General features: G+C 38.5%; 1 protein-coding gene and 1 long non-coding RNA gene across 3 annotated transcripts; both read right to left on the reverse strand.

The window, feature by feature from the left end:
* Positions 1 to 24,167: 24,167 nt before the first annotated feature.
* Positions 24,168 to 44,387, reverse strand: LOC132606627 (protein NUCLEAR FUSION DEFECTIVE 4-like). 2 transcript variants are annotated; one of them, XM_060320208.1, is made up of 2 exons: positions 43,235 to 44,387; positions 24,168 to 24,549 (listed from the first exon to the last, which is right to left on the reverse strand). In XM_060320208.1, the coding sequence occupies exons 1-2, from the start codon at positions 44,377 to 44,379 to the stop codon at positions 24,399 to 24,401; spliced, it is 1,296 nt and encodes a 431-aa protein (XP_060176191.1). In that variant the 5' UTR covers positions 44,380 to 44,387; the 3' UTR covers positions 24,168 to 24,398. The 2 variants fall into 2 exon arrangements, with proteins under 2 accessions (XP_060176191.1, XP_060176190.1); XM_060320207.1 differs by lacking the exon at positions 24,168 to 24,549 and adding an exon at positions 24,596 to 25,414.
* LOC132606628 (uncharacterized) lies at positions 34,189 to 43,227 on the reverse strand. Its single transcript, XR_009570000.1, has 3 exons — positions 36,506 to 43,227; positions 35,684 to 35,734; positions 34,189 to 34,475 (listed from the first exon to the last, which is right to left on the reverse strand). It is a non-coding gene; the product is annotated as an uncharacterized LOC132606628 (long non-coding RNA).
* Positions 44,388 to 72,089: the final 27,702 nt, after the last annotated feature.

The following is a 72,089-nucleotide window of genomic DNA, read 5'->3' on the forward strand; positions in this document are numbered from 1 at the left end:
CTATCCCAAATGTGGATGCAAAGGATACAAATACAAAAATTGATCTGGCGTCACATGATGTGACTAAAGAACAACAGGAGACTCTATCAACAAATGCTAGAGCAATAGCTTTGTTGTACTGTGCAGTCAGCGGAGAAGAGTATGCCAAAATATCCAACTGTGAGACTGCAAAAGAAATGTGGGATAAACTCTAAGTCACTTATGAAGGAACATCAAAAGTGAGGGAAACTAAAATTGATGCACTAAGGCATGATTATGAAGCTTTTAGCATGAAGGATGATGAGAACATTGAATCAATGTTCACCAGATTCAACAAAATCATTGGCGAACTTAAATCTCTTGGAGTGACTTACGCCAATTCTCAACGGGTGAGAAAACTTGTCAGAAGTCTACCAAAGACTTGGGAAACCAAGGCGATTATTTTGGAAGATGGAAATCTGGACAATTTTACCTATGACGAACTAAGAGGAAATCTGATGGCCTTTGAAAAGAACCATATTAAAAGATATCAGAAGGATGAAAAGAAGAAAATGGTTGCTTTCAAATCTCAGGCTGAAGAATCTGATGATGAGTTTAAAGAAGAAGAAGTGGCCATGATTTCTAGGCATGTGATTGAGGCCATGAGAAGATCTAGAAACAATAGAAAAGGAAGTTCAAATTTTAGAAGAGGAAAAACTTCCACTATTCAAAGAAATGATGGAAAATGCTACGAATATGGAAAATATGGTCACATTGCATCTGAATGCCTGAGGTAAAAAAGGAAACCATTGAAAAACTATTAAAAGCAGAAAGCATTCAGCAGTTGGAATGAAGATGAAGCCTCTGAAGATGATGAAGAAGGAATGGAGAACATTTGTTTCATGGCGATTGGTGAAACTAGCGAGTAAGACCTTATCACTGTTCTAACTGTAGTGAAACTCAAGAATTTCTTGATCAAACGCTTGAAGATTTAAATAGAGTGTTTAATGAGTATAGGAAACTTAAGAGAGAAAGAAGGGACTGGGAACTTAAACTAGAAGTAGTTGAAATAGAAAGGGATCTTTTTCAAGAAGAAGTTGAGGACTTGAAATTGCATCTTAATGGGTTGCGTAAGTCCACCAGTCATAGCTCAATTAGATCTAACCAGTCGACTCGTAACAACTAGTCAACTGGGAAAAGACCTATCAGTGATAGTAATTCCTCTGAAAATCTAAGGGTGTGTCGACCAATTATTAGGAGACAGATGAGTCTAATAAAAACTTTCAACCAACTGAAAGGAAGTCTCCAAGAAACATTCATAAGTCGACTACTCAGTTATTCTTCGAAAAACACTCTTTTCAAAAATATTTTTGTTGTGGAAAAACGGGTCACAAATTTTTTCAATGTAGATTTCGCTACACATCTTCTCCAGGTTGGATATGGAAGCCCAAGACCAATCATCAAAGCACTAACTCTCAAGGACCCAAGGAATCTTGGGTACCTAAAAGAAAGTAAGTACTTTGTTTTGCAGGAACACCACAAGAAGAAATCAAAAGGGAAATGGTAACTAGATAGTGCGTGTTCCAGTCACATGACAGGCGACAAAAGTTTGTTCAAATCAGTCACAGACTTTGATGGAGGATTAGTTACTTTTGGTGACAACTCAATAGGAACAGTAATTGGTACTGGAACTATTTCTTTTAATAACTCTTGTGATCTACTAATGTTTATCTTGTTGAAGGACTCAAATATAACCTCTTAAGTATCAGTCAGCTATGTGATTCTGATTTAGAGGTAAGGTTCAAAAACACAGGCTGTGTCATAGAAGACAAAACTAGAAAAGAAATTCTTCCTGGCAGCAGAAAAAAGAATGTGTATGTGCTTGACTCTGTTAAAAGTACAGTTGGACACATTTGTTTGGCTTTAATGGGAGAAGATCCTTGGGTTTGGCACAAGAGACTTGGGCATGCTAGCATGCGGATAATTGAGAAATTAACCAAACACGATTTGGTCTTAGGCCTACCTAAAATAAACTATTCAAAAGATCATATATGTGATGCTTGTCAGAAAGGTAAGCAAACAAGAAGTTCTTTTAATTCCAAAGATATTGTATCCACTTCTAAACCCTTGCAGCTTTTACATATGGACCTTGTTGGTCCTACTAGAACTGCTAGCATTGGGGGAAAAAAGTATGCTTTCGTTATCGTTGATGATTTCTCTCGTTTTACTCGGGTTATATTTCTTGCTCATAAGGATGATACTCTAAAACAATTTAAGTTTTTCTATGAGAAAGCTCAGCGTGACAAAGGATATTGCATTACTTCCATAAAAGTGATCATAGAGGAGAATTTGAAAACCAGGCCTTTGAGGATTCTGCAATGAACAAGGTTATGCACTAACTTTTCTTCACCAAGATCTCCTCAGCAAAATGGTATTGTTGAAAGAAAGAACAGAACCTTACAAGACATGACCAGAACAATGATATTAGAATACAATCTGCCACATCACTTTTGAGCAGAAGTTGTAAGCACATCATGTCATGTATTGAACAGGTGTCTGATTCGACCTATTATAAAGAAAACCCCTTATGAGCTATGAAATGGTGAGAAACCTAATATTAGTTATTTTCACTCATTTGGGTGCAAATGTTTTGTGCACAACAATGGAAAGGACAACATTGGTAAGTTTGATCCTAGAAGTTATGAAGGTATTTTTGTTGGCTACTCAAATAATAGACAGACCCTATAGAATTTTCAATAAATGCACTAAATCTATTGAAGAATCTGTTCATGTTATTTTTTATGATACTAATCGTTTGGTCGAGAAAGAAAAATTTACAGATGAAGATGTTTGCCAACCTTCAGTCACTATGATTACTCCTTCAACTGATCAGAATCTCTCATCAAAAGAAACTAACTCTGCTGATGAGTCGACTAATCTTACAATTGGACCTGTTCTAAAACGAATGGAGAAGTGAGCCTGATTACCCTAAAAAGTTTGTCACTGGGGAAATAAATGAAGGAATGAAGACTCGAGCATCTTGTAAAAGTAATGCAAATTTGGCACTCATATCTCAACTTGAGCCGAAGAAAGTAGATGATGCTTTAAAGGATGATCATCGGATTAAGGCGATGAAAGAAGAACTTGATCAGTTTGACAAAAATAAAGTATGGAATCTAGTTCCCAAGCCTGAAAAAGGATTAGTAATAGGAACAAAATGGGTTTTCAGAAACAAGTTTCAGGCGAAGTTGTGAGAAACAAAGCACGACTGGTTGCCTAAGGCTACTCACAATAGGAAGGAGTCGACTATGATAGAACATTCGCTCCTGTTGCACGGTTAGAATTGTCACGACCCAAATAACACTAAGTCGCGTGGGCACCTACCATATCCCACCTCGGTAGGAGAACCCTTCCCTTATTCAATTATACAATAATAATTAATAAATAAAGCGAAATTAATTAACAGCCTAACATTGTTATAAATACCAAGTACGGAATTTCCAATTCTAAAAACAACCCAAGGAAAATGGTCAGAAATAGTACAAGAGCCACTAATCAACGTGTCTGAATAATACATGAGTCTCAAAACTAGAAATACTGTCGAAGGATCAAAGTAAGACAAGTAGTAAAGAAGGAGTCCCAGGGGCGGCGGACTCGTCCAATAAGCTCACCCCAGCAAACTCCGTAGATAGCCTCGAGATCAGTGTCGAGGTGCAGAAGTGGTACCAATCTCGTACTCTGCACTAAAAAAGAATGCAACAAGGTAGGGTCAGTACAAACACAAGTACTGGTAGGTATCACAGGCTGACAACAATTACCTAACATATACACAGGAAGAAACTGAAGAATAGACATGCTCGCAATCAAGTACAAGTAAAAATCACAATCCAATATATCAGTCCAAATATAGAAAGACATATACAGAATCCAAGGCATAAAAGGATGATATGAAGAATGAATACGCAACGCAAGGCAATACAATGCAATGCAATGCAATGCCCGTACACATATGCTATGGCGGTGTAGATCGTCGCCCAACAGCCATGACTTATGGGGGACCCGCGAAGTCCTTGTACCACTCTCACGATCCCGGTAAGGACCTCGGGCCTCGTATACTCTCTTCCTTATCATCACTTCCAATCAAGTCACAACACAACCATATAAGGCTACAAGCCCACAAATCAGTCAACAATACCAACCTAGTTCATCCCAACTTCATACACGAAAGCGTACATGCTTTCTCCGATAGTATCTAACTATACATATGTTTCGCTAATCGAAGTCTAACCAAAAAGGCAAGCCGTAACCTACCTCAATGCCGAGCGAGTGCGACGAACAATCAAACCAATGCATTTCTTTTGCGTAGAGTCTCTAAACGATCAAAATCTATCAAATATGGGATCTACGTTAGAATACGAATCTAAGGACACCTATATTGCTATATTTATATCCAAAACCCAAAAATATACCCCGAAAAGTGACCACTGACCCACAAGGGTAAAACTGGAATTTTCTTTAAAATAATAATAATAATAATAATAATAATAATAATAATAATAATAATAATAGTTTCATTCATAACTTAAGGGTCATAAATTCTCAATTCTTAAGATTAGGACTCAAAATCCTTAATTACCCCAAAATCTTAACTTCGGATTAAAATCTAACTTCCACAACTCAAATACCATGAATTCAAAGGTGTACTTACAATTCAATACATCTAGTATTTAATTTCATAAACCCAATATGCTACAGTAACCAAAATAATAAATAAGAACTTTGCAGATTCAAGAATTTTAAAGAAGATAATTGTGTAGTATAATTAAAGTTAGTCATGATATCAAAATTGTTTCCACAACACAGAGAGTTGGTATATACTCCTATACACTCTCATTAGCAGCGTGTAATCACACAAACACGAAAAATAAAACAACAACATAAGGAATACATGTGCGATGGAACAAATAATAAAGAGATAAAGTAAATAATCAATGTTCACATTATGGTTTCCTCTAAACCAGTGAATAACAAAACTAGAATAATCAATTCAAAAACAGTGCTAAACCCTTACAAATGCTAAGTAACTTATTTAGTCATTACCTATGAATCATTACGTAATGATTACAGTGAAATATCAAGAACAAAATGTAAAGGCCATTTACCTGATGCCACTTAACTGTTGTTCAGGAAGAAGTTCGTGGTGGTTTTCTTTTGCTATTGTGCCAAAGCGTTTCTATTTTGTTTTCTTTGCCCAAAGTAAATGAATTATTTTTAAACCCTAGGCTTCTAAGATATATGGGTCATAAGAAGTGGGTTAAGCCCCATAATTTATTTCAATAATTTCTACAATTTACTTATTCACTTAACCATATGTATAAAATATAATCATTCCGTTAAATATCTTATTTACCAACTTATACCCTATATGTGTGAAACACATATTCCTATGAAGAAACTACTCAAACACATTAAATAAATAAATGTTCAAAAATTTACCCATCAATTAAATGACCATGCCACCAATTCCCGCACGTCAAGAATACCTTTTAAAACTACGAAAAGAGTATTTTAGCGAGAACGAGTTCGAACGTGTTAAATGAGTAAACGGGTCGTTGCATCAGATACCAATCAAACAATCGCTCGTCCTCGAGCGAAAAAAATGGGTAGGAGATAATACCTGAATGGCCAAACAACTGAGGATACATACTCCGTGTATCTGCCTCGGTCTCCCAAGTAGATTCCTCCACCAGACGATTCTTCCGTTGAACTTTCACGAAGGTTATCTCTTTGGTCCGCAACTTTCTAACCTGCCTATCCAATATTGCTATAGGTTCTTCCTCATATGATAGATTCTCATCTAGCAACACCGAATCCCAGCGAATGATATAAGACCCGTCTGAATGGTACTTCTTTAACATAGAAACATGAAAACCTGGATGAATACCCGATAGGCCTGGTGGCAAGGCTAACTCATAAGCAATCTCATCAATACGACGAAGGATCTCAAATGGGCCAATATACCTGGGACTCAACTTGCCCCTCTTCCCAAATCTCATAACACCCTTCATGGGTGAAACCTTCAACAAGACCTGCTCCCCCACCATAAACACCATATCTCGGACCTTCCGGTCTGCATATATCTTTTGTCTACTCTGGCTGTCAGAAGCTTTTCTTGAATAAGCTTCACTTTATCCAACGATTCTCTCAACAAATATGTACCCTATAGTTGAACCTTAAAAGCATCAAACCACCTGATAGGAGAACGACACCTCCTCCCATACAAAGCCTCAAACGGAGCCATGTCGATATTGGAATGGTAACTGTTGTTGTATGTGAACTCCGCCAAAGGCAGAAATTAGTCCCAATGACCACCGAAATCGATAACACAAGCTCTCAACATGTACTCGAGCACCTAGATAGTCCTTTCTGAATGTCCGTCAATCTGCGGGTGAAATGCAGTACTAAGATCCAACTGAGTACCCAATTCTGCCTGTAATGTTTGCCAGAAATGGGAAGTAAACTGAGTGCCTCGACAGAGATAATAGAAATAGGAACCCCGTGCAACCGCACTATCTCACGAATATAGATCTTGGCCAACCTCTCCGCATTATAAGTAACCTGAACGGGGATGAAATGCGCGGACTTAGTCAGCCTATCCACAATAACCCATACGGAGTCAAACTTGCCCAAGGTCTTGGGAAGACCCACAAAAAAGTCCATGGCTATCCTCTCCCATTTCCATTTGAGAATGGGCATCCTCTGAAGCATACCACCGGGTCTTTGGTGCTCATACTTAACTTGTTGACAATTTCCAAATCGCACAACAAACTCTGCAACATCACGATTCATCCGACCCCGCCAATAGTGTTGCCTCAAATCACAATACATCTTGGTAGCACCGGGATGAATAGAATAACGGGAGATTTGAGTCTCCTCCAGTATCACATGAACGAAATCACCGACCCGAGGAACACATAGCCGTCCCTTCATCCTCAAAACCCTCTCACTATCAAGCACAACCTCCTTGTCCTCACCTCGCAACACATTGTCACGAATCTTACATAAATGAGGGTCCTCAAACGGTCTAGTCCTAATCTCCTCCAAGAGAGACGACCTCGCCTTATGACAAACAAATACCCGGCCCGGATGTGAAAGATCCAATCGGACAGGACGGTTAGCTAGAGTCTGAACCTCTATGGCTAAGGGATGCTTAGACACAACCAATATAGCCATGCTACCCATACTCACCGCTTTGCAACTCAAGGCATCTGCCACCACATTCGCCTTACCGGATGGTAAAGTATGCTAATATCATAATTTTTCAGGAGCTCCATCCGTCTACACTTCCTGGAATTTAGATCTCTCTGAGTAAACACATGTTGCAAACTACGATGATCAGTGAACACCTCACAACGGACCCCATATAAATAATGCCTCCAGATCTTCAAGGCGAAGACCACTACCAACAACTCTAAATCATGCGTAGAGTAGTTTCTCTCATAAATCTTCAACTGTCTCGAAGCATAAGCAATGAACTTGCCCTCCTGCATCAACACAACACCCAAACCAATACGGGATGCATCACAATAAACAGAGTAGTCCTTGCCCTCTACGGGCAGTGCCAAAATCGGTGCCGCAGTCAACAAAGCCTTGAGCTTTTGAAAGCTCTCCTCGCAACCATTTGACCACTGGAGAGGAACCTCCTTCTGAGTCAATCTTGTCATAGGTGACGCAATAGCAGCAAATCTCTTCACGAATCGGCGATAATAACTTGCCAACCCCACAAAACTATGAATCTCGATCACGGCCATGGGCCTCGGCCAATCTCTAACTGCCTCGATCTTTTTGGGATCAACCATAATCTCCTCTTTCGTTACAACTTGGCCCAAGAATGACACCGACTCTATCCAAAATTCACACTTAGAAAATTTTGCATAAAGCTCCTTCCTTTTCAACAAACCAAGGACAATCCTCAAGTGCTACTCATGCTCCTCCCGACTCTTTGAGTACACCAGAATGTCAGCAGTGAAGACAATAACGAAGGAGTCTAAGTATGGCTTGAAAATGCCATTCATCAAAGTCATAAAAGTTGTTGGGGCATTCGTAGGCCCGAAAGACATCACAAGGAACTCGTAGTGACCATAATGAGTCCTAAAAGCCGTCTTAGGAATATCTTCGGCCCGAATCTTCAACTGATGGTAGCCCGATCTCAAGTCAATCTTTGAAAACACAGAAGCACCCTGAAGCTGATCAAATAGATCATCGATGCGAGGAATAAGGTACTTGTTGCTAATGGTCACCTTGTTCAGCTGTCGGTAGTAAATATACATCCTCATGGTACCATCTTTCTTCTTCACAAATATCACAAGAGCACCCCAAGGGGAGACACTCGGTCTAATGAATCCCTTGTTCAGTAGATCATGAAGTTGCTCCTTCAATTCTCTCAACTCAGCCGACGCCATCCTATAAGGTGCAATAGAGATAGGACGAGTGCCCGACTCCAAATCTATACCAAAATCGATATCACGATCGGGCGGTATACCCGACAAATCGGCAGGAAACACCTCCGCAAACTCACTAACCACTGGCACTGACTCAAGAGACGGGGAATCTGCACTAGTATCACGAACATGCACCAAGTAAGCTAAGCAACCCATATCCACCAGCTTCTTCGCACGAAGGTGGGAAATATTCTTTCTCGGGGTAGGGCTAGAAGTACCCCTCCACTCTAATCTAGGAATCCCGAGCATGGCCAAAGTAATAGTCTTGGCATAACAATCCAAGATGGCGTGATATGGAGATAACCAAGTCATGCCCGATATAATGTCAAAGTCTAACATGTCCAGGATCATTAAATCTACCCACATGTCATACCCCATGAAAGTAACTAGACAATTTCAATAGACTCTATACTCTAACACGGAATCCCCAACCGGAGTAGACACATATATAGGCAGGTCAAGATGGTCACAAGTCAAATCCCAACCCACAGAGTGATAAGTAGACACATATGAATAAGTAGACCCTGGATCAAATAAAACCGAAGCTGGTCGATGACGAACAGAAATAGTACCTGAGATCACAGCATCTGAAGCCTCTACTTCTGGTCTACCCGGAAAAGCATAACACTGAGCGCCACCCCGGCCGCTCTGAACAGACTGTGCCCCATCTCTGGAGCCATGAGTACCACCTCTCCCGGACTGGTGTCCTCCCCTCAATGATTGAAAACCACCGAGACCTGACTGAGCGCCGCCCCTCCCTGAAGAACCACCCTGGGTACCAGTAGACACCGGAGTCCTCTGAGCCTGAAACCTGGAACCTTGATGAGCCCCACTCTGTCTAGCACGAGGGAAAAATCTAGAAATGTACCCCGAATCGCCACAACCCCAGCAAACCTTAGGCTCGAAAGACTGATGAATGGAGGCTGAAGATCCGGAAGGGTTCTCACGGGCAGCTGACCTTGAAAATGAACCTCCCTGAGACTTGCCAGCCCCGTATCCACCCTGCCTGGGATGACCACTAGAAGAAGACTGCAATGCTGATTGCACCGGACGATTGGGGGCCGAATGATAGGACCTCAAAGACTGACCCCCACTGTGGTAACTAGAAGAGCTACCATACTGCCCTTGATAACGGGCCCTCTTCTCACTCGATCCTCCTTGAGCTCGGACCTGGGCAGCCTCATTACTAATGGCATAATCAACAACCTTCTGTCGAGAAGCCTCAGGAGTCACATGCTGAAGACAGTGAACATGAATATCAAGAGAGAGTCCATTCACAAATCTACGGACCCTCTCCTCATCCGTCAGAATCATATGTGTAGTATACCTCGCCAAAAATAGAAACCTAGCCTCATACTCGGCTACAGACATCCCCCTCTACTGAAGGTGAGTAAACTCCTCCTTACGTTGCTCTCTCAAGGGGCGAGGTACATACTTGTCAAGAAAAACCTGATGGAACTGAGCCCAAGTGAGAGGAGGCGAACCAACTGGCCTAGTCTCCACATAATACCTCCACCAAGTCTTCGCATCATCGCGAAGCTGGAAAGTGGTGTAGTCAACTCCATGGGTCTCCACAATATCTATCTGGTATATACGTTCATATATATCTACAATAAACTCGTATGCGTCCTCACCCCGGGCGCCGTGAAACCTGGGCGACTCCATCTTTAGGAACCTCCAAATGAGCTCCTGATCACGATGAGTCAATGTCTGTAAAGCAACTGGCTTCAAAATTCCCTCAGGGGCATGAAATCCATCCATGCGCGAGGCCATAGTAGCGGAAGGCTGCATCCCAGGAGTCTGTCCCTGATCCGGAGTGTTCAGACCCGCCTGAGTGTGAGAACCTCCAGTAGCAGCACCCTCAGCAGTCCGCCGGCCCCCCAAATGAAGAAGAATACGGGCCAACGTCTCCTGAACCGCTGGGTCTGACATATACTCGGGATGAGTCTGGGCTGGCCCCAAACCTCCTCCATCCTGCTCCTCAACCTCGGGCTCACGCTCAGGAGATAGCGAGGGCGCTCGTCTCTATCCAGCTGCAGGAGCCCTATCCCTAGCTAGTGCAGCACCGCAACCTCTGGGACGGCCACGACTCCTAGCTCGTCCTCAACCTCTACCTCGAGTGCCGGCCACAACAACGGGCTCGGGCTCAACATCCCTCGCATGACCAGCACATGTATTCATCACCATGTGAGAGAGAATAGAGAGAAATCAAATACCAATTCAAGTGTTCTAGATACCAATCAGAATAAAGTAGCACGAAAGAATCAAGAAAATTGAGGTTTCCTAAATGCCTTATAGCCTCTCGCAAATAAGTACGGAGCTCATCATACCCATCCTTAAGACTCTACTAGGCATGCTCTTGTACTTATAGACCGGGTAACCTAGGCTCTGATACCAACTTATCATGACCCCAATACCAACAAGTAATGCGGGCACCTACCATATCCCACCTCGGTAGGAGAACCCTTCCCTTATTCAATTATACAATAATAATTAATAAATAAAGCGAAATTAATTAACAGCCTAACATTGTTATAAATACCAAGTACGGAATTTCCAATTCTAAAAACAACCCAAGGAAAATGGTCAGAAATAGTACAAGAGCCACTAATCAACGTGTCTGAATAATACATGAGTCTCAAAACTAGAAATACTGTCGAAGGATCAAAGTAAGACAAGTAGTAAAGAAGGAGTCCCAGGGGCGGCGGACTCGTCCAATAAGCTCACCCTAGCAAACTCCGTAGATAGCCTCGGGATCAATGTCGAGGTGCAGAAGTGGTACCAATCTCGTACTCTGCACTAAAAAAGAATGCAACAAGGTAGGGTCACTTCCAATCAAGTCACAACACAACCATATAAGGCTACAAGCCCACAAATCAGTCAACAATACCAACCTAGTCCATCCCAACTTCATATACGAAAGCGTACATGCTTTCTCTAACAGTATCTAACTATACATATGTTTCGTTAATCGAAGTCTAACAAAAAAGGTAAGCCGTAACCTACCTCAATGTCGAGCGAGTGCCACGAACAATCAAACCAATGCCTTTCCTTTGCGTAGAGTCTCTGAACGATCAAAATCTATCAAATATGCAATCTACGTTAGAATACGAATCTAAGGACACCTATATTGCTATATTTATATCCAAAACCCAAAAATATACCTCGAAAAATGACCACGGACCCACAAGGATAAAATTGGAATTTTCCTAAAAAATAAAAATAATAATAATAGTTTCATTCATAACTTAATGGTCATAAATTCTCAATTCTTAAGACTAGGACTCGAAACCCTTAATTACCCCTAAAATCTTAACTTCGGATTAAAATCTAACTTCCACAACTCAAATACCATGAATTTAAAGGTGTACTTACAATTCAATACATCTAGTATTTAATTTCATTAACCCAATATGCTACAGTAACCAAAATAATAAATAAGAACTTTGCTGATTCAAATTTTTTAAAGAAGATAGTTGGGTAGTATAATTAAAGTTAGTCATGATATCAAAATTGTTTCCACAACACAGAGAGTTGGTATATACTCCTATACACTCTCATTAGCAGCGTGTAATCACACAAACACGAAAAATAAAACAACATAAGGAATACATGTGAGACGGAACAAATAATAAAGAGATAAAGTAAATAATCAATGTTCACATTATGGTTTCCTCTAAACCAGTGAATAAGAAAACTAGAATAACCAATTCAAAAACAGTGCTAAACCCTTACAAATGCTAAGTAACTTATTTAGTCATTACCCATGAATCATTACGTAATGATTACAGTGAAATATCAAGAACAAGATGTAAAGGCCATTTACCTGATGCCTCTTAACTGTTGTTCAGGAAGAAGTTCGTGGTGGTTTTCTTCCGCTATTGTGCCAAAGCGTTTCTATTTTTTTTTTCTTTGCCCAAAGTAAACAAATTATTTTTAAACCCTAGGCTTTTATACATATGGTTAAGTTAAGCCCCATAACTTATCTCAATAATTTCTACAATTTACTTATTCACTTAACCATATGTATAAAATATAGTCATTCCGTCAAATACCTTACTTACCAACTTATACCCTATATGTGTGAAACTCATCTTCTTATAAATAAACTACTCACACACATTAAATAAATAAATGTTCAAAAATTTACCCATCAATTAAATCACCATGCCGCCAATTCCGGTACGACAAGAATACCTTTTAAAACTACGGAAAGAGTATTTTTGTTATATCCTGCATTTTGTACGTTCGGATAATTCGAGATAATTGCGAGAAGTTAAGGGCAAGACCATTTTCCAAAGTTATTCTAAAATACAAGTTATTATGAGTATTATTGGGATGGAAATATTGAGAAAGGTTAAGGGTAAAAATGGAAATTCACAAAAGAGTTTATGGTAATATTGTGGAAAGGCTAGGGGTAAAATGGGAATTTCACAAAGTGTTCAAGAAAATTCTTGAAATGTCACTTTGGCCATGTGACATAAAAGGTGGGCCCCACCCATAGCCATGTGTCCATATTCTTACTTAAGGGACCAAAGTTTATACGACAAGACAAGTGGATGTATTTGTTATTTTAAGAAAATTCTAGAAAAGGAGAGAAGACCCATGTGTCCATAACTTTTATTTGAGGGACTTAAAAATAAATAAGGATAAATGATGGAAAAAGAAGGATAAATAAGACATGTTTCTCATCTTCTTTCCTTAAATGGTTTTGGATTAATACTTGAATATGTGAGCAACCATATTGGCTTGATCGTATGCAGTTGGATTGAATATAATTGTTGGTATTATTGTTGATAATGTGGCCGAGTTCCATTCTCGGATTTGTTGTTGTGAAATTGACCGAGTTAGATTCTTGGGGATGGTGTATTTACAGGGGAAATGCTGCCAAAATTTCGGCAGAATATAAATGAATTCATTTGAAAGAATAAGACTAGTATATGCCGATGAATCTAATGATTATGTCAACTTTCTTGAATGTAGACTAACAAGTTTGGATAAATAAGCGTAGCTAATAAGGCGTGGCACAGGTATGTAAGGCTTACCCTTTCTTTCTTTTGACATGTCTTAGAGCCAAATAAGGTATGATATGCACCTCAGGGTTACTCTATTCTTGGATTCCGAGTCTGTTTATGATTCTTATGCACTTTTGATATGTTTTCAAAAGAATTCTATAAGCTATTTCATATGGTTTTGATGCGTATCTATGATGTCCGAAGTTCTGTCTGATATGTTTCCGAATGGCATTCGAAAGATAATTGATATGACTAAAGTTTTGATTTTCAAATGGTAGCACGTTCGACTATTCCATTGAGTCTTTGATATATTCTGATATGTACATATGATTCCAAAAGTTATATTTGATTTGATCTATACGATATCCGAAAGATACTTGATATGATTATTGCTTCGATTTTCCAAAAATGGCTTCTGAAATGCTCGTAGAAGGTTCTGTACCTCAAACGTCCATAACTTTCTCATACTAAGTCGGATTGACCCGAAACTTGTTCTGAGCCTTCAGGAGTCGGTAAGTACATTTGTCTATCGATTCTTGATTTATGTGCATATGGTTTCGCATTATTCTGTTCGTGCAAGCCTCAGTTTGGATTTCACTGAGCCCGGGCCAGGACATGGTCTCGTGCGTATTCCACTGCATTGTTCACCGAGACCCACCAGTAGAGGGCCGCGACACGTTATATGATGATGGCTCCAGATCTGGACCGGATCTCCTCTACCGAGTCCCTTATGGAAGGGCCGAGACACGTTATCCATCGAGTCCCTCACTGGCGGGCCGGGACACGTTACATGTATACATGATATTTGATGTGACATGCATGATTTTATCTACCGAGTCCCTCGTTCGAGGGCCGGGACATGTTATGCATATGTGATATACGATGTTGACATACATGATTCTACTCACCGAGTCCCTCACTCGAGGGCCGGGACACGTTACTTGCACATGTGATATGTTATATGGATCGGGCTGCACGTTCCGCAGCGATATATATATGTATGTATATATATGGATCGGGCCGTACGTTCCGCGACATTATTATATTACGTATGACATTGGCATCCATGTTTTGTGTCTGGAAAAAAAAAACAAGCATCCTGATATTCTGGTGTTTCGGTATTTCGGATCTGTACTTCTTCTGATACATGATTCGTGTTTGGAAATTAAGTATTTGGTGTTCTGGGTAATGTACGTACCTTTTGTACTGTTTGTTTCGATTATGGTTCCGTTTTCTGTATCTTATGCCTTACATACTCAGTACATATTCCGTACTGACCCCTTATTTTTCGGGGGCTGCGTTTCATGCCATGCAGGTACCCACAGATGAATAGAAGATTTGTCAGAAGATGTTTCAGCAGGATTGGCGAGCTCCATTTGCTTCTGGAGCGTTGCCGAGTCAGAGTATATGTATGTTCTGATTTCTGGATTGATGTTAGAGACTTTGCAGACAGCGTCGTGGGTATTGGTTGTCAGTCTGTAAGCGTTTCCATCAGCCGATATGTCGTTTTGTGTTATGTAATAAATTTTGTATGATTACAGATTTTGTTAAATTTTGAGAGCGATAAAGGAAATATTTTGAAAGCTTAACACGTATTTTACTTTTATTTGATTTTCAGAGTCCGAAGAAATTATGTGTGTAATAAGAATCTGTGAGTTCGCTCGGCTCCGGATATGGGGTCGGGTGCCCATCACACCTTAGGGATATTAGGGTGTGACAATTTTAGCGGGAAGGAGTTCGAACGTGTAAAACGACTAAACAGGTCGTTACAAGAGTCTATTCAAATTTTGCTTACTTATGCTGCCTTTAAAGGTTTTAAACTATTTCAAATGGATGTTAAAAGCACTTTCTTAAATGGATTTATTGAAGAAGAGGTTTTTGTAAAACAACCACTTGGTTTTGAAAATCTTAAATTCCCATATCATATGTTCAAGCTAAGGCTTTATATGGTCTTAAACATGCTCCTAGAGCTTGGTATGTTCGATTAAACACTTTCTTTGTAGAACATGGATTCTCTAGAGGAAAGATTGATACAAAACTTTTCATTAAAAGAGCTTCCTCTGGGAATCTAATTATACAGATTTATGTGGATGATATTATTTTTGGAAGTTCTAACCCCTCTTTGTGTAAGGAATTTTCTGATCTCATTTAAAGTGAATTCGAAATGAGTATGATGGGCAAACTAACATTTTTCTTGGAACTTCAAATTCATCAATCTGACAAAGGAATATTCATTTGTCAAAGTAAGTCTACAAGGGAGCTTTTCACAAATTTGTCTTAAGTGATGCTAAAGCTATGAAAACTCCTATGAGTCACACAAGTTCCATTGACAAAGATGATACAGGTAAAGCAGTTGATGAGACTAAATATAGAGGAATGATAGGCTCTTTACTGTATCTTACAACTAGTCGACCGGACATCATGTTTAGCGTTTGCAAATGTGCTCGTTTTCAGTTAGCTCCTAAGGAATCTCATCTTAGTGTTGTAAAACGAATAATTAGATATTTACTTGGAACAATGTCTTATGAATTATGGTATCCCAAAACTAATCCCTTCAAACTAGAAGGATTCCCTGATGCTGATTTTGCAGGTGATAAAGATGATAGAAAGAGCACAAGTGGTTCCTGTCAACTACTTGGAAAATCATTAATTTCTTGGCATACCAAAAAAAAGGATGTGTTTCTCTTTCTACTATTGAAGCTGAATATATATTGTTGTTGGGCGATGTGCTCGACTCCTATGGATGGTGCATCAGCTAAGTGACTATGATATGTTATTTAAGCCTGTTAATTTTTTTTGTGATAATTCAAGTGGTATATGTCTGTCTAAAATCCTATGCATCATTCTAGAGCAAAGCATATAGATATTAAACATCATTTTATTAGAGATCATGTTGTCAAAGGGTCTATTGAATTACAATTTGTTTCCACTGAAAATCAACTCGCTGAGATTTTTACAAAACCCTTACTTGAGGAAAGATTTTACATGCTTAGAGAATCTTTGGGAATTATTGATAAACCTATATAGCTGCGTTATTTTTGGTAACTTGTTTGATTTCCTTTTCGCCGAATTGCTTCAGTTCCTTCATTAATTACCGCCTCCTAAACTTTCCCTAATTCACGCCTTCTCATAAATATCATCATTACCCGTTTCCCTCTTTTCTACCGTCTTCTCATTCTTCCACCACGTCTCCCACTTCCCTATAAACCTTTCCTCTTCCATGACTTTTCATTATCCCCAAGAACTCCATTAAAACCATCCATTCTTCTATTCCTCTACACTCAATAGCTGTCTTCTCTTCTTACTCATCTCAAATCATGGCCAAAACACAGAAACATTCTTCTCTTTCCACTTGCAAAAGCTCGAGAAACAAGAACAAAGGTAAAGCCTCATCCCCTGTTAAGATAGACTCCGATGGCGCTGATTTCTCTCCCTACAACTCTGCAAATTCATTGTCTCTTCGTCCCTCCAGTAAACGTGACCATGCAGATGAAAAGTATGGTGAGTCTTCTAAGAAATTTAAGTTTGACTATGAAAATGCCTTTCTTCACCGGCAAAACTTCTGGTCTACCCCAAATTCCGACCTATTTCACTCCCTTAAAGGTAAATCTTTTGCTCATGGTTGATTATGGACTGATGTTATCTCTTCGTTGCATTGTCATATTTAACAATTTTTTGACTTTTAAGGCTGGGTAAATCTTTTCCCCTATGTACCTCCTCGAGTTTTTGAACACCACATTCGCATGTTTTATGCTAATCTTAGAGCTAATATGGATGATGAACTTGAAACCCTTGTTTTTGGCACTCATATTTTGTTTGACAATTCTAGCTTTGATGACATGTTTAATATCAAAAGCTCTGGTTTTTCTGCTTTACCTCGTAACTCATGGCCGTCAGATTTTGAAGTTTCTCATGAATAGGCCAAGCGGTCTATTTCTCTTGACTCAACTGGTTCTCTGCCCCCTCACTTAGGCCCCAAAAATTTATCCTTTGAAACCCGTGTACTTGCTCATATTGTTGCCACCACCATCATGCATCGTGTAGGCTCTTTTTCAACCCTTACTTAGTGTGGTACTCTCCTTACCTACTGTCTGGTTAAAAAACGTAAGCTTCACCTCTCATCTCTAGTCATGAACCACATGCTAGAGTCTACTTCTGATCCCACTAATTTGCCCTATGGTATGCTCATTACTCATATTATTGAAGCCCATCATGTTAATCTTGATGACCAGCCTCCTATCTTTGTTAAACAATGTTATGACTCTAGAGCATTTGTCAATATCGGATATGTTTGTATGGATGATTCTTGGGTTCTCAAGAAGGATACGGCTAACGAACTTGAGAACCCTTGTCCTCCTGTTTTCCAACAATCCAAACCTTCTTCTTTGAACCCCCCTTCTGATCACTCTTATGATATTCTTGCTAAATTATCAATCCTTGATGATAAACTTGATTCCCTCAAAGATCTCCTTGTGTCCACTCACTTTCAGATGGAAAAAGTCAGGGATATCTCTAAGGAGGCAGGTGCTGATGTTGCTCAAATGTGTATAAAGATTGATGGTGGCTTAAGGGAAGCAGGTAAGTTGGCTACCAAACTGCAAGGTAGTTTTGATGGCCTTCCTGCTAAGTTGACTGCAACTCTGGATGCCATGAAGGATGCTATGGTTAACACCTTAGCTTACTTCCTTCGACCTTTTGCTCAGTAGCAGCAGGAGGAACAGTAGGAGTAGCACTCTGAAGGGGAGCAGGATTAGTTGTGTTATGACCTGCTCGTTTTAGACAATTTTTTGGTTTGGACATAAGTCCATCTTGACTATGTTATGTTTTGTGGCTGTTTGTTCAGCCCTTTTTGGACTCCTTTGGTGCTGGTCAATCCAGCCATCTGATCTAACCCTATTATCCCTCTATTATGTGTATTATTATTTTGGTTTTGCTGTGTGTTTCTCTTTTTGATTGATGCCAAAGGGGGAGAAAAATAGCACTACAAAGTCTGGATGAGTCAACTATTCAGGGGGAGCATTATTCATGGACTAGAATCTACAAGTTAAACAGGGAAGTTGACTATACTTACACTTACTTTGAGTGTTTTTTTGTCATCATAAAAAAGGGGGAGATTGTTAGTGTTGTGATTTTAATGATGACAAATTATTGTGTAGGTACTATACTCAAAGGATCAACCAAACCCATTAGATAGAAAAGCCCAATGGACAAAAAGAGCTGCAAAGGAGTACAAGCCCAAGTCGGCTGTATAAGGAAAGTATCTCAAGGCACGAAGGAAATAAGCTCTTGCTTATTTTTGGAACAAGGATTGGATTTTACTCAAGCAATCAAATCAGCATAATCGTGAAGATTCAAGCATTAAATCAAATCTGTATATACAAGGAAACAAGTACCATTCAAACAAGGCAAATAGCGCATAAGGAAGGCAGATGTACAACAATGATTATCCATCAAGGACGCACAAGGAAACAAGTATCTACTAAATAAGGGTGATGCCACAAAAGGAAAGAAGCGTTACAGACGCAATGAACTCTTTCTTTATTCTTGAAAATTAGGATCCTCAATATTCCTAATTTACAAGGATCAATTCTCCTGGGTTGACATCTCTGGTGAAAAAAAGTCTAATAGCTACTTGATTTGAAGACTATATATTCAAGACTGTAGAGACGAAGAAAGATATATTGTCGTCTCATACTATCAAGCTCTCTGCTTTACTTTTCACAAACATTATATTCTTGAGTGATATAGTGTAAATAAAAAAGAAATGAGAGATATAGTATAGGTTGTGAGGCATTGTATCAAAAAGATTACGAGTGTTTGAGTGTAGATATAGGATCTCCATTAAAACAAACCATTGTACCAATCCATTTACAAAGAGCTGCAGAGAACACCCTTGCAACCCAAGGGGACTGGACTAGAATTCACGTCGAATCTGAACCAGTATAAAATACCTGGTGTCATTTACTTTCTGCACTTTTATTACTGCATTGTTTTAGAATCGACTATTGTTCTAAGTTAGTCGACTGTCTGAGCGAAAAAGTTACAATTCACCCCCCACCCCCCCCTTCCCGCACTTTCAAAGGATCCAACATATAAGCAGAGGGAGCCCGTGCATCATATCTCGAATTTGGACTATATATATTTACTCCACAGCCTTTACATCCTTGGATTTTAAAGTGACATGAAGTGTGGAGAAGAAGGATCCTTTTCATAGTTTCTCTCATCAGAAATGTTTATAATCATCTAAGGAAGAAGAAAGGTTTGAAGAAGATAAGAAACAGTCGACGGCTTCGAATTCTACGAGGTTGAACAAGAAAGGAAAAGTGGACTGAGTTTTATTTCAAGATTGGGCCTCATCAAGAATTAGGCCTGGGCTATTTCCATGAGCTCAATAGAGCAGACATAAGATTCCTTTGTATATAAAATAGAAATATTTATACATGACATAGTAGACTATCTTTCATAGATTATTCTAGAACTTGTATAGGTGTACAGAAATCTCAAATACAGTTAGCCGGCTATTGGGTTTGTTAGTAGGTATTTTTAATTACGCTCTAGTCCATTGCAATAGTATATTTTACATGAATAAATACACAAAAAATTTTGCTAACTTTCTTCCTAATTTCTACATGGCATCAGAGTAGTAAATGAAACTCTGAATCAGTCATCTTCAATCTTCATTTTTCTCTTCTCCCTCAACTTGAATCATGACAGGAACAGTGGAAAACACACCAAAAATTCGAGCTACTCCTACAACTGGTAATGGTAGCGGAAGCACAATTGATATGAGTATTCCCAAAAATTGGAGCTACTCCTACAACTGGTACTGGTAATGGAAACACAAATGATATCAGTAATCCCCTTTTCCATGCACCAGCTATGAACCTAGTCAATGTCCCATTAGGTGGAAGGGGTACTGTTGACACCTAATATTTGCCCTCCAATAATTTTGTTCAATTATTCAGACTTTTTGAATCACAAGCGAAGTAAGATATACCTTTTTACTGATCAAAATGAGTTTACAAATTCCTTCTGTGACATTTTGCCATTTCATTTGACAAAATATCATCAAGTATATTATTGTATATCATCTTGCACATTTTGTATATTTCTTAAGATTTCCAAGCGTATTTATCATATTTAAATTTAAAATAGTGAAAATAATTATTTAATTAATTGGTTAAACTAACAGTGACCAATTGATAATGAAATACATCTCAATTACATGATCAGTTTAGCTTTAATTGCAATTGTTTTCAAATTTGGTTACAATTGAAATGTCTAATGATTTATATACTATATATAAGCACGGGTCTAACTTCGCCTGTGTGAGCTCGCTCACATTGCCGGTCCCAAGCCCGGATAAAGGAGGAGGGTTGCCGAGGGTCAATCGGAAACAGCCTCCCTATCCAGGTAGGGGTAAGGCTGCGTACATCTTACCCTCCCCAGACCCCACTATTGTGGGATTACACTGGGTAGTGACCAAGACCAAGACCAAGATATAAGCACGGGTTTAGAGGCAGAGGATCGTCAACATGCTTGGAAAAAAGAGTGGGCCAGCCCACCTAATTATTGCATAGCAGATCCTAGAATCTATATGGGAAATCTACATGGTGTGGCAAACACTAGTAGGTAATTATATTTAGTAGCTACATTTTACTTTAATTACATCTCATAGCTAAATTTTGTATATCAATTACACAATGTAACTATTCTCCTCTTATTTCATTGTATCCGGGGTTTTCCCTCAACCCCCCCCCCCCCCCCCCCCCTCCACTCTCTCTCCTCCCTCAACTCTCTCTCCTCTTTCACTTTCTCTTCTCCGTCGGAACCATCGCCGTTCATCTTCTCCGGCGAAACTCAATGCTTTCTCTTCACCTTGCTACCAGCGACACCGGAGCTCTGCTGTCATCACCGCCGGTGCATCCCCTCAGATCTGGTTGCTAGCAACGACGTCACTCAGATCTGGTTGCTAGTAACGACGTCATGCCTCCCGTCGCCGCCATAGCTCCATCGTGACCACGGCCTGTGCATCCTCCAGATCTAGTTGGTGGTGTTGTTGTTGTGGTTCGCCCGAGAAGTAAGCTCCGGTGATGGCTGCTGTTGTTGCTGTTGGTTGTGGTTTTCTCTCTCTGTTGTTGGCTGTTGTTGTTGTTATTGTGAAATTTCTGGCTGATCTAGCCGGAAATCGTCGGCAGATCTGGCCGGAGCTAGTGGTTGGTGTTGTTGTATACACGAATACGACGGTTGTATTCACTTTTTTGAGCTTTTTTTTGTTAAATGTTTAGATTGTATTCATTTTTTTATAGTGTATTTCTTAATTTTTTGTGTATCTATGTTTTTATGTATTCAGTTTTTACTCGTTGTATTCATCAATATAGCGAGCTCGTTTATGAATATAGATAGTTATTTCATCAATACAGTGAAAAAAGTAGCTACAAATGAATACAGTTGAGTTGAATATATTTGATTTGTATACAACTTTATTACCAAAAAAAAAAAGATTTGAATACAACTTAGTTGAATACATCTGACTTGAATACATCGAAATTTGACTTGAATACAGCGAAATTTGAACTTGAATACAGCGAAATTTGACTCAACCAAATTTTGAATACAATTTACTGTAGCGCGTATCTACTGTAGCTACGAAATGTAATTAGCTAAAGTGTAGCTATGCCAAATTTTTAACCCTCAAAATGTAGTCATTTTTGTAAGTTTCCCAATCTATATATATATATATATATATATATATATATATATATATATATATATATATATATAATTTAAACCTTTAAGATTTGATCTAAATATATGAATTAATATAAGTTTCATTTATTTATAAAATTTACTTAATCAAAGATTGATAAAAAGAATAAATATGTTTTGAGTCCAATTGACATAAACTAACAATATAATATAAGTTATGCAAACTGATTTAGAAAAAGAATTAATATAGTTTTGATTTATTTCTATAATTTACTGAATCAAAGATTGATAAAAAGAATAAATATGTTTTGAGTCCAATTTACATAAACTAACAATATAATATTTCTATCTTTTAACTATATAGAAGAGTGAAGATTGGAACGATCAAGGGTAAAAATGTAATTTCACTCAATCAATCAGGTAATTCTTTTTAGTGCTTTGATACACGTGGCGCTCAATCTAGGTGATTTTTTTCCAACACAAGCTTCCAAAAGTAATACTTCTTTCATAAAAAATGAGATGTACTTTACTTTTATCTGAAATCTTAAAAAGCACTATACCTGTGCACCAACTATGAAAGGCGAGATATATTTCACATATTTAAAATGAAAAATTGACATGCTTTTAAAGGAGCTACTCCTAATTGTTATTTTCATTGCTTGATATAATATATTTCTTTAATAAATTTAATGCAAAGCTTATTTTCATTGCTTGATATAATATAATTCTTTAATAAATTTAATGCATTGTTGTGATTAAGGGCAATATTTCAATGACGAACAACCTATGAAAGCCATAAGATCAAATATCAAATTCAAGGATTGTTCCTATGTCTACAAATTAGAAGTGCAATAATTCTTAATTTGTTTTTTTTTTCGGTTTCTTGAAAATTTATATACTTCCATACAACATAGAGTTTGATAATAAAATTTAATATTACAAGAGACATCATTTAATACTTTTATTTGTATTTTTGTGATACTTTCATTTAAATAAAAAAATATAAATCATTTTGTGAAAATGTATTTAATAGATTATTTAAACCAAACAAATCCAAAACCGCTTATCTGCATGTGATTGAAAACACATTTAACTTTCATTTTCATTTCTACTTGAGCAAGACTTTAGAGCTCATTCAATATATTTAATAGATTATTTAAAACAAGCAAATTCAAAACCGCTTATCTGCATGTGATTGAAAACACATTTAACTTTCATTTTCATTTCTATTTGAGCAAGACTTTAGAGCTCATTCATAAATTTAAGTCGTTTAGATCACATTTGACATTATGACCAAAAAATATAGATTTAAATTTAGATAAAAGTAAATTTAGTTGAAATTACAGTTAGACAAAAAATATGAAAATAAGTTTTTTATCTGAGAAAGCAATTCTTTAAGCAAATGTAGAGAGCATTTAACTTTTCAGAATTTGATGTGAAGAATTGAGGAGGGGCTTGCAACTACAGGTATTCTAAGAAAAAAATAAATGACAAACTAATTAAGAGTTAGACTTTACATAAGAATGATTTATATAGATCTTAAATTACATGCATCATGTTAAAAGAAAAATGAACAAATTAATTAAGAGTTAGACTTTAAATAAGAAAGATTTTAAATTACATGCATCATGTGTTGGGCCGATGCTTTGCACGGGCTACACCTTATCTAGTCTACATATATTTTTGGCCGCAATTTAAATATATTAGCCAAGTTTTAGGTTTTCGATTATGACCACAAGTTGCAAAGATAACCAATTCTGTAAGAATTAGTTTCATTTCATAAAAAATGGACGAATTTCTCCAAAGAGTTCAGCCAAGCACACACGCGCGAGCGCACACAGTTTGTAGCTGCTGCTACAAAATAGCAATAATACTAGATTAAAAAATTGTATCAACACATCGTAAAAACATATCATGCTGTTGTGAATATACTTCAAGTATTACAGATATTATCGAAGTTGTATTAATATTACTACCTGTTACAGGCTTACAGCTGAATGGAAAAATATTTAGGCTCATCACCCTGAAAAGTGAAAACATTGTCTCTAGAATTTCAACCACATTGGATTCATAAAAGATGAAGGTTGTTCCTTCTGTGCAGGGGCGGATCCATATAATTCTCTGACTCAAACTCTGTATTCTTATAAAGACCGTTAGACGTTCAAACTGGAGTGTTAACCGGTGCAGTAGTTGGAAGGGCGACCAAACTGTGCATTTAGACTGTGGTTGATAACAAATCTAGCCAACATGCTGAAACATCCATGCCTTTGAAGTCCTGAGTCCACCGTCCAGTCATTGCTGTAGTGCAACTTCTGAAAGAATCCCAATGTGGCATTTGGTCCAAACCTTTGCGCAGTGAAGTCAAACTGAAACAGTTTGTTGCTAATGGTGACTGAACAAGTTGAAATTTACTTAACAATTCATAATTTGATCATCCAATATGGTATCATCAATTCCCTCCATTTAATCGTGGCAAAAAAGAAGTGTTTAATACAGTTTTACATCTCTACGATCACACAATGTATGCAGACAACAAATTCAAGCTAATCAAACATCGTGACCTCGCCAATCTGCACAAGCGACAGGATATCATATCACCAGGACAAAATTTCCCCATCAATCCTCACTTGACCTAACACTACAAACAATTCATACCAATTAAAATAAAACAGAAGTCTTCTTTGATCTCCTGCTCGCGTAAATCTTGAATATAAGCTCCTGGTTCTGGTCGATAAAAAGACACTGCAAAGAATCCATATGATTTAAGATAAAACAGCAGTCTTCTTTGATCTCCTGCTCGCATAAATTTTTGAATATAAGCTCCTGGTTCTGATCAACAACAAGACATCTAATCCGAATCCAACGATGCATGCCATAGCCATAACTATGAAGACAAGCCTGTAACAATGAGCACCTATACATGTGTTACCGCCACCCGGTGTCTTTGTTGCCTGAGCATCGTAGAGTAAACCAGCAAGCAAACCAGAGAAGAGAAACGAGCCGAGGGGAAGGTTGAGGATAAGGATATTGTAGATGAGACCATAGTACTTGAGACCAAAGAGTTCAGAGGCAGTCGGAACAGTGACAGCAAGACGAACTCCGTAGCATATGCCAACTACGATAGAGCCAATGTATAGTGATCCTGGTATAGCCATGGCCATTAGGATGTATCCAACAGCCATTAGAATTTGCGAAGCTGCGTTCCAGATAGGCCTTGGTGTTGCAGCTCTCCTTCAAACACAGAAACTAAGATCAGTAAAGGAATGGACACAGATACGATTTAAGAGGCAAAATGAAACAGGTAAAAGAGTAAGTTCTTTGCCAACTGCCACCTATCGACCCCGATCACTTTTCATTTGTTTTGGATATTACCAAACCTAGCTGTTTACCCCGAATTTGGTAAATCAATTGAATTTGTACGCGAGTATAGGATATGTGTTTGAATCTCGATATATTTGATGGATACAAGATTCGTATGGTTAAGATGTGAAGAAAACGATGATGCTTAGAGGACCACTGTGGATTTATACATCTACTAACATATAAGTATTATTTGTTTGAACAAGTAATAGAGATGAACACAATGATTCCGGACCAAAATCTAATATTGAGAGAGAGATTTGTATATATCTTCTAGTACAAAAATGTTGTTGATCCCGGGGAGCCAGCCCCTACAAAGGAGAGGGATGTGCTCTATTTATAGTGTGACCTCCATGGGTCTCATATGATGTGAGCTAATAAAATAATATCAACAAGGACAGCTCTGCACGGATTTGGTGGGATTAGACTGACGGCGCCGTCTGACACACGCATGGTGGGTAGTTGACCAGGACAGGACGTTACTGGCGCGTGACCCGCGTGCAACGGCCACCCGGACCAACGGCTACTCGGACCAACGGCCACACGGACCAACGGCCACGAATGCTCGGACCAACGGCCACGAATGCTCGGGTCACCGGGCTTGGTCGTTCCAATGACGAAGAAGGCAGATCAGTCGGCCCCCTCGCTCCACCGGTTTGCCTCGCGTCCGGTTTTTACTGTATACAGATAGCCCCACACTTCCCGAATCTCCGATCTATCGGAGTAACGGGGAGTGGATAACTTCCGAAACCGGTGGCCCTGTCAGCTCGTCGTTACCTTCTTATTTCTTTGTTTTGAATGTTTGCCATTATTTTGGTCATGATCGTTGGTCCGTTTTAGGACGGGTCGACTTATAGTCGTTAATTCACCGTGCCCGTGGGACTTATCCGATGCTTCATAAGTTTAGATGCCTCCGAATTACGATAGGCATTTTCTTCAGGGTCGGTATTTTTTCAACCTTGGCAAAGTTTTTGATGTAGCAGTCCCCATTTTGGGGGAATTTGCCGAGCTTTGGCTTGGGTCATTGTGACCTTGTCGCCTTTGTCGAACACAATCCTCGATATAGAGTATGTGAGTGGGGCAGTGCCGGAATACGACGGTTACCATCGGGGCGAAGTCCTTTTAACAGAAAGACACCCAAGATTTTGTTATACCAGCTTTTGCGTTTGCAAAATGTTTGTACATATGAGAATTTTAATTCCTTCTGCCTTGTTGTAGTAAATGAAAAATGGGACACGATTCATTATGATCGTTTGGTCCTTACATCGGAGGCTGTGGCCGGTGGCCGGGCCTTAGTTTTGCCGTAGCAAATGTTGAATGGGACACGATTCATTATGATCGTTTGGTCCTTACATCGGAGGTTGTGGCCGGGCCTTAGTTATGCCGTAGCAAATGTTGAATGGGACACGATTCGTTATGATCGTTTGGTCCTTACGTCGAAGGCTATGGCCGGTGGCCGGGCCTTTGTTTTGCCGTAGTAAATGCTGAATGGGACACGATTCGTTATGATCGTTTGGTCCTTACATCGGAGGCTGTGGCCGGTGGCCGGGCCTTAGTTTTGCCGTAGCAAATGTTGAATGGGACACGATTCGTTATGATCGTTTGGTCCTTACGTCGAAGGCTATGGCCGGTGGCCGGGCCTTTGTTTTGCCGTAGTAAATGCTGAATGGGACACGATTCGTTATGATCGTTTGGTCCTTACATCGGAGGCTGTGGCCGGTGGCCGGGCCTTAGTTTTGCCGTAGCAAATGTTGAATGGGACACGATTCGTTATGATCGTTTGGTCCTTACGTCGAAGGCTATGGCCGGTGGCCGAGCCTTTGTTTTTCCGTAGTAAATGCTGAATGGGACACGATTCGTTATGATCGTTTGGTCCGGTCTTGACTTGTTGAGCCCCTCCGTTTTCCACTAACCGGGGTAAACCTCGATGTGGGTATAAGTCCCCTAGTATTTATCCGAGCTGCGAGGTCGGGTGAGTGCTATCAAGCCCCCACTTCGGAGGGTGTGACCTCGAGTTTCCGGGTGCTGGTCCCTTATCTTTGTTGAGTAACACGTTGTACTCGTTGCCTCATTAAAAACCTAGTCGAAAAACCCATTTTGGGACAAAACCGTACTAAGGAAAAGAGTGCAACACGTGTTTTCAGACCTAGATTCTAACTTTATCCGGTACTTGACTTCCTGCAAAAAAAGAAAGAGGTCAATAGAAAAACACGAGGAGTCCATACCTTAGTCCGACCTGAAGCTTGGTTTCTCCGGATGAGAATATGGCCGGTACCTCTCCCTCGACGATCTGGCCTCCGGTTCGTAATTCTTCCTTGGTCTCTCCAGACTTTTGTTCATATTTACGGGCCCCGGGGGAAGCTCGAGTTGGTCATCCTCCACCCGAATCTTCGACTCGTACCGGTTATGGACATCTGCCCATGTCACGGCCTCGTATTCCACCAAGCTTTCCTTTAATTTGAACGAAGCCGTCGAGCTCCGAACATTGAGCCCCTTTGTGAAAGCTTGTGCAGCCCATTCCTCCGGAACCGGGGGAAGCTCCATTCGTTCCCTTTGGAACCGGCTGACAAATTCACGCAGTAACTCATCGTTTCTTTGGGCAATACGGAAAATATCCGCCTTCCGAGCCTGCACCTTTTTGGCTCCGGCGTGTGCTTTTATGAAGGCATCGGCGAGCGTTTCGAAAGAAGTGATTGAATGCTCGGGCAGATGATTGTACCAAGTCAATGCTCCTTTTGCCAGAGTTTCCCCGAATTTTTTCAGCAACACGGATTCGATTTCATCCTCTTCCATATCATTGCCTTTTATAACACAGGTGTATGAGGTCACGTGTTCGCAAGGGTCCGTTGTGCCGTCATATTTTTGGATATCCGGCATTTTGAACCTCTTCGGGATCAATTTCGGGGCCGCACTCGGAGGAAAAGGCCTTTGAATGTACCTTTTCGAGTTTGGCCCTTTTAGCAAAGGTGGAGCCCCCGGTATTTGATCCACCCGAGAGTTATACGTCTCGACCCTCTTTTCGGTCGAGTCTACCCGTTTTGCCAAAGTTTCGAGCATCTTTAGAACCTCGGTTCCGGAACCGGCTCCGGAACCGTTACTCTCAACCATCCGTGGCTCGTTTCTTCCAATTTTGACAACACCCTTCGTCTTCCCCGGGGTTGCTTCATCTCCTCCGTTTTGCAACCGGGCTATTGCGATTCCCTGTTCAGCAATCGCCGCTCTCTGTTCCTGCAACATTTCAAAAATTAAACGCAAGTCAATATTATCATTCGGGGTATCCGGTTCTTTCCGGACTTGTGTCCCGGACAAAGTAATCGAATTGTTAGTATTTAAAGGGTCAGTGGGGTTTGGCAATCCTCGCGGCCCGCTGCCTTCATTTTCGGCCACGATCTCGTTGTTGTTGACGTGACCAGATTGCCCACTGTTAGCCATTTGGTCCGTTTCTTCCGAGACGGACAGCAGATGTTTCCGATTTTGATGGGTAAGATAGAGATCAAGATCAAAGACCACTATTATCCTAGCCCCACGGTGGGCGCCAAACTGTTTACCCCGAATTTGGTAAATCAATTGAATTTGTACGCGAGTATAGGATATGTGTTTGAATCTCGATATATTTGATGGATACAAGATTCGTATGGTTAAGATGTGAAGAAAACGATGATGCTTAGAGGACCACTGTGGATTTATACATCTACTAACATATAAGTATTATTTGTTTGAACAAGTAATAGAGATGAACACAATGATTCTGGACCAAAATCTAATATTGAGAGAGAGATTTGTATATATCTTCTAGTACAAAAATGTTGTTGATCCCGGGGAGCCAACCCCTACAAAGGAGAGGGATGTGCTCTATTTATAGTGTGACCTCCATGGGTCTCATATGATGTGAGCTAATAAAATAATATCAACAAGGACAGCTCTGCACGGATTTGGTGGGATTAGACTGACGGCACCGTCTGACACACGCATGGTGGGTAGTTGACCAGGACAGGACGTTACTGGCGCGTGACCCGCGTGCAACGGCCACCCGGACTAACGGCTACTCGGACCAACGGCCACACGGACCAACGGCCACAAATGCTCGGACCAACGGCCACGAATGCTCGGGTCACCGGGCTTGGTCGTTCCAATGACGAAGAAGGCAGATCAGTCGGCCCCCTCGCTCCACCGATTTGCCTCGCGTCCGGTTTTTACCGTATACACTAGCCTTTGTAAATCACATAAAGCGAACACCCAACTATGGAAACAAAAACTACCCAAATCATCAACTACACGTATTCCTAGAAGAAGAGGCGAATACAAAAAAAAAAAAAAAAAATGACAGACTAACTGATACTTACCCACAATTTAGAGCCAGTGGGTTCAAAACTACAATGTATGCATTTTAATTTATTGGGTGCATATATGTACAAAATTCAAGCCAAAAGCAACGAGTTTAGAAAAACCCGCATAACTCATCTAGAAGAGTCTCATAATTCTCTCATCCTCTAAAAGACAAATGAAATTCTGAATTCCTTTTTTTTTTTTTTATTTGAAAGCATATAGGGAAGAACTTGTAGCCCTTTTGGCATTCAAAATCCTACTAAATTTGCATGATCATGTAATAGACGCATTTTAACCCAATTTAAAACCATACTTTATCTCGGCATCAGATGAGAGCTATCATGTTGTTTCCCTAACGTCATAAAAAGCAACGTATTATGCCTATTCCAGAACATGATAAGAAACTAACTTTGAAGTATAATTTTTCTTGCTCCTAGACATTGGAATTTAAATTGGTTCCCAGCAGTTTTTCCCACCACTAACTTTTTTCATCGATAAGACCTAAATCTACGTAAGCCAAAAAAATTACTAATAAAGCATTCCTAACAAAAAGTCAATGTCCCTTTCAAAAGCTCAGTATTGGAAGAAAAAAGAAAGAGTCTGTTGTGACCCATGTCGCTGACGTGGAGGACACCTCAACCGCTGATGGGGACACACACTCAGCAGGTGGTTGAAATTAAGAGACGTAGCAAGCGCGTGAGAATTCCATCCACAAGATTTACTGATTTTGTTGTGGGAACAAAGTGATGGAAACGTGGGTGTAGTGCAGCAGAATATATTATAAATAGTTAATAGCAGTTGTATTAGGGTAGGGAATTGTTAAGCAAGTTTCTATTTCTCATCTCTTCAATATCTCTAATCTCATCCCCCAGTTTCTTCTATATTTCTATATATTCCGTTACTATTTGCAAGTTGCAAGTCACTTTTAAACTTTGTAATTCAGTGAATTGGGTTTATTACAATCAGTTGATTTCTATTTGTGTGTTGAATTTCTAGTTTGTTTCAGAGTCACTGTTGGATCCTACAAAAAATTGAGTTAAAGAGTAAGATTTTTCAGAAAAGGGATCGTCTACTAGCTACTTTTGCAAGGCGTTGCAACATGGAGAGTTGTGGTGCTCTGTTTTGTGTAAGTTTTTTGTCTTCAAAGAGTTCTACCATTGGTCACAAATTCTAAGGGAAGATAGAAAAAAGTAGGTGGTTCACACCCGTCAGACAGATTCAAAGAATTTGTCATCCGAAGATAGCTAGTACTATGCATTTATTAGTGATATCACCAACCCATATACAATTAGATTTGCTTATAGCAAGGACTGCAATATTTCTTTTATCCTTCTTCTAATCTTTGTTAATCTTGTTGACGACAAACTATACTGTATAATTTTTGCATTCCAAAAAATTTGTTAAACATAGATCTTCATAGAACTGAAAAGACCCGTTGTCACACTAATTATTCCTCATCAGTACTAACTTTTAGCAGAGAGAGTCATAAAAGAATCAGCTAATCTGTGTGTGTCCCACCTTTTAAATGTTACCCCTCTGTCTCAATTTATGTGATATTTTTTATTTTTCGAGATTTAAACTGTATGAATTTTAATCAACATTTTAAGACGTATTTTTTCACCAAATTGATATGAGAAAAGTTGCAACTTATAGTACTTTTCATCTAGTTTTCAAATATATAAATTTTGATGTAAAAATATTGAGTTAATCTAATTCAATTTAACTTCAAAGTTTAGTCAAATTAACTTTGAAAAAGCAAAAAGTGTCACATAAATTGGGACAGAGGGGGTATTTATCTACCAAAAAGAAAATTTCGTCTAATCCATGTCCCACCTACTTTATACTCCTCTGTCTCATACTATTTGTCCACTTTCCTTTTTAATTGCATTCTAATCAATATTGGTTACCGTAAACAACAATTAATGTTAAAGGCAAAGTTTGAAAACTTAATTAATTCTATCTTGATTTTATAAATGGATAAATATTTTGGGACGGATATTTATAATAATATGGACAACTAATATGAACGGAGGGAATATGTAACAGTCAACGTATCATCAGTGGCGGATCCAGAAAAATATAAAAGTGGGTTTAAAAAACAAAACTGGAACATCACAGTTTAAGATTTGAACTTATGACACAAAGCAATTTTTGAACCCCTTTTGTCACCACAATAAAACCTTCTTTTATGTTAAGAGAATTCAACAGTTTATATATTCAAGGAAATTTACTTCTTTCCATCTTCTGTATTTGGATTTTTGCACTATATTGTTACGTCCCGTATTTTTTATACATTGGGACAACCCGGATTAATTATGATAATTTAAGGCCAAGATTATTCCGGGATTTGAAGTCGGGACTTTTGACCATTTGATTTTATTTTGAGATATAAGTTATGTATGAAATTGATGGCATTGAACACTTAGGAAAAATTGGGACCACAATTCATAAATTTGGAATTAAAAATGTCGTGCAAAAAAAAAAAATCCCTTGGTGGCCATGTAAATGGGAATTGGTCCCACACATTGTGTGGCCAATTTTAATTGGTCCAACACATTGTGTGGGCCAAGACACTTGGAGATATTTGTGGGACTTAAAAAGATGACCATAAGTCATCTTCTTGTCATTTAACACTTAGAGAAAACAAGACTTTGAGAGCTCCCTTCACCCCCACTGTTTCGGCCACACCACAAGAAAAACCAAATCAATTTCTAGCTCTTCTAAAAATACCTCTTTCGTATAGACCCACTATATTGAAGTCCCTAAGTAGCGTGGAAGTATCGTTTGGGTCATCCAACCATTAGTAGTGCCATTTGCAAACCCTAGCTATTGATGGAAGTGAAGAACAAAGGTAAGATTTCATCTTGTTTATGTATTGTGAATCTTGTATGCCTATTGTAGTATGCTAAAATGGATAGAAATCATGAAATATGGAATGTTGAAGTGGGGTTGTGTGTTTGGTATGTTGGCCGTGTATATGGGTGTGAATTGGGTTGATGAATGTATTCTTGTTTCATGTTAAATTGTTGTAGAGTGGAGAAAAGAATGCAAATCGTCAATATATGTATACATGGATGTAATGTAGCCGTGTGTAGCCTTAAATGTTTGGCAAAGAATGAATTTATATCGCTTAGCGTCGTAATGGTTATTGTGATGACTTGGAGGTTGGAAATGAGAATTTAATGTCCCAAATTGACATAGTAAGCGTTGCGGACTGATTTGGGGAACTTTGTGCATTGAATGAAATTCATATATATAAGAATCATTAACATATGTATATGTGTGGTGTGGACAAATGTGAGTTTTATAATGTGTCGAAGATCGCATTACTACCGCTTAGTATTTTAGTTGTCGTCGTCATGAAATGAACATTTAATGACTTATGATTGATGTGAGATTGTGCGGGCTGTTTTGAGGCTTATCGTGCGTTGATGTAATTGGTATATTATATGAGAATAACATCGTTATATTGTGAATTGTTGAGACAAAACATGACTTGAAATTGAGGAAAAATGAAAAGAGGGTTGCTCTCGGTTAGGGGGCTGGTTTCGGCCAGCTTGGAGAAAAAATGTTGGATCGTTGGAAAAATTATGTGAATAGTTTAGAAATCCTCTAATATTGTGGGAAAGGATTCGGGTTAATAATCGAATGTACGAGCGATAATGTGGCTTGAATGTAAACCGTTGAAACGAATATTTGGAAAGTTGATTGAAAGATGTAAAAGAGAGCTACTATTATTATTTTGCTTTTCGAATTGGTTATCAATGTTACTAGGTTGGTTATTGTGGTTGTTGTTGTTGATTTTGAACGAGATAAATTCTCGGGATGGCCTATTTACAGGGGAAGTGCTGCCGAATTTTCTGTAGAATTTAATGATTAGTTTGGAATGAATGGCTTAAGTGCCCTTAGCTAATGTTTGGTATTCGTTGGCGTAATTGTAGACCTTGGGGAGCCCGAGGCGTAGATTTAGATTAGCTTTGGATTGGCTATCTTGGAAGTGCGTTCGAGGTATGTAAGGCAACCTTCTTTCTTTTGGCATGCCTTAGTTTGTATAGGCTAGATTATAAGCCTTAAGGAAATTCTAAATTAGAAATCCGAGCATGTTATGATCCGTATATGTTCCTTGGCACTCTTATGTATGATTTGATGAAATATGAACCTTTATGTATTTGAAATAATCGCTTTCCGAACTTTGCGCAAAAAGGTTTCTGTCACGACCCAACCCCGTAGGCCGTGACTAGTGTCCGTGCTGGACACCCAAACGTACCCAATAACCCAAACCAGCAGACTAGCAGATTATATAAATATAAAAGTCAGTCGACGTTACTAGTGTCACAGAGGAATATATATAGCACATGGAAGCCGATAAGGCTATCACAAATCATAGCAACCCAAAACATATACAGAACCCACATGTATGTCTACAGACCTCTACAGAACATAACAGAATCATAAGACGGGACAGGGCCCCGTCGTACCCCTGAATAGCGTACATATATACAACAGCAGCAGACTGTACCAGAGTATAGGTTCTGGACAAAAGAGCGCTCCAGAATAGCAGAATAGGTGTCCTAGGCAGGTGGGTCAGCAAATCTGTAGTCTGTACCTGCGCGGCATGAAAACGCAGCCCCCGAAGAAAGGGGGTCAGTACGAAATATGTACTGAGTATGTAAAGCATGTTACGTAGTAAACAAAGTCATAATCGGAATAGGAGATACAAAAAATGAACGGAATATCCAGATTAGAAAAATGCTGATCATAAAGCATAAATAGTACTTACAGGAAACGTATGTCATACCTGGTCCCATTACGGAACAAAATCATAACCGGAACAGAACGTACAGAAATGTGAGTGAGATGTCCAGAGTATCAAATGCATATTTTCAAAACATGAAGAGTGTGTACAGAAACATATGCCATATCATATCCGGCCCCTTCCAGGGGACTTGGCAGACAGAACGTGGTCACCCCCCGACACTGGTGCCACAACACATAAGGATCAGAAAAGGGGAATAACCCCGTAACATAGCATATCATATCAGATGGCCATATCAGATCATATCATATCATATCAGAATAGTGTACATGGCACAACATACTCCACAACCCATGTACATGTATACCTGCCCCCTCACATCGAGGCACGACGAACAATGCAGTGGAAGACGCTTGAGAACATATCTTGGCCCGGGCTCAGTGTGGGAAACGTTGAGGCATCCACGAATGGAGTAGTGAGAAACTAAATGCAATAAAATACCTTATATATTTCCAGAGACTCAATGAGGCATATCAAATGACGAATCAAATCAATAAAATCGGACGGAATCATAATAAGTGAATTTCGAATGTCATAATGGATTACGGAAGCATAATCTTTCTAAGTTCGTTTCCAAGTTCCAAAACAGTTTACAAGACTTAATAGAATATTTAAAACAAGTTTTATTTAGTAGTTACAAGAGTAGTTAAAACATTTCTTAAAACAAACGCTCGAAGACAAGTCATAACCACTAAAAGGGTAAAATCGGAAATAGTGGACCCACCTCGGGACAAACGAAGCGGTGGGCTCAAATTACGTATTTAAAGCTTATAAAGTCACCTACGGAGGTTCTAGGGGCATTCCATAATTTTCTAAACAATTTGCGGAAGTTTGCACAATTCTTTCAATAAAGCATACTTATAGGGTTCAATTCCATTGAATGAAAAAGGGGTATTTTCAAATGCGGATTCCGATGAGCAGAACGCTTTTCAAGGCTCAAATCCGATCCTAGTACACCTAGGGCATGCCAAAAGAAGAATCGGGATAGCTTTACATACCTTGTATGCTCTTTACGCCTTTCCAAATTCAATTCCCGTTTCGCCCAAAATCTGTAATTGGTCACATTTACCAATTCTCAATTTCCAATCTTTAAGTATTCAATCTTTATTCATAATTGCCTACAGAAATTTGGGCAACATCTCCCCTATACATATAGCATCCCCGAGAATTTAACTCGGCCAAAACAATCAACAACAACCCAACAACAACATCAACAACAACAATAGTCACCATAAACACAATATAACTTAACTAGCTATCTTTCCAACATAATGTCATAACCTTCATTTCAACTTCAATTTCCAAACTAATCTCAATGGTTTCACATTCATCATTAATCTAGATCATCACAATATAATTTGGAAATATTTCATATCATTCCTACGAAATATTCACAAGATATACAAAATATACAAACTTTCCACCAAAACATAATTCACCCAAAACTTCAAATCTTCAACCTACATATTCATAACATATTTTCACCTTCCAATTTCATCAACCATAATAATAATTTACATCTTAACAACTTCATTTCCATAATATCTCAAAATTATTCTAAGGTGACATAATCTTCTACATTCCAACTTCAACGAAAATTCATTCAACTTTCATTTCCAATATAATTTTCACCATAACCATAACTAGAATACAACATAAAATTCAACTCATATCATATATACAACAATATACACACACGGCTACATACATATATACATACCCACTTTGCAAACTTCCATATTTCCATAATTTCTACTCATTTCCACATACCACAACATAAACAAACCTTCATAACATAAGAAAAAGGAATTGATTCTTACCTTTTTCTACAAACTTCTTCACTTGAACAAGTTGTCAACTTGAAGAAATAAGTGCTCCTTCTTCCAAAACAACTACACCAAGTTGTAGAGGACACTTAATTTAGTAGGAATTCAACAAGAAAATAATTTTAGAGGCAAGATTTTGAGGGGTGATTTTTCTATGGCCAAACCCGAAATGGCCTTATTTTTGCTCTTCTTTGTGTTTGTTTTTCTCTTCTTTGCTTCATGAATGTTCTTGGTTGAAAATGAAGACTTAGCCCCTTTTTATTATTAATCACATGACTAATTTAAATGGGCTTGGGTCCTTTATTAAGGACCATGGCCGGCCACCTCCTCACTTGGGCCTGAATTTTTCTTTTCATTTTTTTGGGCCAATTCGGTTGGTCCCGAGTTGGGCCTAGCCCACTGACCTTTCGACCTTAAAACGTTCATATCTCCTTGTACCGACGTCACCTTGGAACCCACGACCTATGGATGGAAAGCTAATTCAATTATCTACAACTTCTATTTCTTGGTATATTTCCAAATTCCAAACTTATAATACCGTTTTTGCCCCTCCAAGTCAGGTCATCCGAAAACGTTTTCTTAAAAATATTCGTTTGGAGGGCTTCCACTTTGATTTGGACCAAGGGTACTTCATGAGTTGTGTTTAACTTCACATATGTGATTCATATAATTTGTCACATGTCCCAAAAAAAAAAATTTGATGTGTGGGCCCCACCTTAACTTACAATTAATCCGACGTTCAAAAATACGGGATGTAACATCCTCCCCCCCTTTAGAACATTCGTCCTCGAATGTTCAACTAGCCTTATGGGGTATTATAATACGTCGGAGAGGTCTCTTTCTTTCCTTCAAAATTTCCCAAACGTTACTATTACTATCCTCCTTTTACGTACTCGTTTTCTTTCTATTTCCGAACATCATTGTGCTAGAACGTCCCGGCCTTAGCTGGCGACGGAACTAGTGTCAGTTTACTTGTAATATCTGTACCATGTCTTTCGCTTTGTCTCTCAAATTCTGTTCAGTTAATATCTTTCATACCTCGCGACACTGGCTGCTGAGGTCCACCTGTCGGTCGGTACAATCATGAATGGGGTGTCATATGCACACATACACATTTACTACCATTTTGCTTACAAAACAATTTCCAAATGCTTATTCAAACTTACTCTCATTCCCAAGCTGCATTGCGCTATCTTCTTCCTCACCAGCTTATCTTGTCTTAGTCTACCCGACTTCTTGAGGGTTTCTAATAACTCCGCATATCCTAATTTCCTTTAAGTTACCTCAAATTTCCCATTCGTCCCTTATTCCTATACTTGTGAAAATTTTAGTTTACTTCCCAGGGGGTCACCCATCCCAGAATTGCTCTGGCCCTAGCACGCTTAACCTTACAACTTTAATGCATTTAGGCACGTTAGGGCCGATATAATTACACCAATTGCCCCGCACGTCCTTTGTCACGTAATTTAAGGCAAATCGGGGTCTTAACAACTTTCAAAACACCCTCATAGCGGGTCCCACCCCGACTTAGAGGGGATTCTTTTACTTTTCTGACTATATAGTTACCATGTCGCCCCCTGTAAATCCTCAATATTTACCTTCATGTATATATATATGAAATTCTAGACCGCCCACGAGTTTAAGTTTTTATTCCACAAATTCCATCTCCAATCCGTCGATGAAAACTGATGGAATGTTTCTATAAGGCATCTTCCGACCACCAGCAAAAGAAAACTAGAGTCCGACGAACTTCGCGGAATCTTTTAGTACTTAATTCACATAATTACCTCCATATATATATATATATATATATATATATATATATTTGAGTCGTGAGCGAACCACTCAATTCCCAACTGTCTGTCATACACTTTGTATCCTTCCAATTAGAGGAAACTTAATCGTTGGACATTTTTGCCCTTCCACATATTTTTGCCCTTCACATGGGCTGTGCTAAAGCAAAATGGGGTTGGAACATATTTCTGGTCCATTTAAATAAATTGCGAATTTGCTACTCGTATATGCTTTCTCGAGATAAAATTTTCCAAACAAAGATAATGCTTCTTACGAATGCTATGGAGGGTATCTCATAAACTTTAATCCAACATAATGGGTTTGCCCTATCGGTATCGACCCTCAAGATATGTTAAGAATTTATATCTCATTTTCCTCTTTATATTCCTAGAAAAATTTGGGCAGAGGTTCCTCTGTATTTCTTACTATCCCAAAACCTGTACACAGGAAATACCAACCATGCCTCACAGGGCCAACATATATACGTACATACGTATCATATCATATCGCATCATAGCCACACGGGGCTAACAATTTCAAATAAAAGTATAAAGATGCCGAGGCTTACCTCACATGCCCAACTCAAACTGCACCTACTACACTTTCCTGTTTATTTTTTTTCTTTTCAATCTTCAGCTTCGTGTTTCAATCGTATTTCAAACACCTTACCCAGCATACATCTTTCATACCATTACTTACCTGTGTACTGTGTAGCTTCCAATATCATCAGTCGCTGTCTTACGTCGATACCGTTCTCCAGCTGAAATCAGAGGTTAGAAAAAAAAGGAATTCATTTCCTACAGCGGGCTCTATCGCACGATCTAAGATTCAAAGAAGGTAACACCCTAGATGTCCTGTAGCCTTCTGTTTATAGATGTGGTGCACAACACACCGATAAACAAGACTCTACTAGACACGGTCTGTAGACATTCCGAGGATAAACCGCTCTGATACCACTTTTGTCACGACCCAACCCCGTAGGCCGTGACTAGTGTCCGTGCTGGACACCCAAACGTACCCAATAACCCAAACCAGCAGACTAGCAGATTATATAAATATAAAAGTCAGTCGACGTTACTAGTGTCACAGAGGAACATATATAGCACATGGAAGCCGATAAGGCTATCACAAATCATAGCAACCCAAAACATATACAGAACCCACATGTATGTCTACAGATCTCTACAGAACATAACAGAATCATAAGACGGGACAGGGCCCCGTCGTACCCCTGAATAGCGTACATATATACAACAGCAGCAGACTGTACCAGAGTATAGGCTCTGGACAAAAGAGCGCTCCAGAATAGCAGAATAGGTGTCCTCCTAATATTGTAGCTCATTTGGAGGTCCTCTACAACATGGAGTGATTGTTGGAGGAGGTAGAACACTTGTGGTGCAAGATGGGAACCCTATGCCAAGAGAGAAGTTGAAGAAAAAAAGGTAAGCTTTCATCTCTTTTGTGTGTTGTGGATGGTTCATATATGTTGTAGGTTGAAGGAATGAATGAACTAAGTGAAAATATGTGATTTGTATGTTGGCCGAATATATGTGTGATGTTGTATTGAAATGATGAATTAATGTTATTTAGTAATTTGATTGTCGAGTTGTGGATGATAGTTGTAGCCAAGTATTATGTTGCATGAGTTGGTCGTATGTGTGCTTTGTGTGCATGAGAAGAACGAGTTGATTTTATGTAGTATGTTATTGTTGTGGAAATGTCTAGTGATGGATGAAAATGCATGAAAATATGTAAGAAGTGGTTATGGTCAATTAATAGGTGTTTTGGTAAGTTAACGAAAATTGATGTTATTTGACATTCTAGTTGTCGCCGTTACGGATTATGTGATGAAGAATGAAGGTTGTTGTTGGAGTTAGCATACACGAATTATGATGATATACATTGTTGTTGTTGAATTGGAAGGTTTCGGGTAAAGTAATATGTTGATTGTGTTGTTGAAAGTTATGTGAATTGAATTGAATAGAATTGGATATTGAAATGTTGCTAGAAAAATTGTTGGTATTGTTGATCGTTTGGCCGGGTTGAATTCCCGGATTGTTGTTGGTTAAAATTGGTTAAGTTGAAGTTTTGGAGATGGTGTATTTATAGGGGAAGTGCTGCCGAAATTTCGGTAGACAAATGTTACCTTAAGATTCCACTTCTAAATGTTCTAATCAAGGTTTGGTAAATGTGACCAAATTGTAGATTTTGGCGGATTTGCAACTTGAATTTGGAGTAGCATGAGGAGAGGAAAAAGGTATGTAAGGTTTTATCCTTTCTTCTTTGGCATATCTTAGACATACTAGGTTGGATATGAACCTAGGGGACAACTCTATTCTCCGGAATCCGCACCTAAAGTTTCCCCTTTTTCATTCAGTAGAATTGAAATAGAAAGGGTGCGAAATGCTGGAAAAACCTCCTAAACATCTAGAACTTGCATAAATATGACCCGACTACCTTAAAACTCTCACAAGTGACGTCATGAAAGGTAATGTACGTAAATTTGGTACGCCGCCTCATTTGACCTGAGGTGGGCCCATTGTTCCCGGATTTTCTTATCGCTCCGTTATCAAGTGACAAGTACTGCAACTATTCTAATGAGAATATTTCTATGATGATAATGATAACGATGATGTAAGGACGAGAATATGTCTATGATAAGTATGACAAGAATGATTCCATGACTAAGAGTCTTGAGCTAAGGATTCAATATGAGTATGAAAGTAACAAACTAGATCTTGACCTTAAATCCTAATCCTTAGTTATGACACTATCTTCTAAAGATTCCAAAGCAGATGAATTGATTTCTATGACATCCATGACTTCATTCTATGTTTCTTTCAACGCTATTCTCCGTTGATAGTCTCGCCTTAAAATACTCGTTCCTTCAAGGTGAGACAAAGCGATCACGATTGTTTCATAATGTAATCGGAGGTCACCGACCTTATGTCACTCCGATGGATACATGATTTTTTTTGGGCTCTCCTGCATGTTTATATGACATAAGTATATGAGATATGAATATGTACATGGGGTGGGGGAAGGGATACATGGGGAAATGGGAAGGGAAACATGTTTCATTGCCACCTGGTCAGCTGGCGTTATCATCCCAGACGCGGGATGCCCGGACGCGGGATATATGGGCGAGCCGACGTATTTCGGCGCTATGTGGGCGAGCCGACATTGTTCGGTGCTATGATATGACATGACATGATATGATATGATATGATATGATATGACATTACATGATATGATTTGATATGATATGACATGATATGATATGACACGACATGATATGCCGTGACCAGATAAAGCATGCATGGCATCCGCCCTCAGGGGCACTCATATGTTCAGATTACTCTTTGTCCCATGATATGCTCAGACAAAAGTACACCGTGCCTATATGGTTGGGCAGTTTACATGTGAATATTTATATGTCGTTTCAAAAAGGGAAAGTTAGCTTACATGATATCTGCCTTAAGAGGCAAACAGAGGTACAAGTTATGTTCTTACCATATACTATTCTCTATGTCTTCTACCATGATCTTATGTTATTACTCTTGCCTTACATACTCAGTACATTGTTCGTACTGATCCCTCTTTTTCGGGGGCTGCGTTCATGCCGCGCAGGTACACCCAGACGAGTTGAAGCTAGCATAGGAGATGTTCCAGCAGGGTTGGTAGACTCCACTTGTTCTGGAGTGCTGCCGAGTCAGAGTATATGAGCCACGATGTTTTGTTCGATGTTAGATACTTTGCAGACAGAGTCGTGGGTATAGAGTGTCAGCTTTGTAGACGGTTTCGCCAGCCAATATGTTATTATGTTTCCTATCACGGGTCCCACATGATGATAGACTGTACTTATGAAAAGAAGAAAAAAATTTAGAGCTTACTATGTATTCTATTCTTGATTGATACAAGAGTTTATTTATGTAATAAGAGTTAGCGGGTTCGCTCGGCTCCAGATATGGGGTCGGGTGCCCATCACACCCTAGTAAGGTCGGGGTGTGACAGTTCCGGGGTGCGGCGGGGCCCTGTCCCGCCATATGATCCGTTTGGTCCGTTAGAGGTCTGTAGACGTATTTGTGGGTGTGTGTGCCTGCTCCTGTTCAGTTGTGTTTACATGATTCTATTCGTTATGGCAGCCTTGTCGGCGTGCACTTTGTATATGTTTTGGGCCGCTGCGCCATTTGATAGCCTTGTTGGCTTCTGACATGTTTGATAGCCTTGCCGGCTTTTTGATATATGTATATGTATATGTTTGCGCTGAAATGTGTCTAATACAGTTTGATGTGGTTTGAGACGGCATATAGCAGTTATAGCCATATATGCTGTTTGTATGAGATTCGATATGGGTAGGTACGTCAGGGTGCCCAAGTAGGGCACTAGTCACGGTCTACGGGGTTGGGTCGTGACATATATTTAGAAGTAAATTCACTTTAAACTTCTCATTAACCTTAATGACATGCAATCGATCATGACTGTTTAATATCACAAGTTCCTAATTTTTTCTTCTTTATCTCCGTATCCAATCAAACACATAAATTTAGTACTTAGGGGTCGTTTGGTGCATGGTATAAGCTGGAATATCTCAACACTAATTTTTTGTACCATGTTTGGTAAAAGGTATAAATTTATCCTAGGATAAATTTATACCTTCTACCAAATATGTTCTACCAAACAGAGTATAAAATGAGGCACAATCTTAAGGATGGGATATCCCACCTTATCCCACTAACCTTGGAATTATTTTATCCCACCTTATCCCACTAACCTTGGAATTATTTTATCCCATCTCCCAAAAATATAATCCCGGAATAATTTACTCCGCTTACCAAACAACCCCTTAATGTACCAACAAATCAAACTGTACAGATCAAGAGTTAATAGTAAGCTATACTACTATACTACTTAAGTAGTTTTACTTACTTGATGAAGTACTCAGAGACAGATCCAGAAAGAGTGCGGCCAAAAAATCCCCAAATACTGGTGAGCGACACGAAAATTGACACATCCACATAGCCCAAAGCTAACCCCATTTGTCCCAAGTTATTCATCACTGCCAAACCTGTCCCAACTCCACAAAGAAACGATACAAACAATATCCAAAAATCCACAGTCCTCATCGCCTCAAATATTGTATGGTCTTCTCCAATCACTGGCACCCTCCCCATTTCCTCGGTCGTATCTTTTTCCTCCACAATTTGTTGGGCCAATAAAGGCTTAATTGCAGTATTATCACCTTCAATATCTAAATTTTCCGAATTGGAACGGATAAAATTCTTGAACATAAGGTGCAACGGAATGAACAAGGACGATCCCAATAAAATTAGCAGTATAACAGCAAACACTCGCGAAAAGCCAGCGCCATGAGGCCCTGATATATCGAACGCTAACAAGTACACTGCTATAAACACAGCAACAACATTAATAAAACCGAAGTATTTAACTTCCTCTTTCTCTTCAGCTGACGTAGAAGAAGGTGGAATTTCACGTAAAAACACAACAGCCGCTAAACAAACAACAAAAGGGACAGTAGCAAGCAATAACAAGAAAGTTGAAGGATCACTTGCAAAAAGCGCCGAACAAATATCAGTAAATATAGCCGTACTTAAACCTACGTAACCTTTCAAAATCCCCGAAACAGGTCCTCTATTCTTCCTAAAATTACGTATACATGTCACTAAAATGGCAGTATTCATCCAAGTCGTACTATTCCCACCCATGCACAAGAAAACACACATGACTGAATAACGTAGTGGTTGGATTCGACCACTAACTACTAACCATTGCACACCATAACCAATGAATCCTTCTACTGAACCAATGAGTAGAATTAGGGGTGTGGGTAACTTGTCGGATGCTAAGCCAGCGAAAATACCAAAGGCTTTTCCAACGTCTTTAGCAACGGAGAGGTTGTTGAGTTGGAGTTGTGTTAAGGACATGAGGGATTTTAAGGCGTCAGAGTAGTTTGAAAAGGTATAATTGTTGCCGGAGATGGATTGAACCCAAACGGCGGTGATGAAGCCTAGCCATTTTTTGGTTGGAGGAGGAGGATAGATTTGGAAATTCATTGAGTGTGTTTGAGTTCAGTTGTACTTTGGGACTTGGGAAGTAATATATATACTAGTCCAAAAAATATTGACACTTTTCATTTTTGGACAGTCAAATCAGTTTCTTTTACCGTAATTTTTCATACGTTTTTTAAATATTTTAAATTATTAATTATGACTATTTATAATATTTTTTACGTAGTTTTTAAATATGTAAATTTTATTTCGAAAAAATATTTTTGTATGCTAAATCACACAGTCAAAATTAAAAGTTTAACTTCCAAAAAGAGAAAAATGTCAATTTTTTGGGGAAGAGGTTGTAGTATATATTCTGGAAAAGACAAATAGTTTGAAAATAGCTTTGGTTCAAAAGTACTTATCCACTTTAACATTTTTCACACAAAACATTAATTCTTAGAAAAAAATAAATTAAACTACTCTTATTTAATAAGATTCTTGCTTATAGCCAGGTAAATAGGTATAAATTTTAAAAAAATAAAGTTAACTTCCTCTTAATTATGTAAGTAAGCATTTATTTTAAGCCAAAATAACAAAACTAATTAAACACTTCGGTGCCGTTTGACTATAAATATAAAAAATAAATTCATTTTTTTTGAAATTTTTGAAGTTGGAGTTGTGTTTGGCCATAATTTTTTGAAATTGTAGTTTTTGGTGAAATGTAGTCTAAAAAAGTGGAAAAAAAATTGAAAAACAAGTTTTTCTTGTTTTTGGTATTCCGGAATACAACTCCGGAGTTGTATTCCGAATATTTATGGCCAAACGCCTAAAAGTAAAAAAAGTGAAAATATTTTTCGAAAAAAAGTGAATCATTTTTATGGCCAAACGGCTACTTAAAGTATTTTTGATTATGTAAGTAAACACTTATTTTTGAGCTAAAATAACAACTTTAAATTATTTTTTAATCGGAGAAAGTATGTCCCAAAAAATTTAATGAAGTCAGCCACGTTGGTGAATGCAGGTTTTTAGGAGCCACGGCCACGCAGTTTGCTTATCACTTTTGAAAAGTTGCACATGGAGAAGTACGATCCATCCATCTTGTGGATTTGTGGTCCTATATTTGTACGAACCCATTTTTTATGTTATCACTTTATATCGATTTTTGTGATCGTCTCTGACGAAAACCGTTTAAAAATAAGGATTTTTGAAATTTTAATAGGTGTTGGACATAAGAAAAAAGGATGAGGTATTTTTTTTACAAAATTAATGTTAAATTGAAAAAAGACATCGTAATGGTTTCAAGTCACTTTTATCCATGAATTTTATCGTTCTTACCATCCAAACATGTTAAGCATGTAGATACTAGTCCAACGTCTACTCTTCATAGATTTGAATGCCCCTTTATACATTTGGATACAAACTAATCCCTCCATTTCAACATAAGTTTCGTTTTAGCAAAAAAAATAAGATTATTTCAAAATAACAATCGTTTTAGAAATGCAAGACAAAAAATAATATTCTTTTACAGTTATACACTTGTATTAAAAACTATTTCTTAATAGTGCTATTTTCAATAAACATTTAATAGTCAAGAGGGTAATTTAGTAAACTATACATTGTATTTATTGATTTCTTAATGAGCGTGACATAAGCTAAAGTGACACTTTGTTTGGACGGAGTGATTATCTATTTTTAAAATGAGAATTAAAGTAGTAGATCTTTTAGCCTCATCAAAACACCAAATCATCCAATGTAAGATAGTTTTCAGTATTAGTTATCTAGTTACAGAAGCGATTCCATAGGCTTTCACTTTCCCATCTCTCTAAAATTGCAGTCATGATAAAATTTTGGTTTATTTAATCATCCGTGACTCCCAAATACACGAGTTTTCTACAAATAAAAATAGAAAATGGTTCAAATCATGTTTGCAATATTTTGTTTTCCCAAACTATAGATTTTAGGGTTGACTATATATGCGAACTAGTAATTAATTCCCGCCTTAATTCGCTTTTCCAGATCTGAGTGGAAGGAAAAAGAAATCATAGGAGAGATTATAACAATAATAATACCCCCAGGGTCTAGTCTAAGTTATACAAGAGCATCTAAAAGGAAATAATACAAGTCTGGAGTAATAATACATAAAAATGTCTATGTCTCTAAATAGGAATAAGACATAAATAAATAGAGAAGTCTTCAAGGCAGCGAACAATCGTGCTCACCCAGAAGACTCGGTGCTAATGCTAAAGACGGCAATCAGCCACGGGAGATAGAAGTAGACCCAACCTGATACTCTGCATTCATAAAGGAATGCAGCAAGTGCAGGTCAGTACAACTACTGATAGGCATCATCGGGGGACTAAGCATAGTTAACACAATTCAGATAATAAAGCAAGATAGGCAATTAAACCAACAAGTATAAATCAAACATAATAGAAGCCAAGTATGCGTCAACGCCTAAGTAGAGCATCTAATCCTAAGTGTGCCAAATCTCAATATATCAAGTCTGAATCCAACATCACAAGTACAACATCAAATCATCTCCAAAATAAGCCGTGACGCAATATACTGCAATAATGTATGGATGCAATGCCATGCAAATGCTGTGTACACATGTACTCCAGACAAAAATATCGACATCTCCCGGTAGCATAAACCAAGATGACTCGAGAAGTCTAAGTGCCACCCGTCCCAGATCTTTGCCTAACAGACAGACGAGACCCCGGATCTTTACCCATGGAGGGTTCTCATGGGCACCAACCTGGGAGACCCGCGGAGTCCATGCACTCACTCAATCGTGCCCAGACGAGCATTGGATATTGGACTCTCACGTCACTTAAGTAAAAACCGAGCCCAGCTCATCAAAGTGTTTCATCAAATATCATCAGTATCTCAACAATATATCATGAAGAATAAGAGTGCGTGCAATGCACGTATCCCCATCAATAATCATACTCAATATCACAGGTACCAACAATAGGTACGCCCACAGTATATCCGGATCACAAGTACCAACAGTGGGTACACCAACAATATATCTGAATCACAAGTACCAACAGCGGGTACGTCAACAATATCATAATCAAGATAGAACAACAGATGCCAATATCTACTAACAACTTGTGGAATTAAGCCAACACAATAGAACAACCAATCACAACACAACGGGATGACTAGTCCTAAACATACAACAAGGCCCAACCTAAGACAATATCCATCCCAACTTCATACCTGAAGTTTATATGCTTTTTCCGATGATATAATCTAAATATATAATTTGCTATTCAAAGTCTCACCAAGGGTAAGCCATGACCTACCTGGATGCTGAACCGCAACACCAATAACTCACTCCTTTGCCTTGCCTTTCGGCTGAGCCTCAGAACCAAAGTAGTCTAAGCATAATCTAAATCTAGATTAGAAATCATGAAGAATGATACTAATATTGCTACCATTCAATTTAGGTCAAATCCAATCCTAGAATTTGGGAAAACAAGGCCCACAAGGTCAAAACGGGAAATTCGAAAGCAAAATATCAAATTAAGCACTATGTGATCATAACACAACCACTAATTGCTGATTTAACTCATAAAATCCTCTATTTTCGAAATTGAAGCAAAACCCTCAAATATAAGTTTAAACCCTTAAGTATAAACCCTGACTCTTTGATTCAAGAATTTAACTCTAATAATGGAAGATATATGATTAACAAACTTAGATTCATCAAAATCTAGCATAAACCCCATCGATTTCATCATTAATAAGCCTAGATAGAACATTCATCAAAACCCACTTTCAATCTTCCATAACTAAGGAATTATTAAGAGAAGGGGGAATCTATGATGATTAGGATTAATGAAATAGTGAAAGGATTAGGGAAACTTACCACCAAGATTCTTCACTAAAAATCTCCAAGAACAAATCCCAAGAGTCTATTTTCGTAATAGTATTAAATGAGGAACTAAAGGCTTTTAACACTTCATTAATAACACTCACTACCCGTCACCCGCTTTGGCGACGCCGGGACCGCCCCAGCGGAGCTACTCCAGCGGTCCCTTGATCGCTTCAGCGGTCAAGCCTAATTATCTTGGGCCGCTCCAGCGGTACCGCTGCCGCGGTGCTGGTGCCGCCAAAGCGGGCACCAGACACCAGAAAATCTACCCAAGTTCACAATTCAATCTGATTTTCTGACTAATTCCCGAGGCCACCTGCTCACATACCCTACACATAGACACACATAAAAACACGCTACGAACGAGCTCGTGGGCTCGGAATTCCCAACGGAAGTGTCGTTGACCGAGTCAATCCCCGATACCTTAATTCCAATTTCCCAACTCAAGTCCCAAAATGCATTTGAGTGCATTGGGAACCGAACCAGATACAATCACAAGTTCTAAACGACCATCCGGACCTCTCGGAATAGACGGATTCCCGAAAAAGGTCTGTTCAAAAGTCAACTTTGGGTCAAATCTTTTTCACTTTAAGCTCATATTTCACAAAAGTTGCCTGAATCCGATCTAGACACTTCGGGAAGCGTGTCAGTGGTCCCCTCGGGTCAAAAGTGAGCTAATCAATGCTCGAGAAAATGGCGAAAATGCCGAAAAGACTATAACGACCAAACGGGTCGTTACATTAGATACCAATTGAACCGTCACTCGTCCTCGAGAGAAGAAAAGAAAAGAAGCGTGAAATACCTGAATCAGTAAACAACTGGGGATATCGACTACGCATGTCGGACTCGGTCTCCCAAGTAGCCTTCTCAACAGGGTGATGCTTCCATTGCACCTTCACATAAGCAATCTCTTTCGACCTCAACTTTCGAACCTGCCTATCCAAGATAATAATAATAATAGGCTTCTCCTCATAAGTCAAATTCTTATCAAGCAATATAGAATCTCAATGAACAATGTAGGTACCATCGGCATGGTACTTTTTCGGCATCGAAACATGAAAAACCAGATGCACTCCCGTTAAGCCTGGTGCCAATGCCGACTCATAAGCTACATCACCCATACAGTCAACAACCTCAAATGGGCCAATATACTTGGGGCTCAACTTGCCCCTCTTACCAAACCTCATAACACCCTTCATGGGTGAAACCTTCAGTAGAACCTGGTCACTAATAGCAAACTCCAAATCTCGAACCTTCCGGTCCGCATACATATTTTTCCGCCTCTGAGCTGCCAAAAGCTTGGCCTGAATAACTCTCATTCTATCAAGGGACTCTCTCAACAGATTTGTACTCCAAGGTCGAGCCTCGAACCCATCAAACCAGCCAATCGGGGATCTACATCTCCTACCATATAAAGCCTCAAATGGCGTCATGCCAATACTCGAATGATAACTGTTATTGTATGCAAACTCTACCAATGGTAAGTGCTGATCCTAATGACCACCAAAATCAATAACACACGCTCTCAACATGTCCTCGAGCACCTGAATGGTCCGCTCGGACTGGCCATCAGTCTGGGGATGAAAAGTTGTACTGAAGTCCAATTGGGTACCCAACTCCTCATGAAAAGCACTCCATAAACAAGAAGTGAAAATAGTACCCCGATCAGATACAACAGAAATAGAAACCCCATGCAACCTTACGATATCCCGAATGTACATCTTGGCTAACTTTTCCACGGTATTAGAAACTTGAACTGGAACAAAGTGAGGGAGTTAGTCAACCGATCAAATATCATCGAAATAAAGTCAAACTTGCTTAGGGTTTTCGGAAGACCCGTAACAAAATTCATAGTAATCCTCTCCCACTTCCACGTGGGAAGGGACATCCTCTGAAGCACCCCATCGGGTCACTGGTGCTCATAGTTTATCTGCTGACAATTCCCACACTTAGCCACAAAATCAACTATATCTCTCTTCATCCGACGCCATCAATAGTGCTGTCTCAAATCATGGTACATCTTAGTTGTCCCCGGATGAATGGAATAGCGAGAGCTATGAGCCTCAGACAAGATCAACTGAATCAAATCACCAACACGAGGAACGCGCACGCGACCTCTAATCCTCAAAATGCCCTCAGAATCAATCACGGCCTCCTTGGCCTCACCCCTCAAAACTTTATCTCAAATCTTGCTCAATTGAGCATCCTTAAACTGATGAGTCCTGATCCAGTCTAATAAGGACGACCTCGCCTCTACACAAGATATAATCCTGCCTGAGGCTGAAATATCAAGGCGAACGAAACTGTTGGCCAGAGTCTGAACCTCCATTGCCAACGGACGCTCGAAAAAAATCAATCGAGCTAAACTCCCCATACTCACTGCCTTGTGACTTAAGGCCTCAGCTACTAAATTGGCTTTCCCTGGATGATAAAGAATAGAGATGTCATAGTCCTTCAGGAGCTCCATCCATCGGGGCTGCCTGGAATTAAGATCTCTCTGGGTAAACACATGCTGAAGACTACGATGATCGGTGAAAACCTCATAATGAACACCATATAAATAATGCCTCCAAATTTTTAACGCGAAGGCCGCGGCAAACAACTTCAAATTATGGGTAGGGTAATTCTCCTCATGAACCTTCAACTGACGGGAATCATAAGCTATTAATCTACCCTCCTGCATCAGCACAACAACCAAGCCCATACGGGAGGCATCATAATAGACCGCGAAATCGTTACCCTCCACGGGTAATGCTAAAATCGGGGTTGTAGTCAAAAGAAGCTTGAGCTTTTGAAAGATCTCCTCACAATCATCGGACCACTGGAAGGAAACATCCTTTTGAGTCAATCTGGTCCAAGATGAAGTAATAGCAGCAAAGCCCTTCATAAAGAGACGGTAATAGCTGGACAAACCCACAAAACTACGAATCTCAGTAACAGTAATGGGCCTCGCCCAACCCCTCACAGCCTCAATCTTCTGTAGGTCAACCATAATCCCATCCTTAGACACAACATGACCTAAAATTGCCACAGACTCCAACCAGAACTCACACTTAGAAAACTTAGCAAATAGGCTATGCTTCTTTAACAACCTAAGAATAGAACGAAGATAGCTCTCATGCTCCTCCCTACTCTTAGAATACACCATGATGTCATCAATAAATACAATCACGAAGGAATCAAGGAATAGCCTAAGATGCCATTCATCAAAGTCAGAAATGCAGTCGGGGCATTAGTAAGCCCAAAAGACATCACTAGAAACTCATAGTGGCCATATCTCATCCGAAATGCTGTCTTCGGAATATCCTCCGCCCTGATCTTCAACTGGTGATAGCCGGAACGCAAATCAATCTTCGAAAACACAGAAGCACCCTGAAGCTGGTCAAACAGATCATCAATACTAGGCATAGGGTACTTGTTCCGAATAGTAACCTAGTTTAGCTGGCGATAATCAATGCACATCCTCATAGTCCCATCTTTCTTCTTCACAAATAACACAAGAGCACCCTAAGGGGAGACGCTCAGTCTAATGAACCCATTGCTCAACAAATCCTATAACTGCTCCTTAGGCTCAGCTCTAATATGGCAGAATAGAAATAGGATGAGTGTCCGGATCCAAGTCAATACAAAAATCAATGTCGCGATTGGGTGGCATACCCGGCAGATCCGACGGGAATACCTCCGCGAACTCGCTCACAATAGGGATAGACTCAAGGGGTGGAGATGCAACTGTCGTAGCACGAACATGAGCCAAATAGGCTAAACACTCCTTACTTACTAACTTCTTCGACTGAATAAAGGAAATGATCTTCTTCGGAGCGGGACTAGGAGTATCCCTCCACTCAAACCTAGGAATGCCCGGCATGGCTAAGGTAACTGTCTTGGCGTGACAGTCCAAGATTGCATACTAAAGAGAGAGCCAAGACATTCCCAATATAATATCAAAGTCAACAATATCCAGAATCATCAAATCTACCCAAGTGTCATACCCTATAAAAGTAACTAAACAAGACCAGTAAACTCGATCAACAATCAGAGAGTCTCTAATCGGAGTAGACACAGGAATAGGTACATCTATGCTATCATAAGGCAAATCCTAACCAACGGCAGGAAATGCCGATACATACGAATAGGTGGATCCAGGATCAAATAACACAGATGGTGCTCTATGACGGACTGAAATGGTACCTGAAATCACAGCATCTGAGGCCTTTGGCTTGGGCCTACCAGGAAACGAGTAACAATGGGCTCCACCACGCTCAGTCTGATATCCCCCTCTCGCACCTTGGGAACCACCTCTTGCTGGCTGGGAACCACGGCCTGACTGAGCACCGCCCCTCTGAGAAGCCCCGCCTCGACCACCAGATGATGTCGGAGTCCTCGGTGGATGATAATCCTTCCTGGGTCAGGGACATCTCCTAGCAATATGCCCAACCTCTTCAGAAGAAAAATAGGTAATACGAGACGAATGCTGATACATGGAAGCTGAAGACTCGGATGAAGCAGCCCTGTCCACTGGTCTGGAGAATGAACTATCATGAGTTCTCTTCCTGGGTGGCTCAATGAGGGAAGCATGTAGCGCTGAATGCACAGGACGGCCGGAATATGGGTAATGCGTCCTCGAAAACTGACCGGTGCCGCTCAAACTAGAGCCACCATAGCTCCTAGTCTGACATGGCCTCTTGTCACCACCACCAAAAGCACGGGCCTGAGCGCCCTCAACCATAGAAGCGTGCTTGCTAATGGACTAGAAGGAAGCCCCCATTGGCTCCATCTGAAGACAAGGAATCTGTAGAGAGCCCACTACTCCTCCAACAAAACGCCAGATCCTATCGGCCTCAGTAGGGATCAAAGGAGTAGAATAGCGGGCCAGATATAGGAAGCGGGTCACATAGGACTCCAAAGACATGCCCCTCTTCTCAACATGTAAAAACTCCTCCCTACGCGCCTCTCGCAAACACCGGGGAACATATTTCTCAAGGAAGGCCCGGTAGAACTGAGTCCAAATCAAGGGAGGGGAACCTTAGGTCAGCAAGCCATGAAATACCTCTACCATGTCTTCGCGTTGCCGCAAAATGTGTAGGATACATAATCAACCCTGTTGGTCTCCACCATCTCCATCCGGTGCAGCAACTCATGCATATAAAGAATAAACTCATAAGCATCCTCAAATGAAGTACCAAAGAACCTCGGCGGCTCTAACTTCCTGAATCTCCCAACAAGGTCCTGATCAGGCGCAGTCATAACAGCGCCCTCCATGGGCCTAAGATCATCACCAGGAGCGGGTATCACATCAATACGAGGAGCTATAGTTGCAGCGGGATGTGCTATCCATGTAGGTCCCTACTCAGGGGTCTGCGCCCCAACTCTAGTTTATGAACCCCCGCCGGGAGTAGTAACATTAGTTGTCACCTGTTGTGCATCAAGATGAAGTAAGACTCTAGCCATAGTATCATGCATGTCCTGATCAGAGGTAACCTCAGGTTATGTCCGTGAGGGGGCCACACCATCCTCTACGGCCTGGCCTCGATCCGGATGATACTCGGGCTCGGGAGATGGACACAGCTCTTGTCGCTGCCTTACCGCAGGAGCCCTGCCCCTAGTTGGGGCTGACCCACGGCCTCTCGCTATGTTGCGCCTGTCGGTCACCCTCGGGTGCCAACCGTAATTGCGGGCTCTGGCACCTGACCTCGGGCCGTAGTATCTCGAGTCCTCACCATCTGTGAAAAAAGAGATAAGAGGCAGATACCAATTTGATCTTTTCGAATATCAATTAGAATAAAGTAGCACAAAAGAATTAAAGAAATTGATATTTCCTAAATGTCCTATAGCCTCTCGCAGGTAAGTACAGAGCTCATCGTACCAATCCACGAGACACTACTAGACACGCTCTTGTATTATAGACCGGGTAACCTAGGGCTCTAATACCAACTTGTCACGACCTATTTTACCTGCGGGCACTTACCTTCCCCAGCTGGGTAAGCAAACCCTCAACCCAACAATAAATAGAGACATAAATAAATAATCAATCAAGCGGAAAAGAATTGGTACGTAAGTCTCACGATAATATATATATAGTAAAGATAGTGCAAAACAATAATAATACCCCAGGGTCTAGTCTAAGTCATACAAGAGCATCTAAAAGGAAATAATACAAGTCTGGAGTAATAATACATAAAAATGTCTATGTCTCTGAATAGGAATAGGACATAAATAAATAAATAGAGAAGTCTTCAAGGCAGCGAGCGGCCGTGCTCACCAAGAATACTCGGTGCTAATGCTGAAGACGACAATCAACCACGGGAGATGGAAGTAGACCCAACCTGATACTCTGCATTCATAAAGGAATGCAGTAAGTGCAGGTCAGTAAAAAACAACGGTACTGGTAGGTATCATCGGCCGACTAAGCATAGCTAACACAATTCATATAATAAAGCAAGATAGGCAATTAAACCAACAAGTATAAATCAAACATAATAGAAGCCAAGTATGCGTCAACGCCTAAGTAGAGCATCTAATCCCAAGTGTGCCAAATCTCAATATATCAAGTCCGAATCCAACACCACAAGTACAACATCAAATCATGTCCAAAACAATCCGTGATGAAATGCAATGCAATAATGTATGGATGCAATGCAATGCCATGCAATTGCTGTGTACATATGTACTCCAGACGAAAATATCGACATCTCGGTAGCACAACCCAAGGTGACTCGCGAAGTCTAAGTGCCACCCGTCCCGGATCTTTTCCCACGGGGGGGTTCTCATGGGCACCATCCCGGGGGATTCGCGGAGTCCACGCACTCACTCAATCCACGATTCCCGGACGAGCATTGGATATTGGACTTTCACGTCACTCAAGTAAAAATCGAGCCCAACTCATCAAAGTGTTTCATCGAGTATCATCAGTATCTCAACAGTATATCATGAAGAATGAGAATGCGTACAATACATGTATCCACATCAATAATCATACTCAATATCACAGGTACTAACAATGGGTACACCCACAATATATCCGAATCACAAGTACCAACAGTGGGTATGCCAATAATATATCTGAATCACAAGTCCCAACAGTGGGTACGCCAACAATATCATAATCAAGATGGAACAACATATGCCAATATATACTAACAACACGTGGCATCAAGCTACACAATAGAACAACTAATCACAACACAACGGGATAGCTAGTCCCAAACATATAATAGGGCCCAATCTAAGACAATATCCATTCCAACTTCATACCCGAAGGTTCACATGCTTTCTCTGACAATCTAAATATATGCTTTGCTATGCGAGGTCTCACCAAAGGTAAACCTACCTGGATGGCCGAACCGCAACACTAACAACTCACTCTTTTGCCTTGACTTTCCGCTGAACCTCTGAACCAAAGTAATCTAAGCATAATCTAAATCTAGATTAGAAATCATGAAGAATGATACTAATATTGCTGCCATTCAATTTAGGTCAAATCCAACCCTAGAATTTGAAAAAACGGGGCCCAAAAGGTCAAAACGAAAAATTCGGAAGCAAAATATCAAATTAAGCGCTAGATGATCATAACCCAACCACTAATTGCTGATTTAACTCATGAAATCCCTTATTTTTGAAATGGAAGCAAAATCCCCAAATTTGGGTATAAACCCTAACTCTTTGATTCAAGAATTTAACTATAATAATGGAAGGTATATGATTAACAAATTTAGATTGGTCAAAATCTAACATAAACCCATCAATTTTATCATTAATAAGCCTAGATAGAACATTCATCAAAACCCATTTTCAATCTTCCATAACTAAGCAATTATTAAGAGAAGGGAGAATCTCTGATGATTCGGATTAATGAAATAGTGAATGGATTAGGGGAACTTACCACCAAGAATCTTCACTAAAAATCTCCAATAACAGATCCCAAAAGTCTATTTTCATAATGGTATTAAATGAGGAACTAAAGGCTTTTAACACTTCATTAATAACACTCACTACTCGTCACCCGCTTTGGCCACGCCGGGATCGCCCCAGCGGAGCCGCTCCAGCGGTCAAGCCCAATTGGCTTTGACCGCTCCAGCGGCAGGGTGACCGCTCCAACGGTACCGCTGCCGCGGCAGAATATCCACCTAAGTTCACAATTCAATCTGATTTTTTCGACTAATTCCCGAGGTCATCTGCTCACATGCCCTACACATAGACAAACATAAAAACGCGCTACGAACGCGCTTGTGGCCTCAAAATTCCCAACGAAGGTCTCGTTGACCGAGTAAACCCCCAATACCTTAATTTTAATTTCCCAACTCAAGTCCCAAAATGCATCCGAGTGCATTGGGAACCGAACAAAATACACTCACAAGTTCTAATCATCTATCCGGACCTCTCGAAATTGACGGATTTTCGAAAAAGGTCTGTTTACCCAAAAGTCAACTTTGAGTCAAATCTTTTTCACTTTAAGCCTATATTTCACAAAAGTTGCCCGAATCCGATCTAGACACCTCGGGAAGTATGTCAACGGTCCACTCGGATCAAAAGTGAGCTAATCAATGCTCAAAAAGGGCAAAAATGCCGAAAAGACTATAACGAACAAACGGGTCGTTACAGTAGCTGGATCACATATTGTGTTTTCTGGCTTGTGCTTTTTGGCAGCTATTTGAAATTAGGTGTAGTAGTTTGTTATAATAATTCAAAATTGTAGAAAATCAAAATTAGTTAGGATTTGATATTTAATTCATGTCTAGCTAGGATTTATAGTCAAATTAGTATATGAATAGATTTTCTTATTTTGAGTTACATTAGATTTCATATTATTATAAATAGGGGTGCTGCTAGCTATTTTCATAGCCACAGATATTGTGGAGAATTGTAGAGCACATTAAGAGATTTATAAGATCCTAAAGAAAATATATTCCTTCAAATTGGTATTAGAGCCAGGCCCAGGCTCGATCCGATGTGTGCCCCCGAAAAAAAGGGTGAAATGCCTCCGGATCGATTAACTGGTCCCGGAGAATGATAGGGGACGAAATTACTCCCAGTCCATGAATTGCGTGTTCCAGAATGGACAGTGGAATCCCGAATTAAAAAAAATGTTCGGATCTGGGCCTGAGGAGAGGGGCAGTGAAGAGAATATATCACACATCAGTGACGGACGAGAACCTGGGCTTCTTATAAGGCTTGAGCAATCATCCTGTCTTTGAGCTAGCTTTTGGGGTGTGAGTTAGGCCCAAGACCTAATTTAACATGGTATCAGAACTAATTTAACAAGAACTATTTTAGAGATTCATTGAGTTTATCAATAAAATATTTTCCTTAAAAAAAGAGCTCAAATGATTGTGAAGGTTGAAGAGAAAGTGAACGCATCATAACAACAAAATGGGAATGTTGGAGAGAGAGAAAGTGTTTCAACAATTGTGAAGGTTGAAGAGAAAGTGCTTCAACAATTGAAGGTTGATGAGAAAGTGCATCAACAAAATTGGGATGTTGGAGAGAAAGTGCTCCTACGATTGTGAAGGTTGAAGAAAAAGTACTTCAACAAATTGGAAGATGATGAGTGATGGTTGAAGAGAAAGTGCTTCAACAATTAATGAGTTGGAAACAAGTGTCTCAGCAATTTGAAGATGGTGACAAGTGGATCATGAATTAGATATACAATTTTGAATTACGGGAGAATGTTAGAAATAATAATTCAAAATCGTAGGAAATCAAAATTGGTTAGGATTTGATATTTTAAATCATGCCTTGTAAGGATTTATAGTCAAATATAGGAATAGATTTTCATGTTTGGACTTAAATTAGGTTTCATATTATTATAAATCGGGGTACTGCTAGCTACTTTCATAACCACGGATATTGTGCAGAATTGTAGAGCACATTCAAAGATTTATGAGATCTTAAAGAAAATGTATTCCTTCAGTATTGGAATCTAGATATATTTTGTGATGAACGTACATGAGTCTTTGGTTTCATTGCTTGTTATTTTATCTGGTTCAATATACTGCTTATCCCAGTGATTTTATGGTCCTATGTTGTGTATGGTTACTAACTTTAGTACAAGAAAGTAACAAACTCATATCTCAAAGCGTCTCCACAAAGTCCTAGATTTGGGTCTCGAAGAACATCCTGAGTTTCTTGGAAAAAATCTAGAATTGTGGAATTAATTGATGTTAAAAGGTGTTAATCTGATACTTTTAACTCGCAATCATAATAGAAATTTTACCATATATGGATTGGTGAAATCCTAAATTGTTTCTCTTCTTGAAAATGCTTTTGAATAAGTGGTTTCTATCGATGTGTTGTGCTATGCGTCGCACAATCATATTGCGCTGGGCAAAATTTGTAAATTCTTCCATATGCTCTAAGTCTTATGTCATCTTGTCCGTTCGTTAACACACTCTAATCACTTTGTTAACCTCGAGTAGATTTTAATTTAGTTAGAATATTAAGGGGCATTACACCAAGTAAGCCCCGCCTCCTCACTTAAATTCATTCTTAGTAATTTCATGGGTCAGAATAACCGAAAAAATATTAAGGGTCTATTCCTTTAATTAAATTGGGACTCGCGGAAGTTGTTTTAGCTCTCACACTCTTGTGCAACTTTTGTTGGTCCATCCTAAGGATGTCAGTGGAGTCAGGTTAGTCCCGGTCCCGATGGTTTTAGGGGGATCGGGTTTAGGGGGTAGGGGACGGGTCGTGGGACGGACGTCTGGAAAATCCCGGTCAGCCCCGGTACCGGCAGGCTGACTCGGTCCTGAGCTGTCGAATGTTTTTTTAAATGTTAAAATTAGATAGTTGGAGACCAATATGAACGTCAAAAAACGGCTATCCCCACTCCCCCCCCCCCCCCCCCCCCCCCAAAAAAAATTATTTTCACCCCCAAAGTTTAATAAATTACATTTTAAACCAAATTCTAAACTATAATACCTCTTCATTCTTATTCATTGTCACACAAATCATCCATCAATTATCATTCTGTAATATTTGTTAATCATATTTGGTGAAATATTATTATTTTGGTGAATTGGGCAATATTTGAATTTTGGAGCAACATTTAAGCTTCAAGTAACCAAATCTTAATTTCAATTTTTACGGTTACGTCTGCTTTTATGTAGACATTTGGTACACTCGTTCCATCCTTTAATTTATTTAATTCTTGCATTTTATTTGTGTATTTTTTTTCAATTAATTTTCATATTTTATTTTATTATATTTTGAAAATATGTCTAAAAAAATTACGATCCCTGTCTTACGTAAAACTGTCGATATCCCTAGCCCTTTTGGTCGTAAGGGTATCAGTGGAGCCGGGTCAGTCCCGGTTCCGTCTCGGCTCCGGTTCGGTCCGGTACCGGACACTCCAGGTCCCAGTGATTTTAAGGGGATTGAGTTTAGGGGGTAGGGGTACGGCTTGTGGGACAGACGTCTAGGAAAATCCCGATCAGTCCTGGGACCGGCTGGCTGACCCTGTCCTGATGATTTTTTTTAAATGTTAACATAACGGCTATATAGCCGTTTTTGGAGTCCCCTTCCACCCAAAAAATATTTTCACCCCCAAAGTTTAATAAATTGCATTTTGACCCAAATTCTAAATTATAAATACCTCCTCATTTTTATTCATTTTCACACAAATCATCCATGTATTATCTCTCTCTCTCTCTCTCTCTCTCTCTCTCTCTCTCTCTAATAGTTGTTAATCATATTTGGTGAAATATTATTATTTTGGTGATTCAGGCAATATTTGGATTTTGGAGCAACATTTTAGGCTTCAAGTAACCAAATCTTAATTTCAATACGGTTACGTCTGCTTTTACATAGACGTTTGGTACAGTTGTTCGATCCTTTAATATATTTAATTCTTGCATTTTATTTGCGTTTTTTTTTTCAATTAATTTTCATATTTTATTTTATTATATTTTAAAAATATGTCTAAAAAAATTACGATCCCTGTCTTTGGTAAAACTGTCGATATCCCTAAACGGTTTTAGCCGTAAAGGTGTCAGTGGGGTCGGGTCAATCCCGGTCCCGTCCCGGCTCTGGCCAGGTTCGATACCAGACCGTCCAGGTACCAGTGGTTTTAGGGGGTAGGGGCATGGGTCGTGGGACGAACGTCTGAGAATATCCCGATCAGTCCCGGTACCCGTTGGCTGACCCGATCCCGACCCACCGGAATTTTTTTTAAACGTTAAAATCAGACCATTGGAGTCCAATATGAACGTTGAAAAATGGCTATATAGCTATTTTTGGATTCCCCTCCCCCCAAAAAATATTTTCACTCCCAAAGTTTAATAAATTGCATTTTAGTCCAAATTCTAAGCTATAAATACCTCTTCATTCTTATTCATTTTCACGCAAATCATCCATCAATTATTTATCTCTCTAATATTTGTCAATCATATTTGGTGAAATATTATTGTTTTGGTGAATTGGGCAATATTTGGATTTTTGAGCAACTTTCAAGCTTCAAGTAACCAAATCTCAATTTCAACGTTTACGGTTATGACTGCTTTTACTCAGACGTTTGATACACTCATTCCATCCCTTCATTTATTTAATTCTTGCATTTTATTTGCGTCTTTTTTTTTCAATTAATTTTGATATTTTATTTTATTGTATTTTGAAAATGTCTAAAAAAGTTACGATCCCTGTCTTAGGTTAAACTTTAGATATCCCTAACCCTTTTGGTCGTAGTAGTAAGGGTAAACGTGGTTCTTTTAGTAAATCTAAAATTCAAGTTAGAAATAATACAGACGATTTCACTCTTGAAGAAACTGATTTTAGTACCCACCCCTCTTTTCCTCCTATTCCCGAAGATTTTGAATTAGAAAATGAAACCTTAGATAGAGCTTATGGTAATTTAGATTTTGATGAATTTGAAAATTTAGAAGAAGAAGGAGAGGAATTAGATTTAAATGAGACACTACTAGTCCTGTTATCAAAGCTCCAAATCGGACTACATCTCAGTTTGGAGCTGGTCTTCCCCCTAAACCTCCTACTCGGGGTAAGATTAAGGTGCAACGTCCTGGAACTAGTCTCATATGAAAATTCATGACTTTAGATGCGATGCTAAAACATATGCTATTTGTCACAAATGTAAAATAGTTAAAAAAAAAAAACACAGATCCGCTGGAGGGGCAGGTGGCTTAGATAGAGACTTGAGAAAATGTGTTGGAAAACCATATCTTGATGCTCAATTAGAAGTCGGACTTGTAAACACACTGACTGGCGCTTGTAGTTTCGCTCCCGGTGAATCCGTTGGAGGATCTAATGTGGTCTAACAAACTTTAAATCCTTCTAACCCCGCAGTGACTCAAATTGCTTATAATAAAGATGAAGATGGTGAAGAACTAGCCAAAATGGTTGTGATTTGTGGTTTGTGGCTTGCCTTTTAGTTTTCCTTCTAACCCCGGTTTTGTGCATTGTATTAGAGTTATGTATAACTCTACTTTCCAAGGTATTCCTAGATCCACCGTTAGAGCCGACGTTTTTAAATTTTAAAGTGATTATTGCAGTATATGCGTTGTGTGTTCCATCACTTAGATACTTGAGTGTATGTCACTTCTGATATAGGTCACAATATTAATGACAATGATTATTTATATGTTACAGCACATTGGATTAATCATAATTGGAATACGCAAAAGCGTATACTTGGTTATAAATATATTGATGAGAAAAAAACAGGTGCTTGTATTGAAGCTCGTATTTTAAAACGACGTATTCCAAAATACTTTTTTATAAAGACAGGTTTATATACAGTTTATAAGCGAGTACGTAGTTACATATAATTGTGTATTTCTATTTAATTATATACAGAGGGCCTTATTGAAATACATTCTAAACTACAGGGGCCTTTTTAAACTTTTCGAAAAAGTTTTGGGGGAGGGCTATATAAACAAAAAGTGACCAAAGTTGTCACAAGACAACTTCAGTGCCCATTGTTATTATTCTTGCTCGTCTTGTTTCTCTCCTAGACTGAACTCGTCAATGGCGATTTGTATTAGGGTTTTTGCCGCATGCCCTCACAAGGCGATTCTTCGGGTATTTTTGTACGATTTTTTTGGGGTTTTGATCCCCTTGATTCACTGATGTCGATTACATGTTTTAATTTCTGTTTTGATCGTTTAATCCTACCCTTAAGTGGGAAGTTACTCTTAAATAATCCTCGTATTATGGTCTCCATGGACAGGGGTCTTTGAACCCGCTGTTTTCTTAGCACCATAATACACAATGAGATAATTTAAAGGGGGAACTCCCAATATGAAAATTGTTAAGATATTTGTTCGGGGATTTTATCCTTTCTGGTACTATTATGAACGATATTTGTACTATTTTGGATGTTTGCATGACTCATCATACTGTTCCTAGAATTTAGGGATTGTGTGTGCACCTATATCGTACTATATGTGATTTTTTTAAATTTTATTGGAGGGAATTGGTTAAATATAGTACCGTTGGTACAATTCAGGTAGAATTTGGTTTTGTTTTAACCGGATTTTTGAATTTTAAGATGGAATTTGGGGATTTTTGGGGGGGAATTTCGGTTTTGGATAATTGTTTCATTCCCAATTTGTCCCTAGACTCTGTTTCTTCCTATAAATAGAAGGCATCTATGCCATTCTTAAGGGTCTGATTTTGGTCTCACTTTTCTCTGAATATCCTAAGTGCTAAGCTATACACTTCATATATATAAACCCTATATATGATATATACTACAGAAATAATCCTATATTACTAATATACTACTAAATATACACTATCATCTTTTAAATATATACATACTATACAAAGAATTCAAGAAGAAAGGGCTATTTCTAAGGTTATCAAGTGTTGGTGTTTGAAAGTTGACTCAATACTCTCCATTTTGATATTTAGGTTGTCCCACAAAAAGGTAATATTCTATTTTAACCCGTATTCATAATGTTCTTTACTTTGTTTCAATGTAATCTTTATATAGTATGCTTGTTCTTTACTGTTTTACCTTATTATTAACTTGTATTATGCCTATTGTTGAAACTGTGATAGTATTAAGTAAAAAATAAATGATAGTGTTTACTGTTTCATTGAAATGATGAGCTTGTATTTTCCTAAATAAAGAGTAAATGGGACCGCGTTGCTTAAGAACTAATTGAAAATGAAGGGATTAAAACTGGTTTAATGACCTTTAAAGCTTTTAGGATGAAAAAGAGTTAAAAGGGTAGTTTAAACTTAAAATCTGAAGTTTTCTGTAAATTATTTGTCTTAAACTAATCCACGTGTGCTGTTTTGATCAAGGAAGGAAAGTTTAAAAGGTTTGAAGAGTGTTAAGTATTGTTTTGCTAAAATAGGTTTAAAAAGTGATTTCTAAAACAGGTTTAAAAAGTGGTAAGTATTGTTTTGCTAAAACAGGTTTGATTTCTTGCTTCCTTCCATGTATAGTGCAGTTAGCTTGTAGTGTCTTTAGTTTGGAATTTCAACATGTTTAGTGTAGTCGAGTGCTCTTGCTTACTATTTCTTATGCTTAAGCTGGACAGTCCTTTAAATTGTTTGTAAATTATGTGAACTTCAGCTTCTTTTAAGAAGATAAAGAAGTAGATGATGTTTAAAAAGGTGTAAGATGTGGTGTGGTTTTAAAACTTGTCTTTCTTGTGTGTTCATGGTAGTGTATTGTCAGTTAATGGATTACAAATCTTAAAACTTATGCTATTTTCTGTGTTGTCTGAGGTTTGGGGCTATGTTTGAAGGTTGCCCTCTTATTGGTGTTGAATTTATGTCTGCAATTTGCCTTTAAGCCCAAGTTTATATGTCAAGCTGCTTGTTTGAGTCAAAAGTTGAACTGTTAACATCATTGACCTATTTTTGAACCTATAACTTATCTGGACTGCTTCTTGAATTTCTTTAAACCAGAGAAGTTAACTCTAAAACATTTTTGACCTCTAAATGACCTTCATTGTTTACTATATAGGTCTTGAGTTTATAGTTTGCAGAACTTGATATGAGAGTGTTTTATACTTAATACCAATTTAAAATCTAGAGGTCTATATGTGTAACTTGTTGCTCTTATTTGTCTAAGCTACTGTGGGTTCATGGGTTGTTTTACACCTTCCTCTGTCTTGACACATATTTGAGTCATGTTTTAAAAGCCAAAACCTGCCTGCTTAACCTATATTCATGTCCTATGTTGATCCTGAGCAATGTGTAGATGTTTAGGGACCTGTCTTGACTATATGTGGTAAATAACTTGAAGAATTTAAAACACTCCTGCCTTCAAAGACTCTGGTTTGCCTAGATAGTTGACTGTCACTTATAAAAAGAAGACTATGCCCTGCTTGTTTGGTTTGAAAAAAAAATTGTCTGATTCATTCTCTTTATTGTTTAAGCTAACAGTATCCTATGTGCATTCTTAAGGTGTTAGTGTTACCTTTAACCTTAACTGTGGATCTTGTCTCTATGTGATCTATTTGACTACGTAAGTGTTGTACATTTTCACTTTTTAAAGAGCTTAAGTTATAGATGACATGCACCCTTTTTATCTGAAACTTGAAATCTTTGTTCATTATAGGGTGTCCTAGACGCAATACTAGAACATGTATCATGTCTTATAGTTCTTGTCTATATGTGTTGAACCTATAGTTTGTCTAAAACAACTTCAAGAACTTGTAAAATTTAAAACTGACTTGGTAAATAGACTACTGTCCTACTTCTGACTTCACTTAGCTATTTATACACCCAAAGGGAATTGGAGCCGATCTAGTCAACAACTTAGCTTTAATTTTCCAAAACTAACTAATCCTTTTGAAATAGTTTACTGTTTAGTTGAATCCGTCTTGACAACCTGTGTTTCCTCTTTGTGTTGATCCAGTTCGTTCATCCCCTAGCTCTAGTTATCTTTGTTCAAATCCCTCACCTGTTTGTTGGTATAAGAGTTCTGTATGGTCTTGTGTGTTTTACTTTACACCTTCTGCACTAGTTAGCTCCCTCTGATGTTTAGCTTGGCTCGTCACAACTAACTTTGGCATCTGATTCATCCTAGAAACTACTTACTTGCTTAAATGCCATATTCTTGGTCATCTTTCTATTATGAGTCTGCTTTGCATACTGCCTCTATGTCCAGTGACTTCTTTGAACAAATTCTTGTGAACTTTACGTGTTGCTCTGTGCTGGACTGATTATGTGTTAACTGCTTTAATAGTTTGGCTAAGTATATGAAGGGTATGCCCCCTTTTTTGGGTGGTTTTTGCTTTTTGTATATTAGTTTATATTTGGTATATTTGAGGTATAATGAAGGTTTGACACATAGAAAATCTGGGGGAAAGGAAGGGGTGTATACCTGGGATGTATATCATGTATACCCCCATATCTTTCATACTTAGAATAATTTTTTTTTTTGAAAAAGAGGAAGGAATGGGGGTTGGGCCTTCTGATTTGGGCCAGAGCAGTGCTGAGAGTCTGATTTGTAAAGAATTAGGGTATGTTGGGCCACTGGGCAGTTTCTTCGATTATTCATTCATGACCTTGGCCCAAATGAAGTTGTAATTTAATTTTTTGGCTATGTAATAGTAATTAGCTTAATTTTATCTTGACTTTTATGTTTAATTTTGATCATATACTAATGTTGTGTATACCCATTTGCATGTATACCCCCCAAAAAACCTGTTAGTGGGTCCCCACGGGGCCCACTAACGTATCTAGATCGAGTCAAACAAATCCGAAGCGAAAAATGGAGAATACGTTGGATTTAAGGACAAACCCGTGCATAATACCTTCGTTTGGGCTTGATCGGCCCAAATCCTTACTCTTTATGATTTACGCAATTTAAATTCCTAATTGCGCATTAATTTAAGTATTGGAACCCTTATTTGATTATCACGTAATTTAGAGTCGTAGAAAAATGATTTCTATATAAATTGACGCCAACTTGTATAAAATTGGATTAATAAAACTTATGGACTAATTCTGGACGCTTTTAAAATGTGTGTAAATATGTATAAAAATCTATTAAAATTGGCTAAGTGTAAAATTGGTAGACTTGAATAAATAACTTAGTATAATCAATTATGGTTTATATACGATATTATAATAGTATATAAAAACTATCTTTCGTATAAAACTATTTCTTTATACTTAAACACTTTTCAAAAACCTTTTTTTGGGTGGACTTACGTGGAATCCTACTTAGGCTAAGAGCCTCCGGGTATTATCCTAAGTGTTCTAGTCCGACACCCTACACACAATTTTGGGCAAAATTATACTTCGTTGATTTCTTGAAAAACGTATTTTTTTGCATGAATGATGACTAACCTTATTGCGGAAATCTAGACTTAAGCAATTTTTATCTAAAAAAACTTATAATCATAAGGCACACTCTTAGAACCCGTAGGTAACCGCAATTGAGCGGATCCTTAATACCGGGGTGCCTAACACCTTCCCTAGGGGATCACCAGAACCCCTTACCCAGACTTTGGTAGATTAGGTTTCTTTTAAATAATAGTTTTAAATGAACTCTTTTCGAATCGATTTTCCTAATTTCCTAAAAATTAGGTGGCGACTCCAAAATGTATCCTTTAGAGCACCATTAAGTAGTTGGTGGGTTTTTTCGACTTTCCTGGTACGATTGACAACCGTACTTTCCCGGGACACCTCCCTCCTTTATGAGGCATGTGCGAGTCGTTAAAACTTTAAAATCCCAACGCCCGCTACAAGCGTGGCAAGTCATTTCCATCACTTTAAAAAATGGCTCGAGGTATCGTAACTATTCAATCATCATCAGTAGCTTCGGAGGCAGCTTTTAGCGTGACAAGATTTCAACTTAGAGACCACAAACATTCATTAGCACAAGATAGCTTGGAAATTTTTGTCTTATTCAGGGATTGGATCAACGTAGAAAGAAGAAATCGTGGGCTACCAAAATTAACTCGTCAAGAAGAAGAAAAATATGAAGAGATAATCAACATTAACAGCGATGATGGCATGGAACTTATGGACCGTCAAGCAGAAGTGTCATTTCCAGAATTGGATGCAACGGAAGTGACACGACATTTAGAAAAAATGTACAAAGATCCATACAAGTTTTAGTGTGATAATTTACAATTAACTACTTAGATGCCTAGTTGAAATAGAACCCTTCCTAGAAGGTGGCTGTGTAGATTAGGTGATCTTACTGTAACTTAGAGGCCTAATTGAAACAGAACCCTTCTTAGAAGGTGGCTGTGCAGATTAGGTACACTTGTATTTGAGATAATCCTGTCAATTGAGCCGGGTTGGCCTGGGACCGACCCACCTAACCCGACCCATAACTGGCCCGGCCCCCAACTCGGTAAGAGGGTGGTGGGCTGGGCTAGTGGAAAAAATTAGGGGGCTAGGCCGGACATTCCATGTAGCCCAGTAGCCCGGCCACCAACAGGCCCGGGTTCTGGCCCACCGGGTCCCCGGCCCTGCCCACTTTGAATTAATTTTTTTTAAATCATAAAAAGGCAGTTTTACATATATATGACAGATTTCGTAACTTCCACCATTTCTTCTTTTTTCTCCTATTTGCTGTAAAAAATAAGTTGGTAACACTAAAAATTATGGCGGCAGAGAAAATATCTTTTCGTGAACATGATTCGAGCAAATTAATATAATAACACTATTGAGCATCATGGATATTATTATAAAAATAATCAATTAGCATAATTAAAAGGAAGATAGTTATGTAGAAATGCTGTGTCATCAGTCATCCCTACTGATAGCTGAGTTTATAGAATCGTTAAAATGAACTAAAGGATCAACTCAAAGAGAAATTGGAAGATAGATTGTGATGAACTACGAAAATGTAGAACAACGTAGGAGAAAAGTAGGAAGAGAGATGTTCTTTTGATATATTTATGGATAAAATAATTGTAGCTATAATTGTGGGATTCTTAAAATTTTAGAAGCAAATATATGAAATATTTATTAATCATTCAAACCATAGTTAGAACCTTAATTTAGTTAATTAAAACTTAACCCTTAATTTTAACTCAAGCCATGTGTCTCTCATACAAGTGCCTACGTAACGGACCGGTAGCCCCAAAAATCGGTTCGGACTTATGGAGATATATTTGACCACAATGTTGACATTTAATATGTTCCTCGTCTACTCGCTCAAAATGCAACCACACCAGACTTGAAATTGATCTTCGGACTGGAGGAGAAGGTGGAGGATTATCATTATCCATTAAATTTAAATTTTGAAATTTGAACTTGGAAGTTGGGAGAGAGAGAGAGAGAGAGAGAGAGAGAGAGAGAGAGATTCAGATGAGTAGGAAATTTAGGGAAAGAGGAGAGTAGGGAATTGTGAGATAATATGGAGAAGAATGAATGATATTTATAGATTGAAAATAGGGCCAAAGTATAATCTAAGGAACTTGATGGTTAAAATAAAGTTGACGACAAATAGATTTTAAAGTATCAAACTTAATAAATTTTAGTATTATAATTTTTTTTAAAAAATAATTAAAATCCAGCCCGGCCCACTAACTAAAACCCAGCCCGGCCTAATTAGCCCACTATGTACCCCTACCCGGGTAGGGGCTGGGCTGGACACCCCTTTCCCTCCTCCAACCCGGCCCCCAACCCGGCCCATTAACTATGGCCCGACCCCATGTGAGTAGCATTTATATGGCCCGACCTGGCCCGGCCAATTGACAGGCTTATTTGAGACTTTGAGTCAACTTTTATGAAATTTAGAAGGTCTGTTTTGAACAAATAAACATAAAGTTCTTACTTGAAATTATTTTTCTTTTCATAACTACTAAAATAAATGTAATTCTTTATAAATTTTATAAAGACTTGAAATTATATTTAATTTTATGTAATAAATTAAAAATAATAGCCCTTAGACGTTAAAAAAATAGCCCTTAGAAAAATACATTGAAAGACTTTAAAGTTATAAGTTATAAAAAATAAATAGTTCTTAAATGTTATCAATTTAAATGTTAAGTTTGAAGTTTTATATTAAATTTGTGTCTATTTAGTACTTTAAAATTAAATATTTAAATAAATTAAAAAATCCCCCATCCCCCAGGCCCGTCCTGACCTGACCCGTCCCGTCCCCCCCTGGAGTGGACGGGACGGACCCCCAAAAAATCCCCTATAATCCCGTCCCCCCATAGTCCCGGTCCCCCTAAATCCCCCTTTAAAAAGTTCCCGTCCCGTCCCGTCCCCCAAAACAGTCCCTTACCATCCCCTTCGACACCCTTAGTCCATCCTAAGTATCATTGTTTGAATAAGCTTATGGAGTATTAAAGAACAAAACTTTCAGAATTTATCATTTGAGATTTCCGTTCAACTTACTGTATACACTGTTCCAAACTTCCAATACGTATAGGCAGCTTTGTTCAAATATGAAGTGTTTAGTAATTCCTTTAAATTGTGATCTTTAAATAATAAAAAATAAAAATAAATTACAATTTCTATTTTAAAATAGTAATGAGACAATAGACTCGGACTAGTTGAACCAAAACAACAAAAAGAATAAACTCTAAAAATGCAGGATTGGGACTTGGGAGGGGTCAGTATACGGAAAGTGCAAGCTAGTTTCCTGAGGAAGAATCCAAACAACATGTGATTTGAAGATCTGAAGGTTGAATGTTGATAATGATGTTGGTGTTATCATTCAGTCTACTTATAAATGATCACCAATTACTTCTGAAATTTCGCTATTAACAAATCTTGGATATGTACGGTGAGGGAGTACCATAAGGGAGGGGAAAATTTTGCTAGTACATGAACCTAATATGTACAAATATTACTAGTGTAGGACTATTTATTTTACGTTATATTGTGTTGTTGTTGTAAATAAATGAAAGACATATATCACATAATTCTCTGCTTTCTAAAAAAGAATGCAGTCATCTTGTAATATCGAAATTCAAGTAATTAAGAATATAAATAAAATATAAAAGTACCTTTTCTAAGTAATCACATCAAATTATCTCTGATTCCAATAAACATATTAAATTGAAAAGAGGAAACACTTTTTAAGAAGGAATAAACTTAAAATACAAAGATATTCCTACAATTACTCTCATAAAAAGAAACATATTAATTGTAGTTATTATTTGTCCAACATGAAATATATGTTTCATATGATAAAAAATCCAGCAACATTTCACTTTGCAACTTCGTGTGCTTTTTATGACAACATAGATAAGATTCATACATATTGATTTTGTAAGATTTTGTCAAGCCGAAATAAATGAGAATATAAGGATACATTTTTTAAATATAAATAAAAAATAGAATAGTTAAGACAAAAAAAGAGTATGTACAAAATTACGGTTAATTTGAATTTGGATATGTAAGCTATGCTACTGTGAAAGGAAGACCCGTCCACGTACGAGTTGTCACTAAATATTATCCTTTCTTGTTATTATCTTTAAATGAAAGGAAAACCAAAGGGAAAATTATCCTTGGGGCCGTCCAAAATATTTCATAAGCTTGAAGACAAAAAATAATTGTCAGGATGCGATGCGATGAGAGCTGTAACATTTGTGTATTTTCGATCTGAGTCGAGATTAACTTGTCTTTTCACACTCGTCAAGTGACAATATCTGAAAGTGATTTTTTTTTTTTTTTATTATTTTTTACAAATGTACTTTCTGTCGGATGGAATTAATGAACAGTCTGCAAGAGCCAGACATAAGCGGTCACTTTGCTTCTTTAGACTTCACACACTTTAGCAACCCATAGTAGATGTGAAGAGCCAAATTTAATACAAATTTACGAATTTTTTTAATGTGTCACATAATTAATATCAATTGTATGAGGCACATAGTAAAAACTTTTCAAATTTACAGATAAATTATCCTTCTCTGAGTTGAATCTTGTGCTTCTCAATTTTCTCGAAGTTGTGGGCTGGTAAAGAGTTAGAAAAAGGAATGGCCTAGCTCACATGAGAATTGAGTTTGCAAGGCAAAACGAGTCGGTTTGTTCCCCCCCCCCCCCTCCCCCCCCCCATCCGGTCACGTGAGGTATACGTGATTTGGGCTTGCCCAAAATCTTCCAAATTCATAGTTACAAGATTAGGTTCATTCCCTTGAATAAAAAATCTTCCTTTATTTTTTAAATTATTCGAAATTTTCCAAATTCATAGTTACAAGATTAAGTTCATTCCCTTGATTTAAAAGTCTTCCTTTATTTTTTAAACTTCGTACTTAATTCATGTTATTAAGAGTAAAAATAAAAAACTTTGTTACTTATTAAATTATTTCCACTTTTCAGATATACAAAACTTATTGACGCCTATATACTACTTCTAATAGCCTTCGACAGAGACACCTACATTTTTTGTTTTATTACCTGCTGGAGGAACGTGGAGGTGATGTAAAGCTGGAGATGGGTAGGAGTTTAATTAATACTCCCACAGGTATATTCTTTGAAAATACCTGCCTGACATATTTTAAAACGTGCCGAATAAGTGATCATATGCCGCTTTTCATCATTTGAACCACTGGTTGAATCAGAATCAATAAGCTTTCTTTTGACGTCTTTTTGAAGATTATAAAGTGGTTGGTGGGTGGTAAGACAAATCCAGTATGTTCAAACATTTATAAGGGCTTAATATGATGAGTCAAGCTAGATGCAATATGACATCAGGTTATCCGATTGAGTTTTGGATTACCCGTCAGTCGTCACTACAAAAAAAAATTAAAAATAGAATTAGCTTCATCGCTAAGCTATGGCTAAACAGTTTGTAACTTATAACTTTTTTGATAATTTGTCATCAATCCATCGTTAAATATGACTAACGACTTTTAGCTACGGAATCTATTTGTCACTAATTTCTGTTTTTTTAGTAGTGATATCGAGAATCCTCTGCACATTCTTATATCCAATGATCCTTGAACTGTGCTCTACGCATTTAGAGAGAGAACTTAATAACTGCATACCCTATAATATC

This window comes from Lycium barbarum, chromosome 8 (assembly GCF_019175385.1).
Source record: "Lycium barbarum isolate Lr01 chromosome 8, ASM1917538v2, whole genome shotgun sequence".
NCBI lineage: Eukaryota > Viridiplantae > Streptophyta > Magnoliopsida > Solanales > Solanaceae > Lycium > Lycium barbarum.

What these genes read in the sequence shown, in the direction of transcription:
- LOC132606627 (XM_060320207.1), bottom strand. Translation starts at nt 44,379, where the DNA reads ATGAATTTCCAAATCTATCCTCCTCCTCCAACCAAAAAATGGCTAGGC. An exon ending in GTCTCTGAGTACTTCATCAA is followed by an intron (nt 25,415 to 43,234) that starts GTAAGTAAAACT and finishes CTGTGTTTGAAG; the next exon opens with GAGAGCTGCAACACCAAGGC.